Raw genomic sequence first — 72089 nt, forward strand, 5'->3', positions numbered from 1 at the left:
CTGTTGTGGCCCTGCTTCGCCTGAGCGTCGGAATGCTCGAAGACTTCGCCAGTTCTTCAGCAGCTGGGCCCAGCGGCTGCTACACCGAAGAACCATAACCCAGGACGCCGAAGAATTCAGGACGGATAAGTGACATGATATAACTAAGGACCCGTAGTCGGCCATACCACGGCCCTATAGTGAACGGCTATTGCCGGGGTAGTTGTGTTCATCTATATCCGTATTTGCTTATGTTGAGTCCCTGCGAGGACAATCCCTGTTACCTGTTTGGTTGTATAGACTAGTCACCTGACCTATACTTATTAAAAGTTATTACCAAAAGCATAAAGTCTCGCTTCTCGTCACTGCATCCCGCGTACCTGCCGGTACCACAACTGAACTGTCACGTCAGGGCAGGAAGAGGAGGCGGGTGGTTACATGCTGGAGTGTCAAAACACGCTTGCAGATAATCTTGAGAGTGACTTTCCCCAAGACAGCAGTGAGGCACACAGTGTGCATCCCATTTCTAGATGTACAACCCCGGGAACATCAAGGTGCCATAGAAAAACATTAGCAGCAACAATGTAAGTGGCATAAGCAACTTTTGTGAGGTGTTTCACCCATTTTTTAGACCAGCCCGTGCACGTCCCAGTACAAGTCCGACACATTTGACATAACGACTGGAGAGGATGGTGTAGGAATATCTGCTCAAATGCCATCGGGGGGTTTGGACCCTTTTGCATTTTGGTCTTCAAAAATGGAAGACTGGCCTGAGCTCGCCTGTCACACCTTGGAATGTGTAACACCCGAAACAAGTTGATAACGCATGATTTGCTGCTATCTATGCTGATCCTTTTATCCTCCATGCTTGAAATTTCAAGTGAATCAGGAATTGTTTTTTTCACTATATCGTGGAGCTGGATTTTTCCCTTATTTTCTAATGTGTATTAAACTGTTTTATTTGATGATATAGGTAAATTCAGAAAAAAAACCTCCTCCAGGATGGCGCTTGCTGTGCAGTAGCAGCTATCGGCGATCGCTGCTAGAGTTAAAATGGTAAAATTGTCTCCACTAAGATGATGCCGGCCGCACCTGCACAGTTGCATCTATCAGTGATCCGATAGTTGATACTGAGCAGGCACCAGTGGCGCCATCTTTGAGGGGGCAAATTTTATTTTACTCTAGCAAGATGGCACCGCTGACGCCTTCGAAGTAGCATCTATTAGCGATCGCCCATAGCTGCTACTGTGCAGGCGCCAGCGGCGCCATCTTGGAGGAGGCATTTTTTAAATGAATTTACTTATATCATTAATTAAATCAATTTAATACACCTTACACATGCTGTCATGCTGTAGCTCAGGTGCTGCCTGCCTTTCGCAGGTGATTTTTTTTACCATATATATCATATTCATTATGTAAAATAAGGGGCAGGTCACTGAGGGATCAATGAACTGTTAGAAGCCATACAAATGAATAGCTAAGCAGAGCACCACATAAAGATGGGGGGTCCAAAGGCAGCCCCAGAGCACGAGCATATCATTGACGCTAAACCGAAAATAAAGATTAAACAAGAACAAGACGGATGTCATCATCCAAGGTATAATTTTAATCAGTATAATGGCACCAACCTGACACTGTCTGTAGGTTACTCAGCACAATCCTGCTGACAGGTTTCCTTTAAATATTTCTAGCAATAGAAGTCTATGAATCTGAAATTTGGGCTTTACAACTTTTGCACCCCAATCGCAGACTGGGCAGACTAGGCAATGGTGTCATTTTTAATATCATGCATTGATCTTGTGTTATTGCAGTCTGCCATCTTTGTGATGTCTTCTGTGCCTGCTGTTGCTACTGCTGCTGATGTTACAAACAATTTTATGAAATGTGGAAACTCCAAGTTGGGTCTCCATCTGGTGGGTTGCCTGAGGTGGAAAGTGTAGAAAGATTATTCCAGTTCAGCCAGCACCTCCCATTCTTTAGCTGTGTGTGCCATCTTATTTTCTGAGATTATTTTTTGTGGTGGAAAGTGTGTCAGAGGCCTATTGTAATATTTCTACTCTGTGGAAATTGATACCACTTTAGTGATGCATGACAATTATTTTTGTTAATGTGAAGACTCAAAGTTGGGTCTCCATCTGGTGGGTTGCCTGTGCAAGTAGGGTTCCAGACGTGCAGGCCTGCACTTACTTTCAGTCAACTACCTGTGATACTTTCCTTACATTTACTAACAATATTACTGTATGAAACTGATGTTTGTGGAATCTGAGTGTGGCTGGAAAAAAAATATTGGAGGTGTTGCATGAGGTGTGAGATCTCCCAACTAAAAAGGCTTACACGACTCCCTTAACCACCAGGTCCTCAGTCAAACTTGAATTCCAAGCTGTAAATGCTGGTCCAAATACTGATACCTAATGCATGGCCCATGTCTGACTGCTGCTGTGCCATTTGCAAATTTGTGGGTTAATTGATACCACTTTTTATGGTGGTTGCCTCTAATTTTAGCTGTTTGGGAAGCTTTTTGTCACCCCTTAAGGTGTTGTGTATATGTTTGGCTTGTCCTCCCATTGAATCTAGTAGGGTTTGAGTACGTACCATTCACGGAACATCTAAACATTCAGCAAATCAGACTGAACTTTGAAAGGTTCGTTCATCTCTAGTTGTATCCGCTAGAATAATTCTGAGTGCAGCACTTTACTCTGCACATCTAAACTCATTGTTCTTTATCACCAGCAAGCTGTCCACCAGCATTCCCTAACTTGGAGACATTAAGCTGGTATTTCATATTAGGCTGTCTAGCAATACTATTTCCACTGGTGTAACCAAGGAGGGATTGCATTGATCGAATTTGTCACTGCAGTGAAACTCTCTGGCACTTAACACTAGAGTAAAAGCTTTATCATTGAGTTTATAATAATTTTGGGCTATTTTTACTACCATGTTTTGCATTCCAAAGTAGTGCCAAAACTACAGAATGTTGGGAATCTCTCTTTTACTCCATGCTTTTTAATATTGACTTTTTATATTTGCTACCACTCCTTTTAACCGGAAATAGTTAATACTGAACAGTCACCAAATTTTTCATGTTCAACCATAAGACGCACCCCAAATTTTGGGGTGGAAAATAGGGAAAAAAAATAATGTGTCAAATGGGGGACCGTCTTACAGTCCGAATTCAGCTTACCAGCGAAGGGATCAGCACAGGTAGAGGAGTGGTCACAGGGGTCGTTCGGTGGTCCATGCTGGTGCAGTGGTGGTGCTCTGTGTTGCAGGGGTGCTTTGTGGGGTGGCTGTGCTCTGTGGTGTGGCTGTGCTCAGTGGGGTGGCTGTGCTCCGTGGGGTGGCTGTGCTCTGTGGGGTGGGTGTGTCCATGGGGTGGCTGTGCTCTGTGGGGTGGCTGTGCTCTGTGGGGTGGCTGTGCTCGGTTGGGTGGCTGTGTCCGTGGGGTGGCTGTGCTCTGTGGGGTGACTGTGTCCGTGGAGTGGCTGTGCTCTGTGGGGTGGCTGTGTCCATGGGGTGGCTGTGCTCTGTGGGGTGGCTGTGTCCGTGGGGTGGCTGTGCTCTGGTCACAATATACCGTACTTACAAATCTTGTTGTGGCGGTCCCGTGGCGGTAGAAACAATGCAGCCTCCCTGTGCTCTGTGGTGCGCTGGTGTTGGGGCTCTCTAGTGTGGCTGCAGCGGGGCTCTGTGCTGCATGGGGGGCTCCGCCGGCATTTTGTCAAAGCCCGAAAGCCCCCTGCAGCTCTGTTGCTGCGACGCGGAGGCCTTCGGACAGATGGCCGCCAGGGGCCTCCGGAAAGATGGCCGCTGCTCAGTTTCAGATCTCCGCAATGAGATATTGTCCCGAGATCTCGTTGCTGAGATTTGAATTTGAGTATGCGCCGCTCCCGGCGGCCATCTTTCTGGAGGTCACCATGTTGTAGCGGAGCTGCGGGGGGCTTTCAGGCTTTAACGAAATGCTGGCGGAACCCCCCACGCAGCACTGAGCCCCACTGCAGCCACACTACAGAGCCCCGACACCACCGTACCACAGAACATAGGGAGGCTGCATTGGGACCGCCGCCACGGGACCGCCGCAACAGGATTTGTAAGTATATTGCGACCAAAAGATGCACCCCCATTTTCCCAAAAAAATTTTTGGGAAAAAAGTGCGTCTTTATGGTCCGAAAAATACGGTAGTTGCTGTCATATAGCAATTCATATAGGGAGAAGTGGAAGTATCTAATAACAGCCACTTGGGCTTAATGAAAGTTATCTTCAATGGATCCTAGCGATTCTGAGGCTGTTTTTTCATGACATACTGGGCTTCATAGTGGTAAATTTAGGTCAATAATTTTTGCATATATTTGTGAAAAAATCAGAAATTTGGCGAAAATTTTGAAAATTTTGCAATTTTCTAATTTTGAATTTTTATTCTGTTACACCAGAGAGTTATGTGACAGAAAATAGTTAATAACTAACATTTTCCACATGTCTACTTTACATCAGCACAATTTTGAAAACAAATTTTTCTTTTTGTTAGGAAGTTATAAGGGTTAAAAGTTGACCAGCGATTTCTCATTTTTACAATGAAATTTGCAAAACCATTTTTTTAGGGACCACTTCACATTTGAAGTCAGTTTGAGGGGTCTATATGGCTGAAAATACCCAAAATTGACACCATTCTAAAAACCGCACCCCTCAAGCTGATAAAAACCACATTCAAGAAGTTTTTAAACCTTTCAGGTGTTTCACAGCAGCAGAAGCAACATGGAAGGAAAAAATGAACATTTAACTTTTTAGTCAGAAAAATGACCTTTTTAGCAGCAATTTTTTTATTTTCCCAAGGGTAAAAGGAGAAATTGGACCCCAAATGTTGTTGTCCAATTTGTCCTGAGTACTCTGAAACCCCATATGTGGGGGGAACCACTGTTTGGGCGCACGGCAGGGCTCGGGAGGGAAGGAGCAACATTTGACTTTTTGATTGGAAAATTTGCTCCAATTGTTAGCGGACACCATGTCAAGTTTGGAGAGCCCCTGTGTGCCTAAACTTTGGAGCTCCCCCACAAGTGACCTCATTTTGGAAACTAGATCCCTCCAAGGAATTTACCTAGATGTGTGGTGAGCACTTTGAACCCCCAGGTGCTTCACAAATTGATCCATAAAAATGAAAAAGTACTTTTTTTTAAAAAAATTTTCTTTTAGCCTCAATTTTTTTCATTTTCACATGGGCAACAGGATAAAACGGATCCTAAAATTTGTTGGGAAATTTCTCCTGAGTACACTGATACCTCATATGTGGTCATAAACTACTGGTTGGGCACACGGAAGGGCTTGGAAGGGAAGGAGCGCCATTTGATTTTTGAATGGAAAATTAGCTCCAATTGTTAGCGGACACCATGTCACGGATGGAGAGCCCCTGTGTGCCTAAACATTAGAGATCCCCCACAAGTGACCCCATTTTGGAAACAATACCCCCAAGTAACTTATCTAGATGTGTGGTGAGCACTTTGAACCCCAAATGTTTCACAGAAGTTATAACTAGAGTTGAGCGAAACGGGTCGAAAAATTTCAAAAGTCGCCGATGAGGTCGGCCACGAGGTCGGCGACTTACGCACCAAAGTCGCGTTTCAAAAGTTTGTTTTGCGCTCTTTTTCAGCCAATCAGGATCCACGGACACTGTGGGCAACGTGATGACATAGGCAGGGGTCACCACCATCTTTCAGAAGGGCATGCAAGTGATTGGCTTGCTTTGGTGGGCGTCACAGGGGGTATAAAAGGGCGTGCACACCGACCGCCATCTTACTTCTGCTGATCTCAGTATAGGGAGAGGTTGCTGCTGATTCTGTAGGGAGAGCGTTAGGCAGGGAAGAAGACAAAAAAACTGTTTCTGCTGCTAGCGATTTGGCCTGCACAACACACTAGTCACTGTGTGTGCAGTGCAAGGAGAGGCTATATAGTGGTGTATCAGTGGTGTTGGTTGTTGGGCTGTCTTCTAAGGCTTCCTGACATTCCTGCATTGCTGTTTACCCACTGCTCCGCAAACTGCTTTTTTAAAAGCAATCCCAATTTTTTTTTTTTTGTCCTGCTGAGAAGAAAAAAAAACTGCTTCTGCTGCTAGCAATTTGGCCTGCACAAAACACCAGTCACTGTGTGTGCAGTGCAAGGGGAGGCTATATTGTGGTGTATCAGTGGTGTTGGTTGTTGGGCTGCCTTTTAAGGCTTCCTGACAGGCTGGCATTGCTGTTTACCCACTGCTCTGCAAACTGCTTTTTTAAAAGCAATCCAATCTCCCTTATCCTCTAGTCACTTTTGTCACAGCTGTGCCATCGAGCCTGTGACATAGCGCTCAGACATCAGTGGGCCTCACACAATCCAAAAGTGTCCAGTGTCCAAAAGTGTGTGCAGAGATTCAAAATCTCCCTTATCCTCTAGTCACTTTGGTCACAGCTGTGCCATCGAGCCTGTCACATAGCGCTCAGATATTCATTGGGCCTCACACAATCCAAAAGTGTCCAGTGTCCAAAAGTGTGTGCAGAGATTCAAAATCTCCCTTATCCTCTAGTCACTTTGGTCACAGCTGTGCCATCGAGCCTGTCACATAGCGCTCAGATATTCATTGGGCCTCACACAATCCAAAAGTGTCCAGTGTCCAAAAGTGTGTGCAGAGATTCAAAATCTCCCTTATCCTCTAGTCACTTTGGTCACAGCTGTGCCATCGAGCCTGTCACATAGCGCTCACATATTCATTGGGCCTCACACAATCCAAAAGTGTCCAGTGTCCAAAAGTGTGTGCAGAGATTCAAAATCTCCCTTATCCTCTAGTCACTTTGGTCACAGCTGTGCCATCGAGCCTGTCACATAGCGCTCAGATATTCATTGGGCCTCACACAATCCAAAAGTGTCCAGTGTCCAAAAGTGTGTGCAGAGATTCAAAATCTCCCTTATCCTCTAGTCACTTTGGTCACAGCTGTGCCATCGAGCCTGTCACATAGCGCTCAGATATTCATTGGGCCTCACACAATCCAAAAGTGTCCAGTGTCCAAAAGTGTGTGCAGAGATTCAAAATCTCCCTTATCCTCTAGTCACTTTGGTCACAGCTGTGCCATCGAGCCTGTCACATAGCGCTCAGATATTCATTGGGCCTCACACAATCCAAAAGTGTCCAGTGTCCAAAAGTGTGAGCAGAGATTCAAAATCTCCCTTATCCTCTAGTCACTTTGGTCACAGCTGTGCCATCGAGCCTGTCACATAGCGCTCAGATATTCATTGGGCCTCACACATTCCAAAAGTGTCCAGTGTCCAAAAGTGTGTGCAGAGATTCAAAATCTCCCTTATCCTCTAGTCGCTTTGGTCACAGCTGTACCATCGAGCCTGTCACATAGCGCTCAGATATTCATTGGGCCTCACACAATCCAAAAGTGTCCAGTGTCCAAAAGTGTGTGCAGAGATTCAAAATCTCCCTTATCCTCTAGTCCCTTTGGTCACAGCTGTGCCGTCGAGCCTGTCACATAGCGCTCACATATTCATTGGGCCTCACACAATCCAAAAGTGTCCAGTGTCCAAAAGTGTGTGCAGAGATTCAAAATCTCCCTTATCCTCTAGTCACTTTGGTCACAGCTGTGCCATCGAGCCTGTCACATAGCGCTCAGATATTCATTGGGCCTCACACAATCCAAAAGTGTCCAGTGTCCAAAAGTGTGTGCAGAGATTCAAAATCTCCCTTATCCTCTAGTCACTTTGGTCACAGCTGTGCCATCGAGCCTGTCACATAGCGCTCAGATATTCATTGGGCCTCACACAATCCAAAAGTGTCCAGTGTCCAAAAGTGTGTGCAGAGATTCAAAATCTCCCTTATCCTCTAGTCACTTTGGTCACAGCTGTGCCATCGAGCCTGTCACATAGCGCTCAGATATTCATTGGGCCTCACATAATCCAAAAGTGTCCAGTGTCCAAAAGTGTGTGCAGAGATTCAAAATCTCCCTTATCCTCTAGTCACTTTGGTCACAGCTGTGCCATCGAGCCTGTCACATAGCGCTCACATATTCATTGGGCCTCACACAATCCAAAAGTGTCCAGTGTCCAAAAGTGTGTGCAGAGATTCAAAATCTCCCTTATCCTCTAGTCACTTTGGTCACAGCTGTGCCATCGAGCCTGTCACATAGCGCTCAGATATTCATTGGGCCTCACACAATCCAAAAGTGTCCAGTGTCCAAAAGTGTGTGCAGAGATTCAAAATCTCCCTTATCCTCTAGTCACTTTGGTCACAGCTGTGCCATCGAGCCTGTCACATAGCGCTCACATATTCATTGGGCCTCACACAATCCAAAAGTGTCCAGTGTCCAAAAGTGTGTGCAGAGATTCAAAATCTCCCTTATCCTCTAGTCACTTTGGTCACAGCTGTGCCATCGAGCCTATTACATAGCGCTCAGATATCAGTGGGCCTCACACAATCCAAAAGTGTCCAGTGTCCAAAAGTGTGTGCAGAGATTCAATATCTCCCTTATCCTCTAGTCACTTTGGTCACAGCTGTGCCATCGAGCCTGTCACATAGCGCTCAGATATTCATTGGGCCTCACACAATCCAAAAGTGTCCAGTGTCCAAAAGTGTGTGCAGAGATTCAAAATCTCCCTTATCCTCTAGTCATTTTGGTCACAGCTGTGCCATCGAGCCTGTCACATAGCGCTCAGATATTCATTGGGCCTCACACAATCCAAAAGTGTCCAGTGTCCAAAAGTGTGTGCAGAGATTCAAAATCTCCCTTATCCTCTAGTCACTTTGGTCACAGCTGTGCCATCGAGCCTGTCACATAGCGCTCAGATATTCATTGGGCCTCACACAATCCAAAAGTGTCCAGTGTCCAAAAGTGTGTGCAGAGATTCAAAATCTCCCTTATCCTCTAGTCACTTTGGTCACAGCTGTGCCATCAAGCCTGTCACATAGCGCTCACATATTCATTGGGCCTCACACAATCCAAAAGTGTCCAGTGTCCAAAAGTGTGTGCAGAGATTCAAAATCTCCCTTATCCTCTAGTCACTTTGGTCACAGCTGTGCCATCGAGCCTGTCACATAGCGCTCAGATATTCATTGGGCCTCACACAATCCAAAAGTGTCCAGTGTCCACAAGTGTCTGCAGAAATTCAAAATCTCCCTTATCCTCTAGTCACTTTGGTCACAGCTGTGCCATCGAGCCTGTCACATAGCGCTCAGATATCAGTGGGCCTCACACAATCCAAAAGTGTCCAGTGTCCACAAGTGTCTGCAGAAATTCAAAATCTCCCCTGTCCTATAGACACCTTGTACCTTGTTTTTCATTACTATATAGTTTGTTGGATTTTGTCTACATTTCTACCAAAAATGAGGAAGGCTGGTGGAAGAGGCCGTGGAATTGGGCGTCGTCATTGGAGGCTCATGTTCATGAACCACACCTTTCCTTGTGTCCTTCACCCCAACCAAGATTGAAGGATGACGCAGGCCATACTACTGATTACTCCATGGAGCTGTTTTCACATACCATGCCTGGATTATCAAGTCAAATGGTGAATTACCCAGGCCAAGATGAATCTGACATGGAGTGCACTGATGCACAGCCGCTGATGGATGATTCTGCTGGTACATTCACTCAGAGCACTACATTGTCCTCGCAGTGTACAGAGCCAGATTCTGACCCTGATGAGACTCAGGTGCCCCTTCCCGCACACTATACCACCATACACGGTGACACAGAGGAAGGTGCACATGACATAGAAGAGGAGGTGATGGATGACCCAGTTGTTGACCCAGATTGGCATCCATTGGGGGAAGAGGGTGCTGCTTCCAATAGCTCAGATGAGGAGCATCCACAGCAGATATCGACATCGCAACAGCTGTCCAGAGGGTCAAAAGATCACAGCATGCTAGGCCGCAAAATGTCTGCCAAAGTAGGAAGAGTGCAGTGTGGCACTTTTTTGAACAAAATCCTCATGATCAGGCCAAGGTTATCTGTAAGAAGTGCGCAAAGACCTTTAGCCGAGGGAAAAATCTGAAAAATTTGAATACCAGTTGCATGCTTAGACATTTAACCAGCATGCACTTGCAAGCGTGGACACAACACCAAACCTCAAGTGCCACATGTGCAACTGATCACAACGAAGGTAGTCAGCAACGCTACATTGTTTCCCCCACTGTAAGCCCACCGGTTAGCACAGCAGCAAATGTTGAGGTGTCGTTGCAAGGCCACAGCAGTCAGGGAATCCCACTGTTATATCAACGAAAGACTGATTCTAGGCCATCAGAAAGAACACCAACTCCATCACCATCATCAGCCCTCTCTCAGTCCGCCCTGTCCACCGCTACTTCCACCATATACAGCTCTCAAGTCCAGCTCACCCTCCCAGACACTATGAGTAGGTCAAGAAAGTACTCAGTCTCTCATCCGCGTACACTGGGTTTGAACGCCCACATTGCCAAACTAATCTTGTTTGAGATGATGCCTTTTCGGTTGGTGGAAAGCACAGCTTTCCGCGAACTCATGGCCTATGCAGTACCACGCTATGACCTACCCAGTCGCCACTTCTTCTCTCGCAAAGCCATCCCAGCCCTCCACCATCATGTGAAAGACCGCATTGTCCATGCACTCAAGCAGTCAGTGAGCGGAAAGGTGCACCTCACAACTGATGCATGGTCCAGTCGGCATGGCCAGGGCCGTTACGTGTCCATCACTGCGCACTGGGTTAATGTGGTGGATGCAGGGTCCACAGGGGACAGCGGTGGTGGGACAGTGCTGCCTAGCCCACGGTATAGGAAACAGTTGGCTGTAGGCGTTCGACCCTCCTCCTCCTCCTCCAGAAGCGAAAGCTCGTCCACAGAGCGCAGTCGTACGAGCACTCCATCTGCAGCTGCCACTGTTGCACACGATGTGTCCCCCTATCAAGCAGCTAGTGGAAAGCGTCAGCAGGCTGTGTTGCAGATGATGTGTTTGGGCAACAGACACACCGCCGAGGTGCTGGCCGAGTACTTGAAGCGACAAACTGAGTCATGGCTGGGCAGTGTACATCTTGAGGCAGGCAAGGTAGTTAGTGATAACGGCCGTAATTTTGTGGCAGCCATAGCCCTTTCAAAACTCAGCCATATACCTTGCTTGGCTCACACCTTGAACCTGGTGGTGCAGTGCTTCCTCAAAAATTATCCGGAGTTAACAGCCCTGCTCCAGAAGGTGCGAAGACTGTGCGCGCACATCCGCCGGTTGCCTGTACACTCCGTTCGTATGCAGAAGCTGCAGCGATTGCTCCACCTTCCCAACCACCGCCTCATTATCGACATTGCAACAAGGTGGAACTCCACTCTGCACATGGTGGAGCGGCTGTGCGAGCAGAGGCAGGCCATAATGCATTTGTGGGAGGATACACGGCCAGGCACTTTGAGAGCAGACATGGAGTTGACAGGTGTGCAGTGGTCGAAGCTGAAAGACCTCTGTAAAGTCCTTCAGTGTTTTGAGGAATGCACACGGCTGGTAAGCGCAGACATCGCCATCCTAAGCATGAGCATCCCACTTATGCGTCTGCTCATGCAAACTCTGACGCACCTTAAGGAGCAGGCGTCTGCAGCCAATGTTGATGAGGAGGAAGAGGAGTAGGGAATCCTTGATGACATTCAGACATTGTCTGCTCAGGGACCTCTCCTGGACGAGGTGGAGGAAGAAGAGGAGGAGGATGATGGGGATGATTACTTAGGGGAGGAGGATGCATCTCGTGGGGCAAGTGAAAATGTTGGCGTGGCAAGGTCTGGTACAGGGTTTGTGCGTGACTGGAGGGATGTGGATTTGCCAGAAAGTGCTCCTCCAACCAGCACTCGCAGTGCATCATTGACACCGGGAACATTGGCCCACATGTCAGATTATGCCTTGCAGATCCTAAAAAGGGACCCACGCATTGCCAAAATGATGAACGATGACGACTACTGGTTGGCCAGCATCCTGGATCCACGCTATAAAGGCAAATTACAAAACATCATGCCACAGGAGAACCTTGACCTAATATTGGCTAATAAACAAGCAACTCTGGTAAATCGGTTGCTTGAGGCATTCCCAGCACACAGCCGCGGTGATGGTTCTCACACGAGACGTACGGGCCGGGGGCAGCTTGGCAGAGGTGTTCGTGGTGCACACAGCAGAAGTGGCGTTGGAGACAGGGGTTTCATGACAATGTTGTGGACTGATTTTTCAAGTACCGCTCACACAACTGGTAATACTGCATCGATGGAAAGTGACAGGAGACAGCAGTTGTCAACTATGGTTACAAACTACTTTTCCTCCCATATCGATGTTCTCCCACACAGGTCATTCCCCTTTGACTATTGGGCCGCTAAACTGGACACCTGGCCTGAATTGGCCCAATATGCCTTACAGGAGCTTGCTTGCCCAGCTGCAAGTGTGCTATCGGAAAGAGTCTTCAGTGCAGCTGGATCAATCCTGACAGAAAAAAGGACCCGTCTGTCAACCCAAAATGTGGATGATCTAACCTTCATTAAAATGAACCACGCATGGGTTTCCAAGGATTTTGTCCCACCTTCCTCTGATGACACATAGGGTGACAGAAAAATGGCTTGCTTTGGTCCACCTCTTCCTGGGACTTGACCTATTTCACCTTTTGCATCAGCTGAATGTCCAACATCAACATATGCCACTTTCTAAAACTCCCTAACTGTGCTGCCTCCCCCCCCCATGGCCGGGGTCACCACCTAGCGCACGACACCGTGCGAGTGCCATTGCCCTGGACAGGTGGGTAGGCCGACTCTTGGGCGCGGGCACTGGTACAGGGTCCTTCATAGTGCAATCAAGTGTCTCTGACGGTGGTGGTGCACACCCACCGTCAGACACACCGCCGTACTATGAGGGGCCCAGTGCCAGTACCGACGCCCACGAGTGGGCCCCCCTTGCTTGGGCAGGGCCCCAGCATTTGCAATCTTTACCTCTCCCTGCTCCTTCGCTGTGTAGTCTGGGCCGTCAAATCCATACTGTGCCTGACACCGTCTGAGCCTGCCTCCTGATGTATAGACATATATTTTGAATGTGTACGCTATCCATACATGTTATCCGGGGAAACGGTACCCTTTCTAACCTTTGTGCAATCACGTGCAATCCATACTGGGCCTAACACCGTATGAGCCTGCCTCCTGAGACATATATTTTGAATGTGTACGCTATCCATACATGTTATCCGGGGATACGGTACCCTTTCTAACCTTTGTGCAATCACGTGCAATCCATACTGGGCCTAACACCGTCTGAGCCTGCCTCCTGAGACATATATTTTGAATGTGTACGCTATCCATACATGTTATCTGGGGATACGGTACCCTTTCTAACTTTTGTGCAATCACGTGCAATCCATACTGGGCCTAACACCGTCTGAGCCTGCCTCCTGAGACATATATTTTGAATGTGTACGCTATCCATACATGTTATCCGGGGATACGGTACCCTTTCTAACCTTTGTTCAATCACGTGCAATCCATACTGGGCCTAACACCGTCTGAGCCTGCCTCCTGAGACATATATTTTGAATGTGTATGCTATCCATACATGTTATCCGGGGAAACGGTACCCTTTCTAACCTTTGTGCAATCACGTGCAATCCATACTGGGCCTAACACCGTCTGAGCCTGCCTCCTGATGTATAGACATATATTTTGAATGTGTACGCTATCCATACATGTTATCTGGGGATACGGTACCCTTTCTCACCTTTGTGCAATCACGTGTAATCCATACTGGGCGTGAGAACGGCTGGCGAGCTGTTAAGCAAGCTACAGCACCTGTGGTTTGCACACGTAAGTTTTTCATTTTTTCAGGAATGACGGTTAGGCCTAATTCCGGAACTGCGGTTGACCTGCACTTACTGGGAAAACATTGTTCGCGGGTAATAATTGTAATCAGTGATCCCCATCACTAACGTTGTTCAGCGGGTTATCTGCACCTGTAAGCGACAAATGCAGGCCTTTTCAGTGTAGCGCACATGCAGTCACGGACATGTAAGGGCATGACACACCAGTTATTGGCCAATCTCATGTGCCAGAGCCTCACGTGTCCCTCTAGTAAGCCGGACTCGGACCGCGGGGCATGACGGAGTCTCGTTCGTTAACGGAATTAAGCTTGCAATGTGTGCATCTGTCCTGTAGCTGGCATGGTTGAGGTTTCCCAGGTGGAGTCGAATTTAACCGTAGGCTCCACTCCTGGTGGTGCCCTTCTGGACATTCCTTTAAGGTTCAGCTTTGCAACCATACTGCCCACGTAAAACAAACACTTTGCCTTCATGAACGCTGTTTGGAGGGTCATGACTCGTGGGAATAACGCCGCCCAATCAGTTAACCTGCTAGAGAGATCCTTCGTTGCTCCCAAGCATGACATCACACTCCCTAGGAAGAAGGTAATGCCACTGTGGCGACCGTACTCCTGGGGGCGACACAAGTGCACTGATGCCCAGCCACTGCTCGATGAATCTGCTGGTACATTGACCCAGACCACTACATTCCCCTCGCATGCTACATGACCTGAATCTGACCCTGATGAAACTCAGGTTACCCTTCCCATATACAGTTCCATCTTACACGGTGACAAAGAGGAAGCTGCAGATGAAAGTGCAGGTTCGGCCCACCCGCCATCAGACACACCACCGTACTATCAGGGGCCCTGTGCCAGTGCCGTCGCCAACGAGTGGGCCCCCCCTGCTTGCCCAGGATCACAGCACTTGCAAAGTTGAAATACTGTGCAGTGAGATGGAAGATGGGGACGACGAGGAATCCAGACAAGTACAGGAATTCCCTAGCGAGGAGACTTATTTGATTGTTTTCAATGTTGGGACAGCAATTTTTGGGGAGCACTATACTCTGGAGAATGATAGATGGGGCCCACCATACACTGGAACATTCCAAAGGTGGACATCAGACTCTGGAGCAGCATTTACAGGGCCCATTATACACTAGAGCATTAGAAATGGGGCCCATTATGTTTGGAGCATTATTTGGGCCCATAAGACAGTGGAGCTTCATCCATGGGGACCAACATATACTGTAGCATTATGTGGAGCTCATCATATACTGTTTCAAACATTATATGGGACCAATGATTCTGTATGGAGAAATAGATGGGCCTCGTCATGAGATGTAAAAAGTGAGGTATTTTTCATTGTACTATACCGCTATTTCTCTGCCGTATCGGAGCATGATGAGTTGTGGTATGTGTTAAAGGGGCGCTCTTTCGCCCAGGGCACATGAAAACCTGCAGCCAGCCCTCCCCCCCACAACTTTAGCCAAATAACCCCCATTTTTCAGTGCGTAACTTGTATTATGAAGTTAATTAAGGTTGACAAGCTTAAGTAAGAAGAATTGATGCTTTTGGCATTCAAATGGGCACTGTAGGTGTGTTTCCTGTCCTCCTCTCACTGCCGACTTTTATTCCCCATTGACTTACATTGGGTTTCGTGTTTCGGGACGACCCCGACTTTTCCCTATAATCGGACGATCTTGCTCGACCCGACTTTTGGAAAAGTCGGGTTTCACGAAACGAAACGCGACCCTAAAAAACCAAAAGTCGCTCAACTCTAGTTATAACATAGAGCTGTGAAAATAAAAAATAGTTTTTTTCTTCAAAAAATTATTTTTTAGCCCGCAATTTTTTATTTTCACAAGGGTAACAGGAGAAATTGGACCCCAAAAGGTGTTGTCCAGTTTGTCCTGAGTACTCTGGTACCCCATATGTGGGGGGAACCACTGTTTGGGCACACATCAGGGCTCGGAAGGGAGGGAGCACCATTTGACTTTTTGAGCACAAAATTGGCTTGAATCAATGGTGGCTCCATGTCACATTTGGAGAGCCTCTGATGTGCCTAAACAGTGGAAACCCCTCAATTCTAACTCCAACCCTAACCCCAACACACCCCTTACCCTAACCACAACCCTAGCCCAACACACCCCTAACCCTAATACCAACTCTAACCATAGCCCTAACCACAAGCCTAACCCTAACCCAAACACACCCCTAGCCCTAATCTTAACCCTAATACCAAACCTAACCCTAATTCTAACCCTAACCTTAATTCCAACCCCAACCCTAATCCCAACCCTAACCCTAATTCCAACCCTAACCCTAATTCCAACACCAACCCTAATTTCAACCCTAACCCTAATTCTAACCCTAACCCTAATGGAAAAATAAAAATATTTTCTTTATTTTATTATTTTTACCAATCTATGGGGTGATAAAGGGGGGTTTATTTTTTATTTTTTATTTTGATCACTATGATAGGGTCTATCACAGTGACCAAAATATACCTGGAATGAATGAATCTGTCGGGTGCCAGCCGGCAGATCTCGGCAGGCGCACTACGCATGCGCCCGCCATTTTAGAAGATGGCTGCACCCATGGCAGAGTGGAGGGCAGAAGAGGGGAAGGGAGCAAATCCTGACGGACGCGGCATATCACTGTTGTCAGTTAGTGGCGGGGCAGATCGGCACCATCAGTCCGTGGTGGGGGCAGATCGCGGTCTCCAGCCATGGCCGATGGTATTGCAGCATCGGCCATGGTTGGATTGTAATATTTCACCAAGTTTCATTGGTGAAATATTACAATTGCTCTAATTGGCTATTTCACTTTTAACAGCCAGAGTGATCATAGCCACAGGGGGGCAAATCCACCCCTGGAGTGAAGTACAAGGCCACACGTACCTGCAGGTCGGGTGATCTTTCAGTGACCTCAGTCACCCGACCCTCAGGAACGCGATCTTGCCATGACGCCACATAGGCGTCATAGGTTGGATTGGCATCGACTTTCATGACGCCTATGTGGCATCAAGGTCAGGAAGGGGTTAAAGAAACCCTCGGAGCAATAGGCGGAGGAGGGCATGACTTTGGGAAGGGTGGATCTTTAACTCCTGCAGTTTTGTGTGTATAGCCATGTAGATTTTAAGCAAGAGTGATGTTGCTTTAAGACTGAAGGATATGTTTGTGCCTGGTGTGTCACTGTGGGGAGGGTGGGGCTTATATAAATGAGATAACTCTGTCTCTTTCTGTGAGGGAGGTAGGGATTTATATAGAGGAGGTAAATTTGTGGTTCTACCTCTTTCTTTCACCAGATGAAATGGAGAAGATATCACTGCAGTTTTAGGGAAGTATATATCTGCTCCTACATCATGTATGGGATTAATATTATCTCAGAAATTCATGTAGCCACCATGTTCCCTCATGGCTGCATTGTCAGGGAGTGTAATACTGGGGTGATCACCTCACATTACAGATGATAGGAGCACATTCACCTCAGACATTGTGTAGTTTCAGCTCCTACTGTTAGGAATCTGGGTCATTCTATGCATATGCAGCAACCCAGATTCTCACATTTGTCTCCAGAGGCCAAGTCCTTTTTCCCTGCTTCTGAGCATGCTCACGGGACTAGCTCTTATTGGAGTTCAGGAGTCAGGTGCTCAGGTCCTGCTCCTGTTTTGATTGGTTATGCTCGGGGCTCTGGAGATTTCCGGCAGGTCCCGTACGCTATAAAAATTGCGCATGGCCGCTATGCCATGCACTAGTATTTTCTGATACTTGCTGCTGTATATTTGTTGATGGATGCTTGGTCTGGTGAATGACTTATTATGAAACCCCTTCCCTCGGTTATTACGAATGTGTGAGTGATTGGGTCAGCCAGTAGCAGAGCTAGCGCCAGCGCGCTCAAGCTTCAGCCATCTCAGCAGCAAAGCGTCCTGCTTGCGTTATTGCGGTTGCAGACTTCTGTAGCGTTCGCAGTTGCTACGCCATGCACACGCTCATTCACGGTAAGTCCGTTTGGTTGTAGTGCCACTTTAACTACTTCTGTGTTCGGCTACCGTATGTGTGCCGCTGTTTCCCTGTGCGTTTAACAGGCTCAGCGTTACCTTTTCTTTATTATTTTCCTGTGCAGCTCTGTGTCCCATAACAGACTGCCTCATTTGCACTTGGGTGATTTAGAACCCTGTGCACACTACCGCTGTAGTGCACTGCCTCCCTTAGCAGCGGTTTTGCCATCTGCCGCACGGTGGACCCCGAGTCGCGAAGGCACTTTAATTATTTATTTTTTTAAGTGCCTTCTGCCACTCATAACACCTACATCATGTATGGGATCAACATTACCTCAGAATTCATGTATCTGCCATGTTCCTTTATGTCTGCTTTGTCAGGAAATGTAATACTGGGGTCATCACCTCATATTACAGATGGTGGGAGCACATTCACCTCAGACATCATATATTAGTGCAGTATCAGCTCCTACATCAAATATGGGATTAATATTACCTCAGAAATTCATGTGGCCACCATGTTCATTTGTGTGGCTGCTTCAGGTTACTACACAGAGGCTGAGACAGCTCTTGTGTGACATCCCTGCAGACATGTCTGATATGTCACATTAATGCTGTATTGTGGAGAGTCTTCATCAGCTTCTTGTGCTACTGACTGTATAATATGGTATACAAAAGGAAAACACTTCAAGCTAATAGGGTATATCATAATTATTCCCAATTCATTCAACCTTAATTAGGCATGTTTATAGCTTGTATAAGGGACAGTTTAGGACACACTGCACTTCTAAATAGAAAACCTTGGAGAAAAATGCAGTGAAACCGTCCATATAAATGCTAGAAAATTTTATTAGTACAAAAATTACACTAAGTGACAAAGACACTGGAATGGGGGGGTAGACTAAAAAGTAACAGGTACAAAACCGCATCTACTAAGCTGGAGAAGACATCAGGAGCATCCCAATAAATAATTATACAGACTCAGGAATTCATAGCGTAATATTACAGGACATCCTATAGGGTACACATATGCGTTCATCAGCATAAAAAGTCACAGTGGTTCACTTATTTCCATTACATATGCTCTACATGGATGACCATAGAGCCCGATGTAAATATTATAGCCATAGTGAAAGAAGATAAATAATAAACATACCAGATGTAAGTATGAGTGACACCCTGCAGTCTCCTGCCAACCCCATGGTGCGGCTGATGGCGCAACAAAGCTGGTGCATGGCTTCCTTATTTGTCAATGTTATATTGATATGTTAATTTTTGTAATGTAAATATGTTAATAAACAGGGCTGCTGTGGCCTATTTATCCAGGGTGACCATCATGGTATTATGGAAATTTGGATGGATAGATCTATCCCTGTGTGTGCTGTGGCTGCTCCCATTTAAAACAGAGTCTTTTTTGAGCGCTCAAAGGAATGAAAACGCTATACACTGATAATAGCAGCAAACATTCCACCAGAACTCTGGAGGTTTATTGCACATACATAGTTTTATAATTGCGTATAGAAAGGAGTGGTTAGTAAATTAACATAAGGCTAAACTTCTATCTTATTGGCTGGTTTGAGTATATGAACGTATATGGAAGTGTTCAACAAAAGGGTGATTTAGCAACACATGATTTACTGTAGCCATTTTCCTGACATTCAGCAAAAATCAGACATCGACTGGTACATCTGTTCCTACTTCTTCTTTTCTCATGTCTAGCAAATATATCTCAAGACAATCCTGGTTCTCGCTGGCTGGCTCATGGGAGAAGTAGGTCATTGTCAGCAATTGATTATAAAGTTCATGTTAGCTATGATTATATATATGTATATATCAGTACATAGCAATGTGCATGCAAGTGAGATCTATATGATATACATATATATTTCCATCATAATCCCCCCTTAGACATCACTTGCCCTAATCCTGCTCCTGTCCCAAAGCGCTGCAACTCTTTTATGCTTCCAGTAGGCTGACACATGCCTAGTACATAAACCCCCCCCTCCGTACAGACTTTCGCAAATGAGCGGTCAGGAGATTTGTCCCTAATGGGAGTTCATTGCATTGTAATCAAAGTCTCTTAGTTAGCAGTCTATGTAGTCAGTTGTGTGTATTCTCTATCAGGTAGGTAATTTATTCAGTCAGGTAGGGCATCCACAGCATCATTCCAGCTCAGGTGTATTTTCTGGTATGAGAGCTTTCTTACAATGTAATGCGTGGATCCAAGTGGGGGTCTTCCTTCCAGGTTGGTGTTGTCAGCAGCACTTGGAGAAGGGCCATCAAATCTGGGATCGAGTGCTCTCCTTACGAACTTTTTTTCACCAGAACTCAGTCTCCTGGCTTCAGGGCTTGCATACCAGGTACCGATTCTGGAACTGGCAATGAAGAAAAACTCGAGAATGGACAATAGCAAGATTATTGGTTAGCTCATTTACACAAGCAGACAAAGTATTATATTGCATAGTCAACTGCTGAGGGAAGAATACCCCTAACCTGGGTTTATACCCAAATAAAATTTCATATTGGTGACAGCTTTTTCGGGGCCTATGGGAGTGTCTAATGCCATGGTTTGTTTGTCTCTTGGGCAATTTTTTAACATTCTGCTCTTAAGTGTCCTATTTAGTCTATTTTGCCGCTACTTTGGGGATGGTGAGAAATGTGTAGGCCTAAGTCTGACCCTACTGCTGACCAGATCTCTTGTGTCCGGTTTGCTGTGAATGCGGGTCCCTGATCACTCACTATCACTTCTTGAACCCCGTATCTGCACACTATTTCTGAGAGTAGCTTCACTGCAGTAATCTTTGCCGACTGGTTCCTTACTGGGAAAGCTTCTGGCCAGATGACGTGGGGGAACTTTTTTCCACTCGTCCAATGTTGCATTTGTCGGAGATCAAACAGCTGCTGGGAAATTTGGCTGTTAAGGTGGGAGACCAATCAGATCATTCATCTGTGTCTTCAATCTGTGCGGGGGCCCATGTGCCCATTGAACCGCAATAGGGTACATACTTGGAGGTAGACAGGTTTTGGTGTCCAGTGCTTTGAGGTAGACAGGGTTTGCTTTGAGGTAGACAGGGTTTGCTTTGAGGTAGACAGGGTTTTGGAGTCCAGTGCTTTTGCCCTTCTTCCTTCATATGTTGTCCCTTCAGCATCCAGCTTTCCTTCTCCTCCTTTGGAGTCTGGTCCTGCAACTTCTTGAACAGATCCCAGGATGTCATTTTGTCAGGTTTTCTTGTCTTCAGTCGTCATGTAGTAGCCGTCCGGATCTATGACCTCTCCCACTTTTCCATATTGTCTTCCTCTGGCTGCTTCTTTGGCTGCCACGTCTGCCATGTTGTTGCCCCGTGCCTCTACTGTGTTCAGTTTTCCATGTGCCTTGACTTTTAACACTGCCACCACTTTTAGAGGTTGGAGAGTGTCCAGCAGGTCCCTGATGGCTCCATGATGCTTCACGGTTGTCCCGCTTGCTGCGATGAATTCCCTTGCAGCCCAGATGGGTCCAAAGTCATGTGCTATGCCATGCGAGTACCTGGAATCGGTATAGATGCTTGCAGTTTTGTCCTTCGCAATCTGGCAGGCCTTCATCAGCGCTATCAGTTCCGCTTCTTGGGCTAACAAGCTAGGCGACAAACTTCTGGACCATAGGATTTCTTGATTGCTGGTCACTGCACATCCCGTGTGGAATCTTCCTTCATCATCTGCAAATCTGGAGCCATCTATGGTATCCTGCAGATTTTGTTCTGAAGAGTCCGTCTCCGCATCCCCCTTTGGAAATGGGAGTAGAGTGGCAGTGGAAGACGTATCTGCATCCCCCCTTGGGAGTGGGAGTAGAGTCAGGCAACAGCTGAGAGCACTGGAGGGCAGTGGAGAGAGGTTTTGGTGGAAAGAGGATCTCTAGTGGTTGTCCAAGAATGATGTCAGCAGCCTTGTCCAGGAGGGCATGCGCTGCAAATACTGTTTTCATGCAGGAGGGCCCCCCTTGCAACTGGATCCAGGCGGGCTGAGAAGTAGCCTAGAGGCCTCTGTTTTTCCTCCGTGAGTCTGTTTTAGGATGCCAGTAGCATGACCTTGTTTTTCCATTTGGTAAAGACAGAATGGCTTCTCGCAGTCAGGGAGGCCTAGAGCTGACGCAGAAACTATGGAGTCTGTCAGTTTTCTGTACGAGATGAAGGCTGCATACAACAGGAGGAACGAGGTTGCATTGATGCAATCGTACAGAGGCTGCATTAAGACTGAAGCATCAAGGATCCAAGTTTTGCAATATGAAACTAGACCAAGGAAGGCCTGCAGCATCTTCGGAGTTGTTGGGGGAGCTGTCTTCTCCTCAGTGGTCTTCCGGTCGTCTGTCAAGTGTTTTGTCTGGAACATGTCTCAGGAACGTAACTTGCTTTTGACACCTCTGGACTCTGTTTTTTCCAGAACTTGCATTGCTTCTCCACCAGGTAGAGTAGAAGAGACAAGGAAAGGGCTGTGCAGGTAGCGATGTTGAAGACTTCTGCATGTTCTGCAATCCAGTTGACGAGGATGGAGGACAATGCTTTGGTGATCTGTGAAGGGCTGTTTTGGGCCCTCTTGGACATCACTGTCCATGTGTTCTGCACCCCCCTGGTGCATGAAGGTAAGCAGGAACTGGTCGTCCAGGTGAAGGGGGAACATTGAAGGAAGCATTGGACAGATCAATCACCGTGAGCACTGCTGCTGTGGCTGTCACGTTTGACAGCAGAGTGTGCAGATTTGGCAAAATTGGGGTTTCAAACACTGTTGCTTTGTTCACAGTCCTCAGGTCTTGCACCATTCTGAACCTCGCTGGTTCTCCTTTCACAGTCTTCCTCTTGATCGAGAAAAGCTGGGACTGCATGATGATTCCTATGGACGAGGCTATTCAATACAATCATTTGCTTCAAGGACCCTCTCTTTTTGTTCATGTGACTTGAGAATGCTGAGGCACCGATTTTAACTGTTTATATCAACCAATTCTTGTTTCTTTTAAGGTTGTCTTCTGGACAAAGCAGTAATCTAGTGCATTAAACTGAAGATCAGTATACCTAACCTGAGTGCCCTTGAGTTAGTGGGGGAGTGTAATGCTCGTGCCCTGACTGATTGGCGCGAGCGGAGGGATGTGGTCCCACTGTGCCACAAACCAGGCTACCCTCGAAGGGGCATGACTAAGCAGCTACCTTGGTGTTCACTGGAGACTCTGATGGTGAGGTCTGGCTTGTGTGGCAGGGGGGTATGGCTGAGACACTGGCAGGCAGGCACAGCTGAGACACTCACAGGTGGGCACGGCTGAGACAAGGGACAGGAACTGACTTGGAGGGCACAGGGACACAGGCAGGTAGGGGTAGTGTGTGGGAACAGGTAGGGACCTGTTCAGACTGGAGGAGCAGTGACAGATAAAGAGCCGCAGGAAGCGGAACGAGAGCAGAGCAGAACCACAAGGTTGCGAAGCGGAGAGCAGAACAGAGTCACTGTTTGTAGTGCAGCGAGATGAACCTCAAGGAGTGTGGAGCACAGGCAGAACCGCAGGAGTGCGGAGCACAAGCAGAACTGCCAGAGGGCGGAGCAAAGGCACAACAGCAGGAGAGCGGATCACAGGCAGAGCAGATGGAGAGGACACAAGGATAGACACAGCAGGGAAAAGGAGCCACAGACAAGGAGACCAACAGACAGAGGTTATGACTGAGTACAGACAAGGTCAGGTACAGGAACAGGATAAGATGCAGGAATAGAACACAGTACACACAAACAGACACGGGAACAAATACTGGATATAGGCCTGAGTATGCAGCCCTCAGGGAGGCTGAAACATGAAATACAAAGTGCACAGAAACAGATCTGGGTATGCAGCCCCCAGAGAAGGCGAAGACAGGACCTGGCACCTCAGCAGCAAGACACTGACTGATGGAATAGTTGCTCAGGCATCCTCCTATGGGCAAGGATGCCTTAAGTACTGGAGACCTCTTTACAATTGGCCAGGGACACCTTAGGCAGGTGCACACTGACTCCATAAGAGCCAGAGAGTGCCGGCGCCGCGCCCCCATACACGCAGCCAGGAAGTATGCAGAGAGCAGGCAGGAGGCCAGAGACATGCAGGAGGCCAGAGGCATACAGCATGGAGCCGCCACAAGACAGAACTCACAGCATGGACCGGAGTAGAGAGTGAGGCAGCTGGGGGATGGGAGTGACTAAGGATGAAGTAATTAAGTGCAATAACACGAAGGGCAATATGCCTATTACCGGGGCCCTTGAGATGGTGAGAGCGGCTAAGAGTAAAATCATGTGCATTAACACAAAGGACAAATATGCCCTTGAGCTAGGGGGAGCTGCTAAGGTTAAAGTAATTAAGTTCATCAACATGAAGGGCAAGATGCTTTCCCTGATGACTGACCCAGTAAGAGCGGTTAACAGAGAATGTCATCAAGTGCATTAAAAATAATCAACAATGGCATGGCAGGGTTATTAATAATGCATTTGTACATTTTTCTGCTATAAGTTAATTTCAATTACTATGTCCAAATATTCTGAAAGTTATTTAAGGGTCGGTTTTAATGTTGATGTTATAATGTGTATAGCTTTTAATTACTCCTTATTTATAGTATCTTTCTCTGTATATATACTCATAATTTTTCCAGTAGAAGTAGTAAGTGTGTTTAACTGCTTCCCAACCGCCCACAGTAGATAAACGTCGGCGCTAGCTGGGCTTTGTGCAGCGCCGACGTTTGTCTATGGTGGGTGGTCTCACAGCGCTCAGGACCCCCAGAAGCCTGCAAGCAATGAGATTCCTGTGCAGAGCCATTGCTTTGACAGGTGATATCATCAGGACCTGATTAGATCAGGTCCCAATGATGTTAACCCTTTGCTATCTTCTAAATGCTGCGATTGCGGCATTTAGAAGATAGCAGGAAGAGACCCCTGCTATTTACACCTCTCCGACGCCCCCTGTGATAAGATCAGTGTTGCCTACCAGCTGGAGGTCATGTGATGACTTCTGGTCTGCCTGCTACACTGGCTTGTGAGATTCAGCCTGCAGCAAAGTCTAAGGCTGGGGTCACACTACCCGGCGCAAAATACGGTCCGTAGTTTACAGGCGTAATACGGATGAGACACAACAAGAAAACACAAAATAACAAATTTGAAAAAATACTCTGCAGTAAAAACATGACAGTAATCAGCAAGTGCTGTATAACAAATACAGGGTATTTAGTCGATATGTTTTTTGCAAAAAATATATACCAAGCTGCTTCACCACGTCACGGTAACCCTTCACGAAGCAGTCCCTATCTAATGTATTTAAAACTTGAACATCTGAACAGTGTCTAAAATGAACAGGATTCGGACAGGCGCTTCCTAGTATATGGGCTTGTGGTGCAGGACAGCTCATTTATGTGCATGTTACACAGGAGAGGGGTGGGGTCTCCCAAACCATGCTGAGCATGGAAAAAACGGATTAAAAACATATGTAACATGCACAAGTGTGAACAAGTCTGTAAGACAGTGCTCACACCACCCAATGGCTGAGACACAACAAGAAAACACAAAATAACAAATTTGAAAAAATACTCTGCAGTAAAAACATGACAGTAATCAGCAAGTGCTGTATAACAAATACAGGGTATTTAGTCGATACGTTTTTTGCAAAAAATATATACCAAGCTGCTTCACCACATCACGGTAACCCTTCACGAAGCAGTCCCTATCTAATGTATTTAAAACCTGAACATCTGAACAGTGTCTAAAATGAACAGGATGTTCAGGTTTTAAATACATTAGATAGGGACTGCTTCGTGAAGGGTTACCGTGACGTGGTGAAGCAGCTTGGTATATATTTTCTGCAAAAAACGTATCGACTAAATACCCTGTATTTGTTATACAGCACTTGCTGATTAATGTCATGTTTTTACTGCAGAGTATTTTTTCAAATTTGTTATTTTGTGTTTTCTTGTTGTGTCTCAGCCATTGGGTGGTGTGAGCACTGTCTTACAGACTTGTTCACACTTGTGCATGTTACATATGTTTTTAATCCATTTTAGGCGTAATACGGATGAATGACCTCTAAATAGTGCTCCGTAGGTCATCCGTAAACAAGGTGCGGTCACGTATTTTGCGCATGTGAGCATCCGTATGTAATCCGTATGACATCTATATGCAATCCGTATGGCGAGATTTTCTCGCAGCCTTGCAAAATGGACATTTAACAGTTTTGAGGCCTGCAAACTATTTAAATCATTAGCCTGCACCCTATTTATTGGCTCAGGAACAGGTGGCTGCCTCCATTCTGTCCATTTGTGACCTTGCCTTCACTAGGTGTGTTGCTGTTGTATGTGCAACATGGCAGAGGGTCTGAGTTTCAATACAACTGAGCAGGTTCTCTTCAACTGGCTTTTGTCATGGCGCTTTGGGCAACCATACCCAGTGATAGTGGATCCGCGGAGGAGGAGACGCATGTGGATACATCCACTTTTGAGGCAACGACTCACAAGAGGTCATTTTCACCGCCTCTATTCTTCTATGCGGGAGCATCCTGTTAAATTTTATCAATACTGTCGCATGAGCATTGCCACATTTGATCTACTCTTGGAGACAGTGCGCCCTGGGATAACCTTTCAGGACACAAGGATGCGCAAAGCTATATCTGCAGAGGAGCGACTTCTACTCACATTACGGTATGTACTACAAAACCACATTCTCTACGTTCATAATGTGTGGGCCAAAGTATGTATTTGTGGCTTATTGGACTAAGTTTAATGCCCTCATCTTATTCCACATGTTTAAACTTACAGACCAGAATGTTAGGTCTAATAGGTACTGAATGTCACTTACTCATTGTGCAACCAAATATGTGTGTGCTAGTCTATCTCAATTCCTACCAAGTTTGGTCGGCATGTAAATGATTTTTTTTTCCTTTCTGCATTCTACAATTATCCATTTCTGTCATTCTTCAGCTTCCTGTCCACTGGCCTGTCTTATGCCGCCCTCCACCATGAGTTTCTCATTGGAAGATCTACCATTTCTGGTATAGTCAGGTCAACATGTATAGAAGTCTGGACAAGACTCCATCAAGTCGTCATGCCCGAGCCCAGGATGGTAGACTGTTTGAGGATATCAAGGGACTTTGAGGAGGAATGCCAGTTCCAAATTGTATTGGGGCCCTTGATGGAAAACATATCCGGGTGCGTAAGCCGCTGAACTCTGGCTCCCAATTCTTCAATTATAAACAATACTTTTCTGTTGTATTGTTGGCTCTGGCAGACCCTCAATACAAGTTTATAATTGTTGACATTGGGGCCTATGGAAGGACGGGAGACTCTAGAGTCTTCAATACTTCCATAATGGCTCGGCGGCTACGCACCAACCAGTTGGATCTACCAACACCATGCCAACTACCAGGTTCCACTGAAGAATCAGTCGCTTATGTCCTTGTGGCAGATGAGGCATTTCAGTTAACGCGCAATGTCATGAGGCCATATCCCCGCCGCAACCTTGACCACAGGCGCAGAATTTTTAACTTGCGCCTATCACGTGCTAGGCGACTGGTGGAGTGTTCCTTAGGCATTCTTTGGGCCAAATGGCGGGTACTCCAGTCTGCCATTCAGCTGAGTGAACAAAATGTTAATGAAGTTGTTAAAGCGTGTGTGGTTCTTCATAACTTCATCAGTATACATGATTGTTCCTCCTCTGCTGGTGTTGTGCGTAGGCCGGACAATGTGCGTAGGGTGAGACCACCTATCTACCCTCAACGTAGACCGCTCTCTGGGCTGTGTGATATTTTCACAATTTACTTTATCTCACCTGAGGGGGAAACTTCTTGGCAAGAGCATGCTGTGTAAATGTTATAATTTTGTTTTTTCTGTGTGTCTAAATATATATATTTATACCCCTTTGGATTCTATGACTGTTTAATTGCATTGGTAAGTGTATGTTAGTATGCTGACACTGGTTTAGAGAAATCACACAGATACGTAAAGTGTAGTAGACAAATTTTTACTTTTGCCTTTTTTTTTGTTTTAAAGGCAAACATAATATTGCCATATGCAAACTATGGCAATGGGCCAAATTGCCCTTTTTCCATAATAAAACTTTTTTGAAAAGTAACATTTTCAAACAACCAAAAAAAAAAAATGCAATATCAACATTGCTACATGAGAAAAATTCCCTACAAAGGAAAAAAGAGGTAGTCTCCAGCCCCAAAATTATTGCTAACAGATAGCACTCACATTTCTTCAGAATGTTTTCCAATCATATTAATATTCCACCATGACAGGCAAGGCTACCTTACGCCTTTCAGACAGATATGACATGTCTGTACAAAAGAGAATATTTCACAGCGCTATACTGTAAAGTGAAAGGATGACAATACACTACTCACTTGCTAATGCCTAGGAAAGGCGTGCTGGCCTTAGTGAAATAGTCACCTTTTTAGCCAGCTAGGTATAGTAACAAATCAAGGCGAACACCCTTAATAACATCACGCTCTCTCTATGTCTTAAAACAAGTGAGTAGTGTATTTTTATCCTTTCACTTGACCAGTATAGCATGGTTAAATATTCTGTGTGCTACACACATGTAATATCTGTCTGAAAGGCGTAAGGTAGCCTTGCCTGTCATGGTGGATTATTAATGTGATTAGAAAACATTCTGCAAATATGTGACTTTCCACATTTTTAACAAAATTTGGTGATGAAGACCACCTGTTTTTTCCTTTTGATTGGTATTTGTAGCATCAGTCAAACCGCAATGGACATCTCCTGGCATCAGACTGATTGTGTAAAGAGAATTATAAATTCTCATACGTTGGGGAAGGAGAACGCGGAAGAGCAGCCTGTGGTTGCTGCTGGCTACTGTGCCCAACATCGCCCTGTGTGGGGCCATACTGATGCCCATGATGTTGGAAGTGTCCTGCCTCCTGTGAATGTTGGGGGTACTGGCCAGAGTAATAATGGGGAGGGGCATCTTGTTGGCTGTGGTAGGCACGTGTCTCATACCCCCCCAACATAGCCATATCGTCCCCAACCAGGTTGAGACCAGCCTCCAACACTGGGTGGTAACAAGTGGCCATATTGGTGGGGTTGGCTAGAGGCAGACATTTGTGGCTGTTGTATTGAAGATTGGGTAGTGGGAGGAAGGGGGTGAGGTGTAGGCCCACGTATTTGAGGATCCTCAGATCCTTCTTGAGCATGCATTTGTGGGGGGTGCCTAAGGCGCATGAGATTTCTTGGGGAAAGCTGCCACCTCTCAATATATTCAAATAATTCGTAGGGCATATTGGGGTATGTGCACGCATCAAGCAGGATCTGAAAACATCCTCTAATACGGAGCCTGACCTCACGAGAAAGGGCACGGAGATAATTGGCCAGGCTGTGTGAGTATGCCTCCTCCCCATCATCACTATTTACTCTGGCTAAATAATTTAGGACACCAGTGTCCACATTAGTGCGGGTATTAGTGGCAGGTATTTGCCGCCTTCGGCTTCTTCCTCCCCGGGATGTGGCAGCAGGCTGTGGGGAGCCCCGGATGTGGCCAGTTGGGCTGCTGCTGATGTTGCCCTGCTCCTCTGCTCTTGCTGATGCTGTAGCAGCACCAGATGGTCCTGGTGGTGGGCTTTGGGGCGCAGGCAATGGCACATCCTGACTTGAATCTTCACCCCTGCTCCTACTAGGGGGAGAAGATGGGCCAGCCACCTCTTCCCCTGTAGACCCAGGATCGATGATGGGGTCTGTTTCCGAGCCAGTTCCTCTGTCCGTAAGGTTGGACTGAGTTCTGTTATGAAATAGAACAGAGCCAAAACTAAATACATATTTTTGGCCCTGTAAAGTATCTGTGTAATGTGGTGTGAGGTATCTACTTACGGTCTGAGATCCAGAATTGGGGTGAAGAAGGAGAGGCGGTCATAGTAGATGTACTTTCTTTTCACATAGCCCGCATCCCCACTCCTGGACCGCTGCTGACGTTCCAGGCTGTATTGGTCCCGGATGCTTCGCCAGCGTCTCATGACATCTTCCACTGCAATGTGACAGGAATTATTGTCAAATTCACATATTTGATTGGTCAGATTTGCTACCAGTATTCTAGGCATGGGGCCTTCTGGGGTGTGCTTTCTACCCATGGTGGCATATGTAATTGGGGCATACAGGCCAGATACACAGGGTCACATTATCTACACTTAAAATAACTTGTTTGGCTAGGAGGATGAGGAGCTTGGGTCCTGGCCCAAATTATGGCAGTGTCAAACCACGTGTCACATCAAAATCTAACGGCCTCATCAGGAAAAAAGTTCAAGCACAGGAAGGGGGATGCTGAATCTATATTCATTTTTTGTTCTGCGTTAATTTTAATCATTTTTTGGCTTGTACTTACTAATTTTCTGCTGCTCCTCACATGGCTGATCACCAAAATCATGGAACATCTGCCTACACATGCGCCTCCATGACTCCTCCTTTCTTGCCCGGTTGGCATAATGGGCATCACGTTGGTCCCATAGTTCGGGCCGCTCCTGCACCAGGACAATTAGCATTTCCACATTAATATAAGTGGACGCCATGATGTTGCTGTACTCCGTGGAGGCGTACTTCCTGGATGTCTGGAGCGCTTTTTGAGCTCATTTGCATGTCTCAGCTTCCTGATGATGGGTTGGGCCATTTCCTGGCAGCAGCCAAAAGACCTGCGTATTTCTCGCAGGTCACACGTGTGGTCCGTGTGTAACCCGTATTTTTTGCACACCCATAGACTTGCATTGGCGTGCTACGGCCGTAGTACGCTGACAATCGCAGCATGCTGCGATTGGCACGGACCGTAGAATACGGATGAGAAATATACGACTGGTGCGAGGTACCCCATAGAGAATCATTTGTCCATGTCTAATGCGTGCTTTTTACGCCTCTCACTCGTCCGTATTCCTCTCTAGTGTGACCCCGGCCTAACAAGCGATCTCCCTCTGCAGCACTGACAGGTCTCTTGCAATGCAATACATGTGTATTGCATTGTAAGAGACCAGTGATCAGACAAATAAAAATTGAAGTCCCATACAGGGACTAAGTAAAAAAGTAAAAAAAAAAGAAAAAAAAATGTTTTAAAACTATTAAAAAAAAAATCACAAAATAAATTAAAAAATAGAAAAAATATTAAACCAATATTTATACATATGCATATTTTTAAAAACAAAAAAGTACACATTTTGTATCGCCGCATCAGAAAGGAGCCAACCTATAAAACGGTCACACTTGTTCATGCCTGTGGTGCACATTGTAAAAAGGAGGAGAAACCTTTGCTTTTTCATCTTGTTGCCACACAAAAAGTAGAATACAATGCGATCAAAAAGTCATATCAAAATAAAAATGGTAAAAATGAAAACGTCATCTTGTCCCGCAAAAAACAAGTAACCATCCAGCTCCAAAAGCGGAAAAATAAAAAAGCTATAGCTTTCAGAATAAAGAGATGCAAAAACAATTATTTTTTCTATAAAATAGTTTTTATTATGAAAAAGCGGCAAAACGTACAAAAAAATATGAATGGTGTATCACTGCAATCGTACTGACCTGAAGAATAAAGCTGCTTTATTAATTTTACTACCCACAGAACATCATTAAAAAAAAAAAATTCCAGAATTCCTGGCGTTTGAACATTCTGTCTCCCAAAAATCGGAATAGAAAGCAATCAAAAATTTTTATATGCCCGAAAATGGTACCAATAAAAACATCAGCTCGTTCTGCAAAAAACAAGCTGTCACATGACTCTGTGGGCCAAAATATGGAAAAATTATAGCTCTCAAAATGTGGTGATGCAAAAACTAGTTTTTGCAATAAAAAGCATTTTTTTAGTGTGTGACAGCTGCCAAACATAAAAACCCGGTATAAATCTAGTATCACTGTAATCACACCGACTCGAAGAATAAAGCCACCTAATCACTAATACCGCACAAGGAACGGCATAAAAAATAAATAAAAAAACTAATTCTACACATGCTATTGGTTTTTTCATTCCGCCTCCCAGAGATTGCAGTAAGGCTTGGCGCACATTTATCCTGTGCTCTGCGCTGAGCACTTACACCAGGGTTTCTGTGTAAGGCTGGAGTCACACACAACGAATTAAAAATCGGTCTGATTTTAAAGGTACGAAATCGCACAAAGAATTCTTGTCCAGGGATCCGTCTGTCATCCCATTTTCCGGCGAGGAACCGATTTTATTTGCATCTAAGCATCAAATTGACATCCAATGCCTGATGCTCTTTCCTGTTGACCTGGAGAAGTCTTGCGATTTAATCGCAAGTCACACGTGTGGTGCATTTTCACTGCGATTTTTAATCGCATCCATAGACTTGCATTGGCGAATCCGATCCGAAAATTGGTGACAATCGCAGCATGCTGCTATTGTCTCGGTCTGAGGAACGGATCCGATAAAAAAACGCATGATGGGAGCAGCACCATTGAATAACATTGTGACAAATGCAATGCGATTTTTTTTTTTTTTTTTTTTTTTTTTTTTTTTTTTTTTTTTTTTTTTAATCGCATTGCATTTGTCCGGTTTAATCGCTAGTGTGACTCCGGCCTCAATCTCTGATTAGGCACATCAGGGGCTCTCCAAACGCATCATGGCATCCGCTATCAATTTCAGCCAATTATGCATTCCAAAAGTCAAATGGCGCTCCTTCCCTTTCAAGCCCTGCCGTACACCCAAACAATAGTACTCTCCCACATATGGTCTATCGGCGTGCTCAGTAGAAATTGCAAAACAAAATGTAAGGTCCATTTTCTCCTGTTACCCTTGCGAAAGTAAAAAAATAGGTCTAAAGGAACATTTTTGTGAAAGAAAAGTAAATGTTTATTTTTTCCTTCCACATTCCATTAATTCATGTGAAGCACCTGAAGGGTTAATAATCGTCTTAAAAGTTGTTTGAGTACCTTGAGGTATGCAGTTTTTAGAATGGTGTCACTTTTGGGTATTTTCTGACATATTGACCCCCCCAAACTCATTTCAAATGTGAAAAAAGACAAAAATTGAGCTTGGTTTGAGTTGGTACACATGCAGCATATAAATGCATGTTCACATGGCCATAAAGCATACAAAACCTACAAAAAACAAAATGAAAAACACCCTGCTATAATTAAACAAGTAAAAAGCAAAAGTGCATTTAAATCATACAGAGTTCTTAGTAATACAGTATTTGATCAAACATAGCATAAAAGCCATCCCACCATCGACAAGATGACTCTACGGTCGGGGCGGTCCTACACTGTCTAGTATTAACCCTGCTGTTCTGTTCGCATTTGCTATACACTTGTACTGTTCCCGGGTTAATATGACCCGACCTATTAATTCTTGATTTTTAGCTACTCTAATTGTTTTATTTGAATACTTTTTTCATTAAAATACTGTATGTGAACATGGTTGATCATAAACAAATGAAAAATTTAAATTCAAACTTAATTATTTATTTTTTTTCATAAAAAGGTTGCACAGGCTTTTTGCAATTATCTTCGATTGTTGACATTCTGCACACAAATAACAAAGAAGCTTTACATTACTATTACTTAAACATGAAATTTAACTTTTTGAAAACAAATTTTATAAATCAACAAATGAAAAAACATAAAAACTTCAACCTTTTTAGAAAGAAAAAAGAAAAAACTGAATATGTTCATGCGTTTTTACACTGAACACAATAATAAGACACATGTTCTTTACACAGATATTTTGAACATCCAGCACATGTCAGATTAGTCTTATTGTCACAGGAAGATGGACAGAAGCTACATCTCTTCCTTTTTTTGCTGGTAGCTGTGCTGGTGTAGGCCGTGGATGTGAAGTCTCTTTCTTGAGCATGCTGGACACTTTTTACAATGGCTATTGCTCCATCGCTTCTGGGGGTCACTTTTCTGCTCTCAATATATGGCCTCACCAGGGATTTTCCCAATTCCTCAAGAAATAATCTTCTTTTATGCAGCTTATTCCGGTTCCAATCGGGGTCGATTTCTCTCCATAAGACAAATGCATTGTATGCAGAAACGTCCATTATGTTATAAAATAAAATCATTGGCCACCAATTGGTTTTGCGTTTGCATGTATATGTTGATATTGCTTGGTCTAAAGTATCAACTGCTCCCTTTATGGCCTTATAATCCAAAATAATGTCAGGCTTTCTGTCTTCTCTATCACTTACGGCATTGTCATGGTGCATTGTGCTCATTAGAATTACCTGTTTGTTTTTTTTTGGAACCTAAGAAACAACAGTTGTATTTCCCGAAAAATAAAAAGTAGAACTGTACACCTCTCTTGCTAAGGATACCTTGCGGTAGTTAAGGTTTGTTTTTTCTCATAGTACCCAGCATGGTAAGTTGTTTATTCTTCAACATCTGGCCTAGTTGATAGGATGTAAAAAAGTTGTCACATGTGACATTTTGTCCTTTTAGTCCATGAGTCAAATCGAGAACAACACGCATACCCTGATTTTTTTTCAGGTCTTTCATCAGGGGTTTTTCCTGTATACACTTGAACATTTAGAGCATATGAACTTTTGCTGTCGCAAAGTGTCCAGATCTTGATGCCATATTTTGCTGGCTTACTTGGTATATATTGTCTGAATGGGCACCTACCTCGGAATGCCACCAGTTGCTCATCAACAGTTACAGTTTCACCACTATTATACAATTTTGGTAGAATCTCTACCCATTGATTCCAAACACTTCAAATAGGGGCTAGTTTATCTTTAGCTCTTCTTTCCATTCTATCTGTTTTAGAATCAAACCGCAGTACTCTAGAAATTTCATGAAACCTTTCTCCTCTCTCACAAACAGACTAGATAATGACTTTCTTACTGATAAGAACAGTGAAACCACCACCATTTTGAGATGAAGTACACATAAAAAACAAGAAGAAGAAAGTTTGTTCGGCACACCGGCATAAATGAAGAAAAACTTTATTAGGCTAATATGCCATATTAAAATGCAAAAAACACCTGACGCGTTTCAGGTGCACAAAAGCACCCTTAGTCATAGGTAGATAAAAACAATATGAATAGAAAAATATATACAGGTTACAAACCAATCACAAAGCTTGCAATTAATTACAAAAAGTGGCAACACATGAAAGGAAGAGTGAGCGGTTCCTTGCAGTGATACAGATCACTCCAGGATTGAAGTTCCCAAGAAAAAAAACAAAACAATTTTTACAATAATATAAATGGATATATCTAAAAGTAATGAAATAACTCCAAAATACTCCAAAATGATCTTCCAATGGAAAATGGATTTTCTGCGCAGAAATAAATGATTCCATGCGAAAGGTGTGAATGAATGCCTACGGACAATATATAGAGTTAGTCAGAATCAAAAGGAATTTTTTACACCTCAAAAATAATTTATAGATGCGCAGGAATGAGTGGTTCCATGCAAAAGGTGTGAATAAGTACCCACAAACAATATATGGAATTAATAACAATCAGATGGAGTTTTTTGCACATGAAATAAAATATTTCATGCAAAGAGTGTGAATGAGTGCTTGCGAACAATATATAGAATTGGTCACAAAAAAAAAAAAAAAAAAAAAAATTTTTGGACTTGAAAAATAAATTATAGATACGCAGGAATAAAAGGTTCCATGCAAGAGGTGTGAATGAGTGCCTACAAACAATGTATAAACTTGGTGACAATCAAATGGAATTTTTAGCACATAAAAAATTAAAAATAAATTATAGACACATAGCAATCAATGGTGGAACTATTGCAGAATGCTTGATAAACATATGAATAAGATAGGAGCTATGAGATAAATTCTATGCTTTCCTACTATAACAAAATAAATACGCAAAATAAACTAAATACGGATCACTGTAAAATTATTTTTGACAGAAAAAACTAATAAGTACATACATTTCATTAATAAATATAGAACAAATCGTTTCTAAAATTCATACCGTTTGGAGATTTAGTGTCTAATTTTAATATCCAAAAAGCTTCACGTATATTTAACAGCTTGTGTCTATCACCACCTCGTGCAGGAGTTTTAACCTTTTCTAGACCATAGAAGGCAAATGAATCCATATTGCTATGATGAGCATGAACGAAGTGTTTTACCGCTCCTGAATAGGAAGCATTTTTTTGTTCTATATTTCTGATATGTTCGGCTATTCATTTTTTTTAGTTTGCGTATAGTACAGCCGATATACTGAATCTTACACTCTGTGCAACAAATGCAATAAACGACAAACTGACTGTCACAATTGATAAAATATGTAATTTGTTGAGAAAAACCTTGGTATGAAAAAATAAATTTGGATTTGTCTATTGCATATGTGCAAACATTGCACCTGGAACCAGCGCATTTGTAAAATCCAGTGGAAGTAATCCAAGTACAATTTTTTTTCTGGTGATTTTAAAAGACTGGGAGAAAGATAATTCGCCAAACTGGTTCCCCTTCGGGCAACATAACGGCAGCCAGATTGTATGATTTGTCTTAATTTAGTGTCTTGGTTTGTGACGGGCAGATATTTTTTCACAATTTCTTTAATTTGATTGAATTGGGGGCTGAATGGTGTTGAAAAAGTCACCATATGATCAGCACAAGCTGAGGATTTTTCCTTTAAACTGGTAAATCTTGGTTTATTCATCACTTTGTGGAATGCATTGCTGACAATTTGATTATTGTAACCTCGATCAAAAAGACTTTTTTTATGACTTTACTTTCTTGTAAAAAAAGTCACCATATGATCAGCACAAGCTGAGGATTTTTCCTTTAAACTGGTACACAAGCAGCATATAAATGCATGTTCACATGGCCATAAAGCATACAAAAAACAAAATGAAAAAACCCTGCTATAATTAAATAAGTAAAAAGCAAAAGTGCATTTAAATCATACAGAGTTCTTAGTAATACTGTATTTGATCAAACATAGCATAAAAGCTGTCCCACTATCGACAAGGTGACTCTGCAGTTGGGGCGGTCCTACACTGTCTAGTATTAATAACCTTATCATGTGTCAAAGTTGACGTCTGTGTGAAAAAGGGCAGACAAGGATCGGGTCCCAACCAGTGGACACCAGTCAGGGGAAGCCTTTAAATACAATTTCCAGCTCAGGAGAAGGAGGCCACACCCCAGGTTGCACAGAATGCAAAAATACAAAGAAAAAACACAAAAATTGACTGGTGTCCACTGGTTGGAACCTGGTCCTCGTCTGCCCTTATTCACACAGATGTCAACTTTGACACATGATAAGGTTATTAATACTAGACAGTGTAGGACCGCCCCGACCGCAGAGTCACCTTGTCGATGGTGGGACGGCTTTTATGCTATGCTTGATCAAATACAGTGTTACTAAGAACTCTGTATGATTTAAATGCACTTTTGCTTTTTACTTTTATTATAGCAGGGTTTTTTTTGTTTTGTTTTTTTGTAGGTTTTGTATGCTTTATGGCCATGTGAACATGCATTTATATGCTGCATGTGTACCAACTCAAACCAAGCTCAATTTTTGTGTTTTTTCTTTGTATTTTTGCATTCTGTGCAACCTGGGGTGTGGCCTCCCTCTCCTGAGCTGGAAATTGTATTTAAAGGCTTCCCCTGACTGGTGTCCACTGGTTGGGACCCGATCCTTGTCTGCCTTTATTCACACAGATGTCAACTTTGACACATGATAAGGTTATTAATACTAGACAGTGTAGGACCGCCCCGGCCGCAGAGTCACCTTGTCGATGGTGGGACGGCTTTTATGCTATGTTTGATCAAATACAGTATTACTAAGAACTCTGTATGACTTAAATGCACTTTTGCTTTTTACTTGTTTAATTATAGCAGAGTTTTTGTCATTTTGTTTTTTGTAGGTTTCATTTCAAATGTGATGTGGTCCCTAAAAAAAATGGTTTTGTAAATTTTGTTGTAAAAATGAGAAATCGCTGGTCAACTTTTAACCCTTATAACTTCCTAATGAAAAAAAAAATTGTTTCCAAAATTGTGCTGATGTAATGTAGACATGTGGGAAATGTTATTTATTAGCTATTTTGTGCGATATCACTCTCTGATTTAAAGGCATAAAAATTAAAAGTTTGAAAATTGCGAAATGTTCACATTTTTCACCAAATTTCCATTTTTTTAACAAATAAATGCAAGTTATATCAAAGAACTTTTACCCCTATCATGAAGTACAATATGTTATGAGAAAACAATGTCTGAATCACCAGGATCCGTTGAAGCATTCTAGAGTTATGACCTCATAAATTGACACTGGTCAGAATTGAAAAAATTGGCCCGGTCACGAAGGCAAAAACAGGCTCTGGCATGAAAGGGTTAAGAAATGATTACTGCACAGCTACTGTATATAGTGGTGGTTTCTAGAACCAAAAACTGAGTTGGTGAATTATTAGAGCTGACTGCGATACATGTAGCATAATAGTTTTTGAGGCATGACAGATGTCATTATACTGTACAGGTATTCAAACTGTGGCTACCAGCTTTATTATGGTGTACTTTTCACATTTCCCATGATGGGATCCTCATTGCAGGATGTTTACCGACTGTTATTTTACTTTAGTTACAGAATTATCAATCATAATTTGGTAGAGTTGCATTGATAAAATTATTCTGTTGGAGCTCTGGAATTATGTTATTTGTAGTTACAGCTAGAGTTGAGCGACTTTGGTCGGATCGGGTTTCGTGAAACCCGAATGAAACAAAATTTGAGTCGGCTGAAACTGGTCCGACTAGGGCAAAAAAAGTCGGAGTTTCGTCCGAAACCCGACCCCAATAAAAGTCAATGGGGAATAAAAGTCGGCATTGAGTGGATGAATGTCATCCGCTCAATGCCGACTTTTATTTCCCATTGACTTGCATTGGGGTCGGGTTTCGGATGAAACTCCGACTTTTTTTTGCCCTAGTTGGACCAGTTCCATCCGACTCAAATTTTGTATCATTCGGGTTTCACGAAACCCGATCCGACCAAAGTCGCTCAACTCTAGTTACAGCCTTTCCATAGCATGTAGAAATGGTTGATGGCTTTATTAGGCATGGTTGATAGCAGTCGAGTCCATTTAAAGTTTCATATGGCCTCTTGGTGGCGGTTTAGGAGTCAGATGGAAGTTGCGGACAAGTTAAAGTGGACTAATTTTAACTAATAGAGGAGGTAAAAACCTCATGGTAGTGAACAGGCTCGGCTTTGGTGGCCAGCCTCAAGGACATTGTAATGGTAACATCAATCAGCGGCGGGCACAGTGGTTAAGCACAAGAGAGAAGGTCATTGGTGCCCTGAAAGCTTACTGGCTATGCCTAACTGGCAAGCCAGTGTGTGCCACCCCTTTTATGGCTGTCTGTCCTGGTGCTATATGTCAGCCAGCTGGAGGTATCACAGTGCTTGTGAATCCCAATGTACTAGCACTTCCCCTGACTCCTACTGTGGTTGTTTTAATCCAGTGATTTAAATAAAGCTGTGGCTATTTTGACAGCTAAAATAATGTGTTTTGTGTATTCTTCTAGTGCCTAGGTTTACTGTACAGGGTGAGCCACTTATATGGATACACCTAAATAAAATGGGAATGGTTGGTGACCCAGATAGGCATGCTGAATTTGCAGAATGGGCAAAACAAAAATTGGAACAGGACACTCAGTGTACACAGAACATTATGTTTAGTGATGAGTAGAGTTGAGCGATACCGTCCGATACTTCAAAATATCGGATCGGAATGGATCGGCCGATCTTTAAAAAAAGTATCGGTATCGCCGATACCGGAAGTCCCATTCAAGTCTATGAGACTTCCGGTATCGGAATTGGAAAAACCCTTTCCTGCCCTTGTACAGCCTCTCGGGGGTCTGTGCCGGCCTGCCGGGGGTCTGTGCCGGCCTGCCGGGGGTCTGTGCCGGCCTGCCGGTGGGCTGTGCGGACTGCCCGGGGTCTGTGCACCCTGTGGGGGTCTGTACCGGCCTGCCGGGGGGCTGTGCCGGCCTGCCGGGGGGCTGTGCTGATGTCTGGGTCTGTGCAGGCATCGTCCGATGGGACTACAAGTCCCATCGAGCGATGCCTGCTACCATGACAGTGATTGACACATTAGCCAATGATGGGACAGTAGTAGTCCCATCATCCGGCTAATGTGTTAAATGTAAAAAAAAAAAAAAAAAAAATACTACATACATACATACTACATGCTACATACATAGTACATATATACTACATGCATGCTACATACATGCTAAATACATACTACATGCATGCTACATACATGCTACATACATACTACATACATACTACATGCTACATACATACTACATACATACTACATATATGCATCATACATACTACATGATACATACTACATATATGCATCATACATACTACATACTACATATATACTGCATGCATGCTACATACATACTGCATGCATGCTACATACATACTGCATGCATGCTACATACATACTACATGCATGCTACATACATACTACATGTTACATACATACTACATACATACTACATGCATGCTACATACTACATGCTACATACATACCACATACATACTACATACATGCTACATACATACTACATGCTACATACATACCACATATATACTACATGCATGCTACATACATACTACATGCTACATACATACCACATATATACTACATACATACTACATGCATGCTACATACATACTACATGCTACATATATACTACATACATGCTACATACATACTACATGCATGCTACATGCTACATACATACCACATATATACTACATACATGCTACATACATACTACATGCATGCTACATACAATACATACATAGACATACAGTACATATAACATAGAGTAACATACTTACCAATACTTGTCACATTGTTCCCCGAAGCCATTGTCGTCTACGGAATAAATATTAACATAACAAACCACAAAAATACTCACCCATTATCCGAAGCAGTCCACGAGTGTGTCCCACGACGATCTTGGGTAGAGAACTGCAGCATCAGCTGATACTGCCGCTCTCTACGGGCTGCAGGAATCCAATGACGGAAGGTAGGTATCCTTCCGCACTGTATTCCTCCGCCACTTAAAAAAAAAAAGTCCCTAGTCTCACTTTATGGTAAAAGCTGTGTGGGAATTTCCCACCCCCGGACATCAGCACAGCCCCCCGGCAGGCCGGCACAGCCCCCAGGCAGGCCGGTACAGATCCCCACAGGGTGCACAGCCCCCCGGCAGGCCGGTACAGACCCCAGGCAGTCCACACAGCCCCCCGGCAGGCCGGCAGAGACCCCCGGAAGGCCCGAAATGACGGCGCATCATGATGCGCACACACCGCGCATCATGATGACGTCATTTCGGCTGTCAATCAACTTTGAACTTCCGATGCCCATGCCCGATATTGAAAAAATATCGGATGTCGGTATCGGAATTCCGATACAGCAAGTATCGGCCGATACCCGATACTTGCGGTATCAGAATGCTCAACACTAGTGATGAGGCAAACTTTTTTGGGTGGGCCAATTATGTGGATACACCTAAATAAAATAGGAATGGTGACAGTTTTCTTGCGTAGGGTGTCTTGCATTGAAATCTGCTGCAATGACCCGGGTACTGCGTTCACCAGACACAAAACACAATTTCACTCCGCTCCTCACGTGTTAACCACTGCGACATGTCAATGGCTGTAAACAAAGAGAAACTTGTAAATAACTCATGAAAGAATAAAGTTACTTTAAAACCAAGCACACCATTGTTTTTCTGGTGAAATTCTCAATAAGTTTATGTGTCACATGACCCTCTTCCCATTGAAAAAAATAAAGTTGGATCCAAAATGGCCAACTTCAAAATGGCCACCATGGTCAGCACCCACCTTGAAAAGTTTTCCCCCTCCCATATACTAATGTTTCACAAACAGAAAGTTGATATCACCAACCATTCCCATTTTATTTAGGTGTATCCATATAAATGGCCCACCCTGTAGTTATAGTTGTTTCAAGATGGAGTGGGGATCCGTCCCATGTTCAAAAGTCATGCACAATCAATAACTTGTTGTGGTACATTTCTATAAAGTATCCATTAAACTGATATGTTAAAGGATATTTAAATGAGATATCTTAAGAAAATTACAATTACAAATGTGACACAATTGTTAATTGAATTGAAGTGTGTTATAAATAAAAAATATCAAAATCTTGATGCATTTGGCAGATTGAGTTAATTACTATGCATTTAAATGATGATGTTCTGCATTCTTTATTTACTTCATGCTTAGTAATCTGTGGATTGCTCTATGATAAAGGACATCCACTTAATCGCTTCTCGACCGCTCACTATAGATAAATGTCGGCGCTTGCTGGGCTTAGTGCAGCGCCGATGTTTATGAGCGGTCAGTAGCCTTGCAGCACTCAGGATCCCCAGGGTCCTGCCAGGGCTGCGATTCCTGTGCAGAGCAGTAGCTCTGACAGGTGACATCATCGGGACCTGAATGGATCAGATCTCAATGATGTTATCCCTTTGCTATCTTCTAGATTAAACCAAGTAATGGTTTTAAGAATTTCATATTGACATACAGTACATCTTCATGGACTAATCATTAAAGGAATTATACTGAAAATCATCATTATCCATTATTTGAATGGAGAAGATCTATAAACAAGATAATATATCTTAACCCCTTTCCTACATTGGACGTAATATTCCGTCCATGTGACCTGGGCCCTAAGTCCCATGGACGGAATATTACGTCTAGCGCGATCAGCAGGGCCCACGTGGTGAGCGCCGCTGATTATCACAGCTGACACCCGGCACAATGTGTCAGGAGCGGTCACGGACCACCCCCGACACGTTAACCCCTTGCACACCGCGATCAAACACGATTGCGGTGTACCGGGGGTTAAAGGGAAGCATCGGCAGGGAGGGGGCTCCCTCCGTGCTTCCCTGAGCCCCCCACAGCAGCGCAATGTGCAGCGCTGCTGCGGGGGTCTCTTTCCCTGCAGGTCCCCAGATCCAATATGGTGACGGGGACCTTCGGGGGCCTGCAGGGAACTGGCTTCCTCAGGAAGTCTGCGTCTATGCCTGTGACAGATCGCTGATCTGTCACAGGACAGTGATGTACCCCCTGGGACAACGTAATCATGTAAAAAAAAAGTGTAAAAATAATTTTTAAAAAATCGCTAAATAAATAAAAAAAAAAATATTCCCAAATAAATTCATTTTTTGGAAATAAAAAAACCTCAAACAATAAAAGTACACATATCTGGTATCGCCGCGTCCGTAAAGACCCACCCTATAAAACTGTCCCATTAGTTAACCCCTTTAGTGAACCCCTTAAAAAATAAAAATAAAAAAGAAGCAAAAAAATAATGATTCATTATCATACCGCCGAACAAAAAGTGCAATAACGCGCGATCAAAAAGACGCATATAAATATCCATGGTACCGCTGAAAACATCATCTTGTCCTGCAAAAAAGGAGCTGCAATACAGCATCATCGGCAAAAAAATAAAAAAGTTATAGCTCACAGAATAAAGCGATGCAAAAATAATTATTTTTTATATAAAATTGTTTTCATTGCATAAAAGCGCCAAAACATAAAAAAAGACATAAATGAGGTATCGCTGTAACCATACCAACCCGAAGAATAAAACCGCTTTATCAATTTTACTGCACGCAGAACGGTGTAAACGCACCCCCCAAAAGAAATTCATGAAACGCTGGTTTTTGTTCATTCTGCGTCCCAACAATCAGAATAAAAAGTGATCAAAAGATGTCACGTACCCGAAAATGGTATCAATAAAAACATCAACTCGTCCCGCAAAAAATAAGACCTCACATGACTCGGTGGGTCAAAATATGAAAAAATTATAGCACTCAAAATGTGGTGATGTAAAAACTATTTTTACAATAAAAAGCGTCTTTTAGCGTGTGACAGCTGCCAAATATAAAAACCACCATAAATAGTCAAACCCCCATTGTCACCCCCTTAGTTAGGGAAAAATAATAAAATTAAAAGAAAATGTATTTATTTCCATTTTCCCATTAGGGTTAGGGCTAGGCCTGTGATTAGGGTTAGGGGTGTGTTGGGGTTAGGGTTGGAGTTATAATTGGGGTGTTTCCACTGTTTGGGCACATCAGGTGCTCTCCAAATGCAACATGGCGTCTGATCTCAATTCCAGCCAATTCTGCGTTGAAAAAGTCAAATGGTGCTCCTTCCCTTCCAAGGTCTGCCATGCGCCCAAACAGTGTTTTACCCCCACATATAGGGTATCAGCCTACTCAGGACAAATTGCAAACAACTTTTGGGGTCCAATTTCTCCTGTTACCCTTAGGAAAATAAAAAATTGGGGGCAAAAATATCATTTTTGTGGAAAAAAATGATTTTTTTATTTTCACGCCCGGGCGTGTTAAACTTCTGTGAAGCACTTGGGGGTTCAAAGTGCTCACCACACATCTAGATAAGTTCCTTAGGGGGTCTAGTTTCCAAAATGGGGTCACTTGTGGGGGATTTCCACTGTTTAGGTACATTAGGGGCTCTCCAAAGACAAAATGACAGCCGCAGACCATTCCATCAATGTCTACATTCCAAAACGTCACTACTTCCCTTCCGAGCCCCTACGTGTGCCCATACAGTAGTTTTCTCCCACATATGGGGTATCAGGGTACTGAGGACAAATTGGACAACAACTTTTGGGGTCTGATTTCTCCTGGTACCCTTGGGAAAATAAAAAAATTGGTGACTAAAAGATCATGTTTGTGGAAAAAATACGATTTTTTTATTTTCACGCCCGGGCGTAATAAACTTCTGTGAAGCACTGGGGGGTTCAATATGCTCACCACACAACTAGATAAGTTCCTTGGGGGGTCTAGTTTCCAAAATGGTGTAATTTGTGGGGGGTTTTCACTGTTTTGGTACATCAAGGGCTTTCCAAACGCGACATGGTGTCCGATCTCAATTCCAGCCAAAAAAGTCAAATGGCGCTGCTTCCCTTCTGAACTCTGCCATGCTCCCAAATAGTCATTTACACCCGCATATGGGGTATCAGCGTACTCAGGACAAATTGTAGAATAACTTTTAGGGTCCTGTTACCCTTGGGAAAATAAAAATTGGGGATGAAAAGATCATTTTTGTGGAAAAAAATGATTTTTTAATTGTACCGCTGTACGTTATAAACTTCTGTGAAGCTCTTGTGGGTTCAAAGTTCTCAACACACATCTAGATAAGTTCCTTGGCGGGTCTAGTTTCCAAAATGGGGTCACTTGTGGGGGGTTTCCACTGCTTAGGTACATCAGGGGCTCTCCAAACGTGACATGACGCCCGATCTGAATTCCAGCCAATTTTGCATTGAAAAAGTCAAACGGCGCTCCTTCCCTTCTGAGCTCTGCCATGCACCGAAACAGTGATTCCCCCCACATTTCAGGTAACAGCGTACTCAGGACAAACTGCACAATAACTTTTGCTGTCCAATTTCTCCTGTTACCCTTGGTAAAATAAAAAAAAATTGAACCTGAAGTATTTTTTTGTGAAAAAAAGTTAAATGTTCATTTTTTTTTTAAATATTCGAAAAAATTCCTGTGACGCACCTGAAGGGTTAATAAACTTCTTGAATGTGGTTTTGAGCACCTTAAGGGGTGCAGTTTTTAGAATGGTGTCATTTTTGGGTATTTTCTATCATATAGACCCCTCAAAGTGGCTTCAAATGTGATGTGGTCCGTAAAAATAAAATGATGTTGCAAAAATGAGAAATCGCTGGTCAACTTTTAACCCTTAACTTCCTAGCAAGAAAAAATTTTGGTTCCAAAATTGTGCTGATGTAAAGTAAACATGTGGGAAATGTTACTTATTAAGTTTTTTGTGTGCCGCATCTCTGTGATTTAAGAGCATAAAAATTCAAAGTTGGAAAATTGCGAAATTTTAAAAATTTTCTCCAAATTTTCATTTTTTTTACAAATAATCGCAAGTTATTTGAATGAAATTTTATCACTAACATGAAGTACAATATGTCCCAAGAAAACTATGTCAGAATCACTGGGATCCATGGAAGCGTTTCAGAGTTATTACCTCATAAAGGGACAGTGGTCAGAATTGTAAAAATTGGCCCGGGAGTTAACGTGCAAACCACCCTTGGTAGTGAAGGGGTTAAATGTTGTTACAGTGATAAAATAAGGGAATGAACATATATAAATATACTAGATGGTGGCCCAATTCTAATGCATCAGGTATTCTAGAATATGTATGTAGTTTATATATGAAGATTTAAGAATAATGCTCTCGACGTTGTCGTTGCCTTGCTGCTGCTGCTTTTCTGTCATCGTCATTGGCGTATTTTCGCTTACGACCCATTGGAAGACAGGAAGGGTAAATTGTGATAGTGTACAGTAAAGAAGTATTTGTTCAGTGTGCTGTGACTGACAGAACGTTCAGTGAACGTTACTGAACTATGTGGCACTGTGGCTAACAGAACGTGTTCAGTAAACATGACTGAACTATGTGGCACTAGGAGTGACAGAACTTGTTCAGTAAACGTGACTGAACTATGTGGCACTGTGGCTAACAGAACTTAGCCGGGCGTGACCAATCAGCGACTGGCTGCGAATTGGTGAGGAATTCAAATGACGCACTCCACCCCTACTGTCGGGAGACATGCGACGCTAGCCGCTGATCTCCCGACGGTTGCCGCGGGTCATCTCCTGCTGCACGGAGGTCAGCAGCGATGCAGCTGGGAGATGACCGGTGCTAGCCTGATTGGTCGTGGCCAGCCGGGCGCAACCAATCAGCGACAGGTGCAGTCAGCCTTTGAATTGTCGCGGGATTTGAACCACGCTTTTCTGATTGGTCGCGCCTGACCGGCCGCGACCAATCAGGCTAGTACCGGTCATTTCCCGGCTGCATCGCTGCTGACCTCCATGTGGCAGAAGATGACCCACGGCAACCGTTGTGAGATCAGCGGCTAGCGCCACATATCTTCCGACAGTAGGGGTGGCATGTGTCGTTTGAATTCCACGCTATTTCGCGGTCGGACTGCGCCTGTCGCTAATTGGTCACGGCCGGCTGGGCGCAACCAATCAGCGACGCGGGATTTCCGTTACGAACAGAGAGACACAATTAGACGATTATATAGTAGATTGTAAAATTCTTTTCTTACAAGATCCGTAAATGTAATACATGAATCTTAACCCCTTCCTGACATCTGACGTACTATCCCGTCCACGGTACCCGGGCCCGTATGACCGTGGACGGGATAGTACGTCTACCGCGATCAGCGGCGCCCACGTGGTGAGCGCCGCTGATTGCGGCCGGGTGTCAGCTGATTATCACAGCTGACACCCGGCACAATGTGTCAGGGGCGGTCACGGACCGCCCCCGACACGTTAACCCCTTGCACACCGCGATCAAACACGATCGCGGTGTACCGGGGTTAAAGGGAAGCACCGGCAGGGAGGGGGCTCCCTCCGTGCTTCCCTGAGCCCCCCACGGCAGCGCAATGTGCAGCGCTGCTGCGGGGGGCTCCTTTCCTCCAGGCCCCCGAATCCAAGATGGTGACGGGGGCCTTCGGGGGCCTGAGGAAGCTGGCTTCCTCAGTGCCTGCAAAGCGCAGGCATGAGGAAGTCTTCTTCAATGCCTGTGACAGATTGCTGATCTGTCACAGTGATCTGTGATGTGACAGATCAGCGATCTGTCACAGGACAGTGATGTCCCACCTGGGACTATTTAATAAAGTAAAAAAAAAATAAAAAAAAGTGTAAAAATAATTTTAAAAAAATCGCCAAATATATTAGAAAAAAAAAAAATATTCCCCCAATAAATCCATTTTTTGGAAATAATAATAAAAAAAAACAATAAAAGTACACATATTAGGTATCGCCGCGTCCGTAACGAACCGCCCTATAAAACTGTCCCATTAGTTAACCCCTTTAGCGAACCCCTTAAAAAATAAAAATAAAAAACGAAGCAAAAAATAATGATTTATTATCATACCGCCAAACAAAAAGTGTAATAACGCGCGATCAAAAAGACGCATATAAATATCCATGGTACCGCTGAAAACGTCATCTTGTCCCGCAAAAAACGAGCTGCGAAACAGCATCATCAGCAAAAAAATAAAAAAGTTATAGCTCGCTGAATAAAGTGATGCAAAAATAATTATTTTTTATATAAAATAGTTTTCATTGCATAAAACCGACAAAAACATAAAAAAAACCTAAATGAGGTATCGCTGTAACCGTACTGATGTGAAGAATAAAACCTCTTTATCAATTTTACCGCACGCGGAACGGTGTAAACGCACCCCCCCCAAAAGAAATTCATGAAACGCTGGTTTTTGTTCATTCTGCGTCCCAAAAATCGGAATAAAAAGCGATCAAAAAATTCCACGTGCCTGAAAATGGTACCAATAAAAACGTCAACTCGTCCCGCAAAAAATAAGACCTCACATGACTCGGTGGGTCAAAATAGGGAAAAATTATAGCTCTCAATATGTGGTGATGCAAAAACTATTTTTACAATAAAAAGCGTCTTTTAGCGTGCGACAGCCGCCAAACATAAAAACCTCCATAAATAGTAAATCAAACCCCCCGTTATCACCCCCTTAGTTAGGGAAAAATAATAAAATAAAAAAAAATGTATTTATTTCCATTTTTCCATTAGGGTTAGGGCTAGGGGTGTGTTGGGGTAGGGCTACGGTTAGGGCTAGGGTTAGGGCTAGGGTTAGGGTTAGGGGCGTGTTGGGGTTCGGGTTGGAGTTAGAATTGGGGGTTTCCACTGTTTGGGCACATCAGGGGCTCTCCAAATGCAACATGGCGTCTGATCTCAATTCCAGCCAATTCTGAGTTGAAAAAGTCAAATGGTGCTCCTTCCCTTCCAAGCTCTGCTTTGCGCCCAAACAGTGTTTTACCCCCACATGTAGGGTATCAGCCTACTCAGGACAAATTGCAAAACAATTTTTGGGGTCCAATTTCTCCTGTTACCCTTGGGAAAATAAAAAATTGGGGGCAAAAATATCATTTTTGTGGAAAAAAATGATTTTTTTATTTTCACATCTGAGTGTTATAAACTTCTGTGAAGCACTTGGGGGTTCAAAGTGCTCACCACACATCTAGATAAGTTCTGTGGGGGGTCTAGTGTCCAAAATGGGGTCACTTGTGGGGAGTTTCAATAGTTTAGGTACATCAGGGGCTCTCCAAACGCACATGACACCCGCAGACCATTCCATCAAAGTCTGCATTCCAAAACGTCACTGCTTCCCTTCCGAGCCCCGACGTGTGTCCATACAGTAGTTTTCTCCCACATATGGGGTGTCAGCGTACTCAGGACAAATTGGACAACAACTTTTGGGGGTCCAATTTCTCCTGTTACCCTTGGGAAAATGAAAAAATTGGGGACTAATTGATCATGTTTGTGGAAAAAAATACGATTTTTTTATTTTCATGCCCGGGCATTATAAACTTCTGTGAAGCCCTTGGGGGTTCAAAGCGCTCACCACACATCTAGATAAGTTCCTTAGGGGGTCTCGTTTCCAAAATGGGGTCACTTGTGGGGGTTTCCACTGTTTAGGTACATTAGGGGCTCTCCAAAGGCAACATGACACCCGCAGACCTTTCCATCAAAGTCTGCATTCCAAAACGTCACTACTTCCCTTCCGAGCCCTGACGTTTCCATACAGTAGTTTTATCCCACATATGGGGTGTCAGCGTACTCAGGACAAATTGGACAACAACTTTTGGGGTTCAATTTCTCCTGTTACCCTTGGGAAAATAAAAAAATTGGGGACTAATTGATCATGTTTGTGGAAAAATATGATTTTTTTATTTTCATGCCCTGGCATTATAAACTTCTGTGAAGCCCTTGGGGGTTCAAAGTGCTCACCACACATCTAGATAAGTTCCTTGGGGGGTCTAGTTTACAAAATGGTGTCATTTGTGGGGGGTTTCCACTGTTTAGGTACATTAGGGGCTCTCCAAAGGCAACATGACACCCGCAGACCATTCCATCAAAGTCTGCATTCCAAAACGTCACTACTTCCCTTCCGAGCCCCGACGTGTGCCCATACAGTAGTTTTCTCCCACGTATGGGGTATCAGCATACTCAAGACAAATTGGACAACAAGTTTTGGGGTCCAATTTCTCCTGGTACCCTTAGGAAAATAAAAAAATGGTGACTAAAAGATCATGTTTGTGGAAAAAATACGAGTTTTTTATTTTCACGCCCGGGCGTTGTAAACTTCTGTGAAGCACTGGGGGGTTCAAAGTGCTCACCACACATCTAGATAAGTTCCTTGGGGGGTCTAGTTTACAAAATGGTGTCATTTGTGGGGGGTTTCCACTGTTTAGGTATATTAGGGGCTCTCCAAAGGCAACATGACACCCGCAGACCATTCCATCAAAGTCTGCATTCCAAAACGTCACTACTTCCCTTCCGAGCCCCGACGTGTGCCCATACAGTAGTTTTCTCCCACGTATGGGGTATCAGCATACTCAGGACAAATTGGACAACAACTTTTGGGGTCCAATTTCTCCTGGTACCCTTGGGAAAATAAAAAAATGGTGACTAAAAGATCATGTTTGTGGAAAAAATACGAATTTTTTATTTTCACGCCCGGGCGTTGTAAACTTCTGTGAAGCCCATGGGGGTTCAAAGTTCTCACCACACATCTAGATAAGTTCCTTAGGGGGTCTAGTTTCCAAAATGGTGTCATTTGTGGGGGGTTTCCACTGTTTTGGTACATCAGGGGTTTTCCAAACGCGACATGGTGTCCGATCTCAATTCCAGCCAAAAACGTCAAATGGCGCTGCTTCCCTTCCGAGCTCTGCCATGCGCCCAAATAGTGGTTTACCCCCACATGTGGGGTATCAGCGTACTCAGGACAAATTGCACAATAACTTTTAGGGTCCTGATACCCTTGGGAAAATAAAAATTGGGGTGAAAAGATCATTTTTGTGGAAAAAATATGATTTTTTAATTGTACCGCTGTACGTTATAAACTTCTGTAAAGCCCTTGTGGGTTCAAATTTCTCACCACATATCTAGATAAGTTCCTTGGGGGGTCTAGTTTCCAAAATGGGGTCACTTGTAGGGGGTTTCCACTGTTTAGGTACATCAGGGACTCTCCAAACGTGACATGGCGTCCAATCTGAATTCCAGCCAATTTTGCATTGAAAAAGTCAAACGGCGCTCCTTCCATTCTGAGCTCTGCCATGCGCCGAAACAGTCGTTCCCCCCACATATCAGGTATCTGCGTACTCAGGACAAATTGCACAATAACTTTTGCAGTTCAATTTCTCCTGCTACCCTTGGTAAAATAAAAAAAATTGAACCTGAAGTATTTTTTTTATGAAAAAAAGTTAGATGTTCATTTTTTTTTTAAATATTCAAAAAAATTCCTGTGACGCACCTAAAGGGTTAATATACTTCTTGAATGTGGTTTTGAGCACGTTAAGGGGTGCAGTTTTTAGAATGGTGTCACTTTTGGGTATTTTCTATCATATAGACCCCTCAAAGTGGCTTCAAATGTGATGTGGTCCTAAAAATAAAATGGTGTTGTAAAAATGAGAAATCACTGGTCAACTTTTAACCCTTATAACTTCCTAACAAAAAAAAATTTTGGTTCCAAAATTGTGCTGATGTAAAGTAAACATGTGGGAAATGTTAGTTATCAAGTTTTTTGTGTACCGTATCTCTGTGATTTAAGGGCAAAAAAATTCAAAGTTGGAAAATTGCGAAATTTTCAAAATTTTCGCCAAATTTCCGTTTTTCTCACAAATAAACGCAAGTTATTTGAATGAAATTTTACCACTAACATGAAGTACAATATGTCACGAGAAAACAATGTCAGAATCACCGGGATCCATGGAAGCATTCCAGAGTTATGACCTCATAAAGGTACAGTGGTCAGAATTGTAAAAATTGGCCCGGTCATGAACGTGCAAACCACCCTTGGGGGTGAAGGGGTTAAAGACTGCTATCACTTCATTGAGTCCATGTGGCTTTAGAGTATTTAACTTGTAAATCCAATAGATCTATTTTCTGCTTAATCTTTGAATGCGGTTAGGTTTATTTACCGGAATAAGCTAATTGTCAAAGTCTTTGTTGTGTATTAAGGTACAGTATGTTCATTTTTTTCCTTCCACATTCCATTATTTCCTGTAAAGCACCTGAAGGGATATTAAACTTCTTGAAAGTGACTTTTAGCATCTTGAGGGGTGCAGTTTTTTTAATGTTGTCACTTTTGGGTATTTTCTGTCATATAGGCCCCTTAAACTCACTTCAAATGTGATGTGGTCCTTAAAAAATGATTTTAAAAATTTTATGGAAAAATGAGAAATTGCTTATCAACTTTAAACCCTTGTAACTTCGTACCATAACTCTTCGGTTTAAGGGCATAAATATTAAAAGTTTGAAAATTGTGAAATTTTCAAAAGTTTTGCCAAATTTTCGATTTTTTAAAAAATAAACTCAAGTCATATCGAACAAATTTTACCACTATCATCAATATGTCATGTAAAAACAAAATTGTTAGGATACATTGAAGCATTTCAGAGTTATTACCTTAAACAGAGACAGTGATCAGAATTGTAAAAATTGGCTTGGTCACAAAGGTGAAAACAGGCTCTGGCGCGAAAAGGTTCAAGGAATTGTCCCATGAATAAAATACATTTTAATTTATAGATCTTGGAATGCAAAAAGGTTCCTTAAATGAATACGCAAAATAAAATGTTCCTGTACTGAGATAATCTTATAAATATGCCCCTGCTGTGTACAAATGAAACAAATGAATACAACTTTATAAGTGACAGAGTGGTACATATGGAGAGAGGGTTTTAAATTTATAGCCTTACAATCTAAAAGGTCCATCACTTTCTTGATGTCCATAGGACTTAAGAAGGAACCAATATAGAAGGACAATTTATTTTTCCTTTTTCTAATTTGAAGCAAAAAAGGTAATTATAAGTTGCATTCTTAAATCAAATAAAAAAAGTCTCAATATAAAGTTAATATCACCAAAAGTGTTATATTTCCACTGACCTTTTTCAGCAAACTCTTGATGAACTCAGTATTTTCTATTAGCTTTTAGTCAATAGAGATATTTTCAGAATCTCAATAGGACCTTCACTATTGAAGGTCCTATTACAATAATTGGGCTGCATGTGCCCAGGATAAAGGTGAGGACATATTTGCAGTCATTCTTCATTGAGGTCTTTGGACTACAGTTATTTCCATAATCAGTCCCATAGAAAACATCTAGGAAAATTACTTGAAGGATTCGCTCACACGAACGTAAAACAGAACAGAGTGCTCTGCAGACTTTTATCGCATAGCATTCGCACCAGTGATATTATATGAGCCAGCTCAGATCTACAATATTTTTTCTCATGACAATTTGACATGAGAAGTAGAGTTGAGCGACTTTGGTCGGATCGGCTTTCATGAAGCAAAATTTGTTTCAGATGAAACTGGTCCGACTAGGGCAAAAAAAGTCGGAGTTTCAAACGAAACCCGACCCCAATGCAAGTCAGTGGGGAATAAAAGTCGGCATTGAGTGGATGAATGTCATCCGCTCAATGCCGACTTTTATTTCCCATTGACTTGCATTGGGGTCGGGTTTCGGATGAAACTCTGACTTTTTTTGCTCTAGTCGGACCAGTTTCATCTGAAACAAATTTTGCTTCATGAAAGCCGATCCGACCAAAGTTGCTCAACTCTAATGAGAAGACAATCGCAACATGCTGCAAGACTCGGCTCACTCGCACCCATACAAGTCTATGGATGAGTGTGAAACATCGGACTTCATTCAAATATCATCCGAGTGCAGTGCGATTCCTGGACGCCAGCCATGGAGAAGATTGAAAAATTACTTTCTCCATCTTCTCCGTACCTGTACTGTGATTCTAACATGAACGGGAATACTGTAGAATCACAGTTCGCTATTACTCTGATCAAACTGAGTTTGATCCGGGAGTATTTGCATTATCGGCCACAATTCTCTCACCTAAGAAAATTAATAGCTGTGTGACCCTGGCCTAATGTTGTAAAGTCTGTTCTATAATACACAACACTATATTAGTGTACCTAGAACTGTATTAAGTGCACTTCTAAGCATCGTAGTGCTCTTGAATAGCACAAATATTTAACCGTTACGATAAGAACTAGAAAAATCACCAAACTGAATGGCAATAGCTAATTTAATTACATTTTTTAATGCCACTTCATCTGCACGGCAAAGACTTTTGAAACCATTTAGCTTTAAAAATCAAAGCGCCTTTTTCTGTCATATTAGTAAGTGATAAATCTCAAAGATTCAAGCTTTCAGCTACTGTATTTCTGCACTTTTTTACCTATCAGTATATTAATGTTATTATAAAAACAAAAGAAATGCAAATTATTTTTTGAAATTTAAAAATGTGTTAATTTTTTAGAAAATTATTCCCTTTTTAGTTTAACCTCTCAATGACAGCCAATGCACATTAAAGTGGCGGTCGTTAAGGGGCCTTATTCACTCTTCGCTTTATTAAAATGGCTATCGGGAATAAGGGAATAGTGCTGCCCGATGGCTGCAATTCCCAAGGGTGTCAACTGTGCATGACAGATGACACCCTAAGGTATCGGCCCTGGACAATTTTGAATCACATCGGGAACTCCTTAAATAGCACTGTAAATCTCAACAGTGGTATTTAACTGGTTACAAGGGGGTTACAAGACCCCCTTAGTGCCCAACGCACCCCTGCAATGAGAATCTCAGGTGCCGATAGTTACCATGGTGTCTTGAGGTCATGTGATGACCCCAGGGTATGGTGGCCTGTGAGATCAAGCTGTATCAGTAAGACACTGATGGTCTCATGCAGTACAGTACACAAGCAAAGTAGTGTATGAGACAAGTGATCAAAATAAAAATTCTACATGTCTGACAGTGATACTAAGTACAAAAGTGAAAAAAAATGTAAAAAAGTAAAAATACCACAAAGAAGAGCGTACAAATCACGAAAAGCTGCTTCACCACTCAAAACGCCATGTTTGTGATAAAACAAAAATAAACAAAAAACGTCCACATAATTGGGATTGCCGCGTCTGGAATGACCCGCTCTATAAAACTGGGATGTTATTTATTCCATATGGAGAATGGCGTAAAAAAAATAAAACTCACTAAAAATGTTGCTTTTTGATCATACTGACTCACAAAAAAGTGACTAAAAAGTGATATGTAGAAAAAAATTGTATGAATGAAAATAGCACAAAAAATAAAAAACAACTGAATTGCTGGGTTTTGCTCATTCTGTGTCTGAAAAATCTGAATAAAAAGTGATGAAAAAATTGTACACACCACAAAATGGTACCAAAAAGATATGCAACTCATCCTGCAAAAAATAAGTCCTTGTACAACTCTGTTTGCTAAAAAATTAAAAAGTTACAGCTCTAAGAATATGGTGATGTAAAAAACTATTTTTTATAAAAAAGCATTTTTACTGTGTGATAGCATCAAAACCGTAACACCTTTACAACCTTAGAAGTATCCATATGTCCAGGACTCCTGGTATTAAATGTCACAATCCAGGTTGGATCTGACAGATTAAATGCACAAAGTAACCTTTTTTTTTCTCTTGGCTTTGTGCCAAAAGTGGTTTTTCCCCCGGTGGCCATTAGGGTCATTGCACTGTGGTGATTTCAGTTGTTGTTTTCCCCCCGGTGGCCATTAGGGTCATTGCACACTGGTTACCTTAGTTTGTGCACGTAATTATGTAACAGGTGTGATACTCTCTTATAGAGCTATCAGGTGTGTTGATAAAGTATTCATTTGCAAGCAAGCCTGGTTGAAGGATGGAGCTAAAGGAGAGTCACGGGCAGCTCAGTGAAATTCCTGGAGTGTCAGCTATGGTGTCTGCAAGGAGTGCTGGCATGGCATGGTGGAGTTGCAGTTATGGTGTCAGCAAGGAGTTCGTGCATGGATTGGTGGAGTGGCAGCTATGGTGTAGAGCTGCACTCAAAACGCTGGACTTGGTTGCTGAGAGCTGGACTCAAGCATGCTGGACTTTTTGGCAGAAAAGCTGGACTCATTTGCAGGACTCTATTTCTGGACAGCTGCACGCAGGTGTGGAATCTGTTTGCTCCAAGGCTGTACTCTGATGCCGAGAAGGTCCGTTTCTGGACAGTGCACCCAGATGTTGGACACGGTGGAGGAAAAGATGCACACAGGTGGTGGGCTCTGTTGCTGGGAGTGTAAGCAACAGAGCAAAGCTAAGTGGTGTTCCCCTGTTTTGTCACTTTTCCTTATATGTGTTTAGTGCAGTGGTGGGATTGGTTTCCGCACCGACCAATTCCCTAGTGAGGGTTTAGGTGCAGGGCGAGTCAGCGTTTTGAGGTTCCTGATCGGCGCCCAGTGCGGAACCAGCCTAGGGAACGTTAGGAGTGTAGAGACTCTGACTCAGGGGAGTGCAGGAGGTCTCCACTTCCCCATTTCCCTATCGCAGGGCCACCATTGCTATTGTTACCCAGGTTTTCCCTATTCCCTTTGTCTTATTGTATTAGTTACCGGCCTGCGGGCCGCGTCACATAGGACAATTACACGTGCCGCGTCCTGTTGTATCAGTTACTGGCCTGCTGGCCGTGTCACTCAGGACGGGGCATGTGACACTAAATGACCTTGAACATATGGATAAGTCCTAGCATTTGCTCCACAGCGATTGGCGACGGGTGTCAAGCCTTGATTGCAGCATTTAGCGAGCAGGCAGAGGGACGAGAGCCAGTCAACTCTTGAATCGTTGACCCCACAACGTCATTGCGGGGTTCCGATCGTTGCCATGGGGACTTGACAGGGCCGGCTTTTGAGGTGGGCAAACATGGCAGATCCCTAGTGTCCCCACCCACAAAAGGGGCCAGCTGAGTCTGCTGACCCTTTAGGAAGTGCACAGATGGTGTAGAGCATTACTTACAGTGAATAATGTTGTATATTCTCTGAAGTCTCGGAGCACATGTCTCTCCCTCTATCCTGGCAGTGTCAGATTAGAAGTTGCGAGTGAGGGGCCGTTTCATAACACAGCAAAGTTTAGACGCAGGGAAAGGAAGATGCTTGCAGCACTGTCTGTGTCTGTGTCCCCTCCTCATCATCATGGCTGCTCCTAAACCAATGTCCTGGGATCTGCGCAAGTGAATCAGCAGGACCTGGAAAGTATATGTGTATCTGTGTGAGTACATATATACAGTATATAGTATGTGTTACAGCCATATCCACCCGCGCTCCCTGCGCTCCAGGTCTCCTGACGGGCTGCTGGGATCGGGGCATGCTGCGCTGTCACTGTGCCCCCGGCCTTGCAGCCTCCCCAGGTCCCTTGCTGTCCATGCATGCGCACTCTTAGCCCTCGGCTGAATGCTTGCCGGGTGCACTAGGCTTCTGCCAGAGTCCTGACGTGGAAATTATGTCGTTGGGTGCCCGGTGTCAGGTATATCAGATGGCTTCGGCCATTCCTTGGTGCCTGATTATTATTTCCTGCAATTGCCTGTGTAGATGCTCTCCCAGGTCCCTGTACGCTTCCAGTACATGCTCTGCTGTCTCCCAGTACGCTTTCCAATGTGTGCTTTGCACTGCTCTGTCCTTGTATGCCTGCCAGGGCGTGCTCTGTTCAGCCCAGGATCTTGCACCCTCTGTGAACTCTGCCTTGTCCCAGACCCTGTGTCTCTCTCCTCTGTGAACTCTGCCTTGTCAAGGATCCTGTGTCTCCGTGGCTGCTCAGCTCCATCTCATTCTCAGTGATTACCCTGATTCTTCTCCTTGTCATTCAGCCGATCCTCTGGCACTAGCTATTGCAGTATAACTTCCTCCTGGGCCTGCCCCTAATGGTCCCTGTATAGGGGTTGGTTCCACCTAGCCAGCTTGCCCATGGTCGGTCGGTACCACGACCCAGTGGGTCCACTCTAGGTTTCGTAACAGTATGATTGTGTATCAGTCCCAGATTGGCAGTCTGACAAGGTGGGAAGATGTTCACTGGGCCAGCGGCTCTGAGATACAAAATGGGCCATCAATCCTTTAAAATTCTGCACAGGCCCTGTGTGCTCGCCCTCTCTTGGTGCACAAGCTGACAAGGGCCGTGGAGGCACACGTCAGAACGTGAGTGCGATTCACATTCGTTCGTGCTTGTGCATGCAGCTGTGGACCTTGTCAGTGCAGGCGAGCAGGAGAGCCCATACACACAGTCTGTGCAGAAGTTTGAAAAGGCCGCCATCACGGTGCGCACAAGGCGCTTGCCTCTCTCTGTCTGACACTGGCCAGTACCAGCGTCAGAACAGTGAGCTATCCTCAACAACCCCCAGCTGGCAGCCGCTCTGAGTCCTCAGCACCTACGACGCTGGCTAGACAGTGGACCCACCTCAGGGACCTGGGTGTGTACCAAGTTGAAACCTTTTATTATGTATATACAGCATTGAAGTTTGACCTATATAATGTATATAGACTGCTGTATGTACAATGTATAAGTGATACTACTGTATATAATTGCAGTATCATCTATATAATGTAAATATAGCAGTCTATATACATTATATAATCAATACTGCTACTGATGTGTATATACGTCATATAGGTGATACTGTTGTATATAATCACTGCATCACCGATATAGTGTATGTACAGCAGTCGATATACATTATGTAGGTGATACTGCGACTACTGTGCATATATGTTATATAGGTGGTACGAGAAGGGAAAGTACTAGTACGCTGCATGAATCTGACAAACCCGGAGATTGTTGTCGCACGCAGGGGTGAAGTCACGTGGGTAGTGGGTGTGCCCGAAGAAGTCCTGCTGGCCCAGGTCATACAGTTGGTAGTGAAACCGGAAGACTCATGGTCGGTGGAAGTCACTACTTCTCCGACAGCCGAACCTCAATACATTCAAGAGGGTCGGCGCATCATGGCACAGATGCGCGCTGAACGGTCCAAACTCATGCCCACCCAATGCACCAAGTAGAAGTGTTACTGGGGTGATATCAGTCCATTTTTTTGAATCATGAAGATGGCTTTGGCTGCACCACGGCGATCACTCTTGAGATACCAACGGGAGATACAGCACATATTCGTTCGAGAGCGCTACCGGCAGATTCACCCCCAGTTATATCAGTAAGTGAGAGAGATACTTGGTCAGATGCTGCAGGCGGGTGTCATTAGGTAGAGCCAGAGTCCATGGGCAGCTCCCATTGTGCTGGTGCTGAAGAAGGATGGCTCACTACTGTGTAGACTACTGCAAGCTTAACGCCTGTTCTATATGGGATTCATACCCTCTGCCCCGGATTGAGGAATCTCGGTCTGCGTTGGGAAAGGCCAAATTCTTCTCGACACTGGATCTCGCCAGTGGCTACTGGCAAGTGCCCTTGTCAGAAAATGATTGGGCGAAAATGGCCTTTATACTTCCCATGGACCTCTTTGAATTCAACAGGATGCCATTCAGTCTGGCCAATACCCCCGGTACGTTCCAGCGACTGATGGAGAGGTGTCTAGGTGATTTGAACTTTGAGGCCATGCTTATCTATCTGGATGACATATTCGTATACACTGCTTCATTTGAAGATCATCAACGGAGACTGGAAGAAGTGTTGAGCCGTTTACAGAAGTATGGGCTAAAAGTGAAACCCTAAAAATTTCACTTGTTCTGGACCCAGATCGAGTTCCCTGGTCATATCATTTCCACCAAGGGAGTGAAGCCATCACAGGAGAAAATTGCAATGTTCTTTGGGTCATAGACAGCATTTCTCTTCCTCCAAAAATGGCGAGTTGAGTTAATGCCAAAAAGCTCAATTTTTTTGTCTCATCTGACCACAGCACCTAGAATCATAGAATCATAGAATCGTAGAGTTGGAAGGGACCTCCTGGGCCATCTGGTCCAACCCCCTGCTCAAAGCAGGATTCGCTAAATCATCCCAGTTAGATGTCTGTCCAGCCTCTGTTTGAAGACTTCCATTGAAGGAGAACTCACCACTTCTCGTGGCAGCCTGTTCCACTCATTGATCACTCTAACTGTCAAAAAGTTTTTTCTAATATCTAATCTGTGTCTCCTCCCATTCAGCTTCATCCCATTGCTTCTAGTCTTTCCTTGTGCAAATGAGAATAAAGTTGATCCTTCTACAATGTGACAGCCCTTTAGATATTTGTAGACAGCTATTAAGTCTCCTCTCAGTCTTCTCTTTTGCAAACTAAACATTCCCAAATCCTGCAACCTTTCCTCATAAGACAGGGTTTGCAGACCGGTCACCATTCTGGTCGCTCTTTTCTGAACTTGCTCCAGTTTGTTGATGTCTTTTTTAAAATGTGGTGCCCAAAATTGGACACAATATTCCAGATGAGGTCTGACCAAAGAGGAGTAGAGGGAAATAATTACTTCACGTGATCTAGACTGTATGCTTCTGTTAATACATCCTAGAATTGCATTTGCCTTTTTTGCTGCTGCATCACACTGTTGACTCATATTCAGTCTGTGATCTATTAGTATACCCAAGTCTTTTTCACATGTGCTGTCACTTAGCCCTATTCCTCCCATTCTATATATGCTTTTTTCATTTTTATTGCCCAGATGTAGTACTTTGCATTTCTCCCTGTTAAAAACCATTCTGTTAGTTGCTGCCCACTTCTCCAGTTTATTTAAATCTTTTTGAATCCTCTCTCTCTCTTCTCTAGTATTAGCTATCCCTCCTAGTTTTGTGTCATCAGCAAATTTAATCAGTTTACCCTCAATTCCTTCATCTAAATCGTTGATAAAGATGTTGAACAATACAGGGCCCAGGACAGAGCCCTGTGGTACCCCACTTGAGACATTCTTCCAACTGGATGTGCAGCAATTTACGACCACTCTTTGGGTCCGATCACTAAGCCAGTTATGAATCCACCTAACAATTGCCTTGTCCATTCCATACTTAGTCATTTTTTCAATAAGGATTGTATGAGAGACTTTGTCAAATGCTTTGCTGAAGTCAAGATATACTATATCTACAGCATTTCCTTGATCCACCCAATCAGTAATACCATCATAGAAGGAAATTAAATTAGTCTGACATGACTTATTAGTTACAAACCCATGCTGACTCTGTTTAATCACTTCATTCTTATCCAGGTATTGACATACATGTTTAATAATTTGTTCAAAGATCTTTCCTGGTATAGAAGTCAGACTCACCGGCCTATAGTTGCCTGGGTCCACCTTCTTCCCCTTTTTGAAGATAGGAACAACATTTGCTCTTCTCCAGTCTTCTGGCACTTCTCCTGTTCTCCAAGAATTTTCAAAGATTATGGAGAGGGGTTCAAAAATTTCTTCTGCTATCTCCTTCAGTACTCTGGGGTGTAATTCATCTGGACCTGGATACTTGAATACATTTAGGTTAGCTAAGTGTTTCCTCACTATCTTTCTGTTTATAGATATCCTGGATTCTTCTACTCCCTTAATAGGACAGTGAATAACAGTTGATGTTACATTTCCTTTCTGAGAGAAAACAGATGCAAAATAGGAATTTAAAAGTTCAGCCTTCTCAACATCCTGTCTTACCATTTCATCATTTTCATCCTGTAAAAATCCTATAGCATCTTTGACTTTTCTTTTACTTTTGACATATCCCCAAAATCCTTTATTATTGCTTTTGACATCTCTTGCAAGCCTCAATTCATTTTCAGCTTTAGATAATCTGATTTGTGCCTTGCAGGTTCTGCAGACAGCATTATATTCTTCTTTAGATATGCCTCCTTCTTTCCATTTTATAAACATTTTTTGCTTCCTTTTTAGCATGTGCTTAAGTTCTGTGTTCATCCATCCTGGTTTCCTTAAATGCTTCCTATTCTTCCCTCTTTTCGGAATTGTTAACAACTGTGCTTTGAGAATTTCATTTTTCAAGATTTCCCATCCTTCCTGGACATTTTTGTCTTTAAGGATATCCAACCTTCTCCCTATCACTCACAGAATCATCCAGGTGTTCATTGGCAAACTTCAGATGGGCCTGCACATGTGCCTTCTTGAGCAGGGGAACCTTGTGGGCACTACAGGATTTTAAACCTTTAAGGCTAAGTGCACACATAGCAGAAAATTTCTGCTTGAAAACCTGACTCCCTTCCCAGAAACCGCATCTATTTTTCTCCCTCACCCATGACAGCACCACGGAGAGAGGGGGTCCGCCCATCAAGGACAGGAACCTACAGACAAAAGAGCGGCACCTCTCCTCCGCCCCCAGTTGGGTTCCTGTCCTTGACGGGTGAACCACGGCAGCAAGAGCGCAGCGCTTACCGGGAGTTGAAGATCCGGGACCGCCCCGTCCGCGGTCAGACAGCGGGAAGGCCCCTGTCGCGGCGGGGTCGGTTGCCGAAGCCGCCACCGCTGCAGCTGAGGGGCTGTCCAGGGTGAGCGGGCGGGGAGGACCGGGCCGCCGCTCCGGGAGGAGTAGGGGCCGAGGGACGCCGGATAGGGGCAGCGCTGGGTACACAGGTGTACCAAGATGGCGCTGCCCCGGAAGTAGAATGAGGAACTTCCGGGTCCCCGCGGTCGGCACATGCGCAGTACGCACTCCCCGGGGGAAGAGCGGTGCAGGCCGGGAAGACAGGTGACGCCAGGGCGGCTTATTCAAATTGGGAACGCTAAAGCAGCCTCAGAGCTGGAAGCGTTCAGGCGCGATGGATAGCGACCAGCTACAGCAGCCTAAGCAGCAGCAGCAGCAGCAACAAAGGCAGCATCACCAGCGCCGCCAAAAGGATAAAGACGGACGGGGGAGCAGGTCCAGCAGCCACTCCACGCAGCAGTCTACTGCAAGGAGCAAGTCACCTGCCGTGGATCGCCCAGTGAGGGATTTGGATCCACTTCCAGAACCGGTACCTGCAACCGCGCATGAGGGGTAAGTGGATCTTCGTGAATGTTCCCCATTGTAATAGACTTCTTTCCCTTATCAGGGAAAGAAGAAAGAAAAGACCAAGAACAGGGAATGCCCCACCTGTGGGAAACCATTACCAACGCCCTGGGAGAAAAAATTGTGTGACTCCTGTATACAGGAGGTCCTCGGCGGTGAAACCCCGGATCATGCCGCAGACCTAAGGGCGGTAATCCGCGCAGAAATTCAGAGTGCCCTTTCATCCAGAAAACGGGAAAGGAAGGGAAGGAAGGGGGACGTGGTGATAGAGTCCCAATCTGACAGCTTATCGTCAGGGGAAGTCACCTCCCATACTGTAAATACCGACTCGTCATCCTCCGATGAGGAGACGGAAGGTCGTCATTGTTTCCCCCTGGACGAAGTGGATGCCTTAGTAAAGGCGGTAAGATCCACTATGGGGGTGGAAGAACCCCGGACTGATAGATCAGTCCAGGACATTATGTTCGGGGGACTGAGTCAAAAAAAACGGAAGGTATTTCCGTTAAATAAGAACGTCCAAGGCCTCATAGATAAAGAATGGGAAAAACCGGATAGGAAAAGCTCCACAGTTCCTTCCATCAAAAGGAAGTACCCATTTGAGGAGGAAGCATCCACATCATGGGATAAGGCCCCCAAACTAGATGTGGCGATAGCCAAAGCTTCAAGAAAGTTTGCACTCCCCTTTGAAGATATGGGTACCCTGAAAGACCCGTTGGATAAAAAAGCGGATACCCTACTTAAGGGCACCTGGGAATCAGCAGGGGGAAACATCAGGCCGGCGGTAGCGGCAACCTGTACCTCCAGAGCTCTTATGGTATGGATAGACCAATTGGAGAGACAGATAAGGGAAGGGGTTCCCAGAGATAAAATCCTGGAATCCATGCCAATGATAAGAGGGGCAGCAGCCTACCTGGCCGACTCTTCGGCTGATTCGATAAGATTGTCATCTAAAACAGCAGCCTTGTCGAATGCAGCTAGACGAGCTTTATGGTTAAAATGTTGGCCTGGGGATCTCCAGACAAAAATAAAATTATGCGCCATTCCCTGTGAAGGAAAATTCCTCTTCGGGGAAACCTTGGATGACATCCTCGAAAAGGCGGGTGACAAAAAGAAAGGCTTCCCAAACTTAGGACCTGTGACCGCCACAGGCTTTAAACGGTCCTTTCGGAACAGAAAGTTCTTCCAGAGGAGACCCCCGAGAGACCAAAAATGGGAAGACAGAAGAAGGGACAGGGGGTTCATCTTCGGTAACTCGTCCCGGGATAAAAAACCCGCCAAGTGACTGTGGGCCCAGGGTGGGAGGGAGACTAAGGTTTTTCCTCCCAGCCTGGGAGAAAATATCCAACAATCCCTGGCTGATAAATCTTGTAAGATCGGGATTAAGGATAAACTTTTATTCTCTCCCGCCGCAAAAATACATAATTACCCCGATAAGGTCGTCAAAAAACGAACAGGACGCCCTCGAAAGGGAGGTTCTGAGTATGTTGGACAAAAAAGTCCTACAGGAGGTTCCCCCACAGGAGAGAGGCAGGGGGTTCTACTCGCCTCTCTTCCTGGTAACCAAACCAGACGGCACCTTCCGCACCATCATAAATTTAAAAAAACTGAATTGCTATATCAAGAACGAAAAATTCAAGATGGAATCGATCAAATCGACCATCAAAATTCTCTTTCCGCAATGTTTTATGGTGGTCCTAGACCTCAGCGATGCCTACTACCATGTCCCCATTCACAAAGAATCCAGGCAATACCTCAGGCTAGCAGTCTCGATAGCAGGAGAAATAAGAGAATTCCAATACAAGGCCCTGCCATTTGGGATCTCAGTGGCTCCACGGGTCTTTACGAAATTGGTGGCAGAGATGATGGCTCACATAAGAGAACAGGATGTTCTGATAGTGCCTTATTTGGACGACTCTTTAATAGCGAGCAACTCAGGCCAGAAATGCACAGAACAGAGGGACCGAGTGATGAGCACTCTAAAAAACCTCGGGTGGCTTCTGAACCTGAAAAAGTCAAGGCTGGAACCAAAGAGTCCAGGAGTTCCTAGGCCTGACACTGGATTCAAATATCCAAGTATGTTACTTGCCAGATCACAAAAGGGACAGAATTATTCATATAGTACAAAAAGCGAGGCAAAACCCCTCTATGACACTAAGACGAGCAATGTCCCTGTTAGGGTCCCTCTCTGCATGCTTGCCGGCGGTCCAGTGGGCACAAATACATATGAGGGATCTGCAATGGGATATCCTGACCAACCAGCGGACCTTAGGAGACCGCTTGGAACATCATATTACGCTAGGTTCAAAAACTATTCTTTCCCTAGCCTGGTGGGAGGACAAAAACAACTTGTCCAAAGGGATCCCCTGGGAGGCCAAAATCACACATGTAATTACCACCGACGCCAGTCCTGTGGGTTGGGGAGCACACATGGGCATCAGCGTGGCTCAAGGGGGATGGAGAAGTCAAGAACTAAAAGCCTCCTCGAATCAAAAAGAACTGCTAGCAGTAAATTATGCCTTGAGTCACTTTTTGCCAGCATTAAAAGGCCATCATGTCCGGATATTCTCGGACAACCGAGTAACAGTGGCCTATATAAACCACCAGGGGGGAACCAGGTCCAGAACGTTAATGGAGGCATCCTTCGAGATATTCGGGTTGGCAGAGAAAAACTTACTGTCCCTATCGGCGCTACATATACGGGGAGTAGAGAACCAAACGGCAGACTTTCTGAGCCGTACCCAACTACATCAGGGGGAGTGGACTCTAAATCAGTCCGTTTTTCAGAAGATTGTGGAAATGTGGGGAACCCCAGACATAGACTTATTTGCAGACCACAAAAACAAAAAAGTGGAAACATTCTGTTCTCTGAATCCCAAAGGGAATCCTCACACCCTGGACGCATTTATGCTCCCATGGACACGGGGTTTACTGTATGCCTTCCCACCGACCATTCTCCTTCCGGCGGTGATAAGGAAAGTCAGGGAAGAGGGGGCTTGGGTAATACTTATAGCCCCTTTCTGGCCAAAAAGAACATGGTTTTCATGGCTCAGAATAATGTCAGTAACCGACCCCTGGGTTCTACCAGATCTCCCCGACCTTCTATCACAGGGCCCTGTGCTACACCCCCAAGCAGTGAACCTCCATTTAACAGCATGGAATTTGAAAGGTCACTGCTGAGGGGGAAAGGATTTTCAGAAAATCTAATTTCCACGTTACAAAAAAGTAGAAAACCGGTTACAATCAAAGCCTATGGTAGAACCTGGAGAAAATTCCTATCCAGTTCGGGGGCAAAGGTTCAGGATGGAATACAAATGGATAAAATCCTGGAATTCCTCCAAAGAGGGTTAGAACAGGGACTAGCGACTAACACACTGAGGGTACAGGTAGCGGCCCTGGGCGCCCTCTATAATCAGGAGGTAGCGAGCGACCCTTGGGTGGCACGGTTTATGAGGGCCGCAGCCAGGTCTAGACCAATAGCTACCCAGAAAGTACCATCATGGGATCTGAACTTAGTGTTGTCAGCCCTAACAGGACCCCCATTCGAGCCTATTCAGTCAGCTCCACTAAAGACCCTATCATTAAAAACGATACTGCTAGTGGCCCTAACATCGGCTCGCAGAGTAAGTGACATTCAAGCCTTATCGGCAATACCCCCATTCATTAAAATTATGGAGGATAGAATTATATTGAAACCTGACCCTGCATATTTGCCCAAGGTAGCAACACACTTCCATAGATCACAGGAGGTAGTCCTTCCTTCCTTCTGCCCAAACCCTACGAATAGAGGAGAGGAGAAATTTCACACATTAGATGTGAAGAGGTGCTTAGTGCATTACCTAGAGGCCACCAAGGGATGTAGGAAGGAAGGATCTCTCTTTGTGTGTTTCCAGGGACCTCGTAAGGGGCTCGGGGCGTCCAAAAGTACCCTGGCAAGATGGATAAGAGACGCGATTGCCCTGGCATACTCATGCAGCGGGAATACCATCCCGGAGGGTCTAAAAGCCCACTCTACAAGAGCAATGGCGACCTCATGGGCAGAAAGATCAGAGGTATCGATAGAACAGATCTGTAAGGCGGCCACCTGGTCAACACCTTCTACCTTTTTCAAACACTATCGCCTAGATCTAGCCTCTGCGTCTGACCTGACCTTCGGGAGAAGGGTCCTTCAGGCGGTGGTCCCTCCCTAAGCTACCAATCTCTGAAATTCTCTCCGTGGTGCTGTCATGGGTGAGGGAGAATAGCTTAGTTACTCACCGATAACGGTGTTTCTCGGAACCCATGACAGCACCCGCTTAATTCCCCCCCTTTTTTACGTGTGCGGTGAGCACGATTTAATGTGTGTAGAGTGTGTTCTTAGTCACGAGGTTTCTCTATAAGTATGCAAATTATAATGTTATGTATATACTTTTGTTATTAACTAACCGGGAGACCCTCTGATGCTCTGTAACCAACTGGGGGCGGAGGAGAGGTGCCGCTCTTTTGTCTGTAGGTTCCTGTCCTTGATGGGCGGACCCCCTCTCTCCGTGGTGCTGTCATGGGTTCCGAGAAACACCGTTATCGGTGAGTAACTAAGCTATTCCGCGGCGGTTTTGATGCGTTTTTGATGCGTTTTTTTCCGCAGCGGTTTCAAAACGCATGGAAGAAGCCAAAAACGCGGAAAAATCCACAAAATTAGTGTGCATGCTGCGTTTTTTACCGCGATGCCGTTTTTTTGAGGTAAAAAACGCATCAATGTGCACAAAAAGTGCAAAATGCATAGAAATGACTGGGAAGCTTATTTTTAGCGGTTTTATAGTGAAAACCGTGGTAAAAACCGCTAAAAAAACGCTGTGTGTGAACACAGCCTTAGTGACTGTGGTCCCTGCTGCCTTGAGATCATTAACAAGTTCCCCCTTATAGTTTTAGGCTGATCTCTCACCTCATGATCAAGGATACCTCACGAGGTGAGATTTTGCATGGTGCCCCAGATCAATGTCGATTGACAGTCATTTTGCATTTCTTTCATTTTCTTACTGTTGCACCAACAGTTGTCTCCTTCTCACCCAGTGTCTTACTAATGTTTTGTAGCTGATTCCAGCTTTGTGTAGGTTACAGTCAGACTGATAAATTGAGTCTGTGGACAGGAGTCTTTTATAAAGGTGACTATGTAAGACAGCTGTCTTTAATGCAGGTAATGAGTTGATTAGGAGCGTCTAACTGGTCTATAGGAGTCAGTAGGAGTTAGTAGTTGGTAGGGTATCAAATACTTATTTCTCACTGCAAAATGCAAATAAATTTGTGTAATTTATACAATGTGATTTTCTGGATTTTATTTTTGATATTCTATCTCAATGTTAAAATTAACCTACCCTTAAATTATATATATATACTCACAAACATTCACACACATACATACATACTCACACACACACACACGCACATATACATACATACGCACATATATACACACACATACACAGTGAGGGGGTCATAAGGTGCATTCTCATCATACCCCTCATAGTATTAGACCCCGCATAATTTTGGCAAGTTACTCAGCATGGCCCCCAAATAGATACTGATTCTGGGCCCAGCTGTCTGTTCTACCACCTCCGTGCTATTAGACTGCATCCTGCCGACTATGCCAAAATGTAGAGAAGAGAGGTTCGTTGGATGCAATGAAGAGCCGGAGGCAGAGAAGGGGTTCACAGAATTTACTGAACAGGCAATTAACAAATAATACTCCATGCAGGGAGGCAAGATTAGTATGGCAGCTGTTAGGAGTGGCGGAAGGCACTAAAAAAATAAATAATTAAAGTGCCTTCGCCACTCGGGGTCCAACGTGCGGTGGATGACAAAACCGCTGCTGGGAAAGGCAGAGCACTAATATGCACAGGGTTCTAACTCACCCAGATGCAATAAGGCAAGCCCTGTTAAAGCACACAGAGCTGCAGGGAAAAATAACACAAAATAGTGTCGCTGAGCCTGTTAACCGCACAGGATCTCAGCGGCACACGTGCGGTAGCTGGAAACCGGAGTAGTTAAGGATAGTCACTACAACCGAGCGGACTTACCATGTACATGTGTGCCCGGCATCGCAACTGCGCACGCCTGGAAGGCTGCAACCGCAAATATCGCAAGCGCGATGCAGGACGCTAAGCTGCTGGAAGATGGAGCTTGTGCGCGTTGGCGTTAGCGCAGGTGCTGACAGAATACCACTCACTCACACAGACGTAATAACCGAGGGAAGGGGTTTCATAATGAGTCTGTCACCAGTCCAAGCATCCGTCACCATGCACACAGCAGCAGTGTAAAGATACTAGCGCATGGCATAGCGGCCATGCGCACTTTTTATAGCGTAAGGGACCTGCCAGAAATCTCCAGAGCCCTGAGCTAAGCCAACGGAATCAGGAGCAGGACCTGAGCACCTGACTCCTGAACTCCAATGGGAGCTCGTCCCGTGGGCATGCTCAGAAGTTGAAAAAAAGGACTTAGCATCTGGCGACAAATGTGAGAACCTGGATTCCCGTATAGGCAGCATAGAACCCAGATTCCTAACATTACCCCCCCTCCTAGGGCCCCCTCCTCCCTGAACCTTCCGATCAGGGGAGACGAGATCGAAAGGTCTCAGGAGGGACACCCGGGAGACAATAGGAGTGGGAGTTTTAGGAGGAGGCCTCCGTGTAACGGCGGGCGTAGCCACACTCCGTTCGGGAAGGCTATCCCGAGCACATGGTGCATGCCCGAGTAAACTTTTTTACGTCCCGAGCCCTGTGCGGCCACCAATACGAACCGGCCAGAGACTTCATGGTCTGCATATAGCCACGATGGTCGTCCGCATTGGGCGCGTGTGCCCACGCGAGGACATTAGACCGCTGGCAAGGAGGGACAAAAGCCTCGCCTACCGACTCATCGTCAGACCATTGCGGGGCGCTGTCTTCCGGAGAAGCAGCGGGTGGATGAAAACAACCGCATATGGACTCATGAGCCGGACATGTCTCAGAAATGGCGCAAGACACTTCCATGGGCTCGGGTGGCGGAACCTCCAGCTCGGGCGGATTCAGAGATTCAAAAAATTTGGGAGCTGGGGTACCTCTCCGTTTGGAGTGAACTCGCTCCAAACCACGCTCCGAAAATCGGAGGTCAATCCGCGAGGAGATTGATATTAACTCCTCGAGACTGGTAGGAATTTCTCTCGTGGAGAGAGCATCCTTTACATGCTCCGCTAATCCATTCCAGAAGACAGGAATCAGAGCCTTGTCGGACCACTCCAACTCGGACGCCAGTGTCCGAAAACGGACGGTGTATTGACTGACCGAGAGTGATCCTTGAGACAAGGAGAGCAGTTGGAGAGAGGTATCGTGTGTAACCCGCGGACCAAGAAACACCTGCTTGATAGCAGTTTGCAGATTAGCTGCGGTCCGGATATCCGGGTCACCACGCTCCCCTAGTGGCATAGCCCATTCCAGCGCCTTACCTGACAGTAGGGATATAATAAAGGCCACCTTGGCCAGCTCTGTAGGGAATTGCGCAGCCAGCAGCTCCAGGTGGATCGAGCACTGGCTGATAAAACCTCTACAGGAGGCGCCATCCCCAGAATATTTTTTGGGTAACGGGAGGCGGGTAACTGTCGGCTTAAAGGCGGACATGGACATACGCCCTACCGCGTCCCGTGAGTGCTTGGACAGCAGCATCTGTGGCCTGTGAAGCTGCGAGAGCTCGCTCAAGGGTTGCTAAGCGAGTCTCGAGCTGTCGCACGCACGCACTGCAACAGTTGTTGCTGATCTACCATCTCCAGCCAGACCCTGGCGCTAGTATTATGTTAGGAGTGGCGGAAGGCACTAAAAAAATAAATAATTAAAGTGCCTTCACCACAAATGTGAGAACCTGGATTCCCGCATAGGCAGCATAGAACCCAGATTCCTAACAGCAGCGACGGGAATGGCACACAAACACAATGCTAGAGAATAAGATATACAAAAACAAGGTAACTTATCGCTTGCAGTTCTTGCAGGGGAAAGGCTGGAAAATCTCCCGGCGGCGCAAATTGTGGACAAAGTCTCAGGCTGTGCTACGGAGGAACGAGAAACGCTGTCTCCCGATGGTGCTGATGGATCCGGTCTTGCTTGGCTTGAGTGCGCTGGAACATGGAAACAGTCCGTTATGGGGATTCCTCAGAAATGGCGCCGAACATGATATAGAAGGGTTAATGGTTTGCCTTTAATTGCCTTTTGCCTCTCATTGCTAGATTTTATTCTCATGATGCAGCAGTATGTCAGTCTCCTCTTCAAGGAGACTATACTTCTTATCATATATGTTCTCAATAGTTAGCCACAACATGTTCTGGGTACATGGTAAAAAAAAGTATGACCCTGGGTAGCGGTGGCAACTACATGAGCTACATAGAGTTACATTTGTTGTAAATGGTATAAAATATTGCCTTGTGTTTCATTATGCCAGATAAAGTGATTTGCCCATGACCTGTGTGCAGTCTCCTTTGTCTCCAAGCGTGCTTGTAAATTAAGGGCGTAAACTCCTAATTTGGCATCACTGGTGATCTGGCATGCCTGACTTTGGGTCAGAACGAAAACAGCTACAACAAACACGAGCCATGGGAATACTCACAGACCGTGGCAGTGGGCGGTTCTTTGGAGTAGTCTCTAAGCAGCTTATCTGGTACCACAGACAGGACAGGGCCGTCCAAAAGAACAGGGTCAGACAATAACTTGTAGTCAACATGCTGAGGGATGAGTGGCGTGGAGTTGTCAGCTGGAGCAGCAGAGAAATAGAACTTAGCCATATCGACTCCACTTGCTGTGTTTGGAGGAAGAAGGAAGAGTACAACCCCAAGAACACTGTCCCAACTGTGAAGCATGGTGGAAAAATCATCATGCTTTAGGAGTGTTTTTCTGCAAAGGGGACAGGATCACTGCCCCATATTGAAGGGAGGATGGATTGCAATATTTTGTTTAGTGACTTCCTTCCACCAGTAAGAGCACTGAAGATGGGTTAATGCTGGGTCTTCCAGCATGACACTCGTGGGGGGTTTCCACTATTTAAAGACATCAGGGGCTCTGCAAATGCAACATGATGCCTGCAGACAATTCTATCAAAGCCTGCATTCCAAAACGTCACTACTTCACTTTTGAGCCCAGATGTGTACCCAAACAGTAGCTTTCTCCCACATATGGGGTACCAGCATACTCAAGACTAATTGTACAACAACTTTTGGTGTCCATTTTCTCTTGTTACCTTTGTGAAAATAAAAAATTGGGGACTAAAAAATCATTTTTGTGGAAAAAAAATGATTTTTTTTGTTTTCACGGCTCTGCGTTATTATCTTTAGTGAAATACTTGGGGGTTCAAAGTTCTCACCACACATGTAGATATGTCTAGTTTCCAAAATTGGGTCACTTGTGGGGGGCTTCTACTGTTTCGGCACATCAGGAGCTCTGCAAATGCAACATGACACCCGCAGACCATTCCATCAAAGTCTGCATTCCAAAATGTCACTACTTCCCTTCCGTGCCCTGATGTGTGCCCAAACAGTAGTTTTCTTTGACATTTGGGGTATC

The sequence above is a fragment of the Dendrobates tinctorius genome, unplaced genomic scaffold, assembly GCF_039654945.1.
Source record: "Dendrobates tinctorius isolate UK_male_01 unplaced genomic scaffold, ASM3965494v1 ptg000035l, whole genome shotgun sequence".
In the NCBI taxonomy this organism is placed as follows: domain Eukaryota; kingdom Metazoa; phylum Chordata; class Amphibia; order Anura; family Dendrobatidae; genus Dendrobates; species Dendrobates tinctorius.